At 37.3% G+C, this 72,089-nt stretch overlaps 4 protein-coding genes, 1 long non-coding RNA gene, 1 other non-coding gene and 2 pseudogenes across 7 annotated transcripts; 4 read left to right on the top strand and 4 right to left on the bottom strand.

Annotated features, from left to right (window-relative positions):
- The first annotated feature begins 10,356 nt into the window (after positions 1-10,356).
- On the top strand, positions 10,357-14,065 carry LOC148874844 (transmembrane protein C9orf5 protein). The gene is made up of 2 exons (XM_088963791.1): positions 10,357-12,598; positions 13,524-14,065. The coding sequence occupies exons 1-2, from the start codon at positions 10,721-10,723 to the stop codon at positions 13,620-13,622; spliced, it is 1,977 nt and encodes a 658-aa protein (XP_088819917.1). The 5' UTR covers positions 10,357-10,720; the 3' UTR covers positions 13,623-14,065.
- A 618-nt stretch (positions 14,066-14,683) lies between these two features.
- Positions 14,684-15,657, bottom strand: LOC148874845 (putative 12-oxophytodienoate reductase 11 pseudogene; annotated as a pseudogene).
- LOC148874846 (toMV resistance protein Tm-2(2)-like) lies at positions 14,684-23,160 on the bottom strand. The gene is made up of 3 exons (XM_088963792.1): positions 20,463-23,160; positions 18,929-19,132; positions 14,684-15,483 (listed from the first exon to the last, which is right to left on the bottom strand). Exon 1 carries the CDS (start codon positions 23,155-23,157, stop codon positions 21,433-21,435), a length of 1,725 nt encoding a protein of 574 aa, XP_088819918.1. The 5' UTR covers positions 23,158-23,160; the 3' UTR covers positions 14,684-15,483; positions 18,929-19,132; positions 20,463-21,432.
- On the bottom strand, positions 20,488-21,174 carry LOC148874847 (disease resistance protein RPP8-like). Its single transcript, XM_088962920.1, has one exon. The coding sequence runs from the start codon at positions 21,172-21,174 to the stop codon at positions 20,488-20,490; it is 687 nt and encodes a 228-aa protein (XP_088819046.1).
- Positions 23,161-23,414: 254 nt separating the features above from the next.
- LOC148874848 (toMV resistant protein Tm-2 netted virescent-like) lies at positions 23,415-27,648 on the top strand (annotated as a pseudogene). Its single transcript, XR_016104827.1, has 3 exons — positions 23,415-23,549; positions 23,670-26,459; positions 27,172-27,648. The product of XR_016104827.1 is annotated as a toMV resistant protein Tm-2 netted virescent-like (transcript).
- An 8,171-nt stretch (positions 27,649-35,819) lies between these two features.
- LOC148874849 (uncharacterized) lies at positions 35,820-52,469 on the top strand. The gene is made up of 2 exons (XR_016104828.1): positions 35,820-36,435; positions 52,014-52,469. It is a non-coding gene; the product is annotated as an uncharacterized LOC148874849 (long non-coding RNA).
- LOC148874850 (putative 12-oxophytodienoate reductase 11) lies at positions 46,688-50,454 on the bottom strand. Its single transcript, XM_088963793.1, has 5 exons — positions 50,164-50,454; positions 49,508-49,648; positions 49,261-49,391; positions 48,273-48,449; positions 46,688-47,476 (listed from the first exon to the last, which is right to left on the bottom strand). Exons 1-5 carry the CDS (start codon positions 50,271-50,273, stop codon positions 46,884-46,886), a joined length of 1,152 nt encoding a protein of 383 aa, XP_088819919.1. The 5' UTR covers positions 50,274-50,454; the 3' UTR covers positions 46,688-46,883.
- An 8,371-nt stretch (positions 52,470-60,840) lies between the features above and the next one.
- Positions 60,841-60,914, top strand: TRNAT-AGU (transfer RNA threonine (anticodon AGU)). Its single transcript has one exon. It is a non-coding gene; the product is annotated as a tRNA-Thr (tRNA).
- The last annotated feature ends 11,175 nt before the right edge of the window (positions 60,915-72,089 follow it).

Genomic DNA, 72,089 nt, shown 5'->3' on the forward strand with positions numbered 1-72,089 from the left:
TGAATTTGATGTTTAACTTTATATTGCAATATCAGTCACATAAATTTTATGTTTGACTTTATGTTATAGTGCGATTGACTTCATGTTTTACTTTATTAAACATGTTTGTAATACTATAAACTTATGAAATGGTAGTATTTTTCTTTCATTATATGTATCCAACACTTGGTTTTGTATTATTAAGTTGATACAGAAATGGTTGGTCATGTGGAAGAGGGTAGAGGGCCCATTGAATTAGTTATGACAAGAACTAATGCCAATTATGGTCAATGATTTTTTTCGTTACTAAAAAAGGGAGAACCACATCAATTCATTTTTTTGGGTAGATAAATTTACTAAGCATGACACACAAGTGTCATGCATAAATCATACACCTCATCATCAACATGTGGATCATCATGTCTTGAAGGTACATTCATTTACATAAAATAAACATTGCCCTATTAGCATGATGTGGATGCAATATACTCTACATCACTCTCTTAATATCTCTTGCTTCAGTAACTTTAATATTTATGTTTCAATCATAGTTATGTTTCCATTTTGTAGTCGTGCTTTTCACATACTCAATATGGATTATTGATAGGGAACCAAAGTGTAAGCAAGGTGGTAAGGCAAGAGAAGTCGGTCTCCCTCTCCTTGAAAGACAAAGGATGACCTGGGGTTTGTGTAGGAGAGGAGTTTCAATTGGAAGGATGCAATGTAATGGGCAAGGGAGGCAGGAAAGAAAGCAATGACCCTTTTAGTGCTCTTGAGGTGGATCTTGTACAACCTTCGAGTCTCCATTTTCATGATTCACTAGATGCCTAATGAGTAATCCCTATCGGGTTTTTTCCACATGTCCAATGAGGATCTTTTAGGATTGGGGGTTTCCTATCCCTTAGGATTCTCATGTTGGTACATTTCTGACTATAGCCCCATTGTGCTTACTCACAACCACGTGGTGGAGAAAATGTATCTTACATGGTGACGGGATTTAATGTAACAGTGGACAATTGTGGCTATCCACGTGGCATGTTCTGTTGTCAGGCATGTGTAGCCATGAGCGATTTATACAAAACATCGTAGGTGCGACTGTCATTCTTGTGCGACTTTAAGTCATCATAGACTTTTGCGATTAAGATTTCACAATGCCTTTGTCGACTAATATAATGTTGATAATAGATTCTATTGTGTTCACCTCTACATGAATGTGATCTTCATTGCAATCCCCGTGATGCAGATTTACATATACTTACACAAAGTAATGATATTTAAAAAATCTATTGATATTAGACTTGTGAACTTGCATGTGTCCTACTTTTATCAGTGTAGTCCTATAGGCTTTTATTAATTTTTTACCAAATTATTAATCAAGTACTAATAATTAATTAATAATGGAAGATAGTTTTTTTATCATCTTTAGTTATAGTTAATTAATTTTGTATCCTGATTTTGGAGAAATAGACAAAGGATGGAAAAAAAAACAATGGGGGAGCCGCTTGGGGAACCTTGTGGTTTCCCTTCCTTTGCATCAATGATGCTTCCTCTACGAACCCCTTCCCGGCTGTGCTTGATATGTCGGTGGTGGATATTCCTTTGAAGGTGCCTTCCATTAAATGGGGGGAACCTGCAGTTCTATTTTCAGAAGAGGAGTTCAAGAAATCCCTATCCTCCCATCAATTCGCTTTGGTAGGAAAATGCTCCTATGGGCAACCTTCCCTTGATGAAATCATAGAGTTTCTGGTTGAAACTTTTAGGATACAAGGAGCTCTGTTGTTACTGCACAGGACCCAAGATATGTGTTTCTCAAGTTTGAAGATAAAGGGGAATACCTTATGGTTTGTCTACGAGAGGTGGTTTTTGTAAAAGATTTCTTGCTCAAATTTCTAAAATGGACGTCGGGGTTGGAGTTAGGGTGGGAACCATCAGTGGTGCTGCTATGGATTTCTTTGCCTAAGCTACCAATCAATCTATACAATGACAAGTACTTGCAATCAATTGCGCAAGTAACAGGGAGAGTTCTTAAGGTGGATTTGGCCATCGCTCATTTGACAAGAACTACGGTGGCTAGGGATTTTGTGGAGGTGGATTTGTTGAAGGAGAATCCTAGTCGAGTATGGGTTGGACTAAGGAAAGAAGGGTTTTGGCAAAAAATTGTTTATGAAAATCTTCCCAAGTATTGTATGTTTTGCTTCAAACATGGACACAATGAGGGTGATTGTAAGCTGAAACTTAAGAAAGCTTTTAAAGTAGAGAGGAAAGGCCCTAAGGTAGCGAATACTAGATTGGTTTTGGAGCCAATGGAACTCGTACTCGCTCCTAGAAGGATGCAAACGGTGAAGTAGATCTACTAGGAGGTACAAAGGGTCACTGTGACTATAGAGGAGAGGATTTTGATAGAAATTCCAAATTCGGATGAATCTCAGGCTCAATACCTTGAAATCAGTGGCTTAGATGAGAATCTCGCAGTTGGGGTGCGCAAATCCTATGCCTCAAAAGATGGCATCATTTTGAAGCCAGTTAGGCCATATCTGTTGGAGACTACCTATCCTCTTTCTTCCTAGGAGCTAGAAAGGTTGTTGAGTGTGAAGGATTTGCAAAATTCCAAACTAGATTTAGAAGAGAGGATGAAACGCTGGGGACACAACAAAACAACCAAATTTGATGAGGAGTTTCTCAAAAAAATTACTAAAAGAATGGAAGGTCCATCTTGTGCCCTCTTAGAGGATGATTCTAGTGAGGAAGTAGAGGCGAAGTGGACACATGTGGTTCGAAAGAAAAGGCCTAGAAAGAAGTACATACCGAGTGAAAATAGGCCAGTAACCAGACCACGGACATGCCAAGGTAAGTCCACCTCTAGTTGTTCTCAATGAATGGGATTTTTTGGAACATTTAAGGGATTGCTAATGATCCCTCCATTAAACAATTAAAAAAAAAACTCTGCAAGTTACATAAACTGGGCATTGTTGTTGTGGCTGAACCCATGATTGGAGATGATAGACTATCTTTAATTGCTAGGAGACTAAATATTAATGGTTTTATTGTTAATGTTAGTAGCAAAATTGTTTTGTTTTGGAATAGTGTTTTCTTTGTATAGTTGATAGAGGATTGTGATCAGATTTTAATTGTGAGAGTTGCCACTCCTTCCGGTGATGCTTTTATTATTTCTGTGGTCTATGCTAAATGTGACCATTTGGAATGAACAATGTTGTGGGAGGGAATCCAGAATTTGGCTTCTTGGGTTTTGGAACCTTGGTTAATTGTTAGTGACTTTAATGTGATCAATTGTAGAGCTGAAAAGGTTGGAGGGAGAAGTCCAGATGTTTTTGCTATGGATGATTTTGTTGACTTGATTAATGATGTTGGTTTAGTGGACATGGGTTTCTTTGGAAGCCGGTTTACTTGGTATAATAATAGGGAAGGATTGGACTGTGTTTGGGCTCGTCTAGATTGGGTTTTGGTGAATCCTAGATGGGCAAAATGTTTTCCCTTGAAACCTGTTAGGCATTTGAATCGAACTTGTTCAGTGATCCCTTGGTTTTCTTAGTTGAAGAAGAGTGGTAGATAGGTCCTAAAGCTTTTCGTTTTCAGCAGATGTGGTTATCCCATGATTCATTTTACAATGAAGTTAGGGACTGCTGAAGTGAAAGTGTTCATGCAAATTGACTTATGAATTTATTTATCAAATTACATAAGTTGCAAGGTAAATTGAAACAATGGAATTATGAGGTTTTTGGGAATATTCATCAGGTTGTTAAAGAGGCAAAGGACAGGGTGTAATGCACGGAATTGAATCATCTACAAGTGAACTCAGCCGTCAGTCTCATTGAACTTAGGGAAGAATGGAAAAAATTTCATGGGTTCATAGGCTTGAGGAAATTTTCTGGTGTCAGAAAGCTAGAGTCAAATGGCTAAAGGAAGGGGATCGAAACTCTAAATTCTTTCACCTTTCTGTGAAGATTAATAGAATGAGAAGCAAAATTTGTAGAATTAAGGACTCGATAGGAGGATGGAGTAATAAAGACAAGTGCGATGAATAATTTCTTCAATATCCTTATAGAGGAAGGAGTAGAGCGTGATGATGAACTATTGGAGGTTACTTCATGTGTGCTAAGTCAAGAGGAAAATGATGACTTAATGGTTATTCCTTCAGAGGTTGAAATTCATGATGTGGTTCTATCCATGGACGATGATAGTGCATCATGGCCAGATGGGTTTATGGGATATTTTTTTATCTCTTGTTGGGATATCATTGGCGTGGATGTGGTAAAGGTTGTACAATACTTCTTTAATGGTGGCCAACTTCAGGTGAGTTACATTTCTTCTTTTGTTACTCTCATTTCGAAATGTAAAGTTCCTGAAGGCTTTGCTCACTTTTGTCCCATAAGCTTAGGTAATTTTTGTTATAAAATTATTGCAAAGGTGGTTACTAAGAGGTTGGCAGGCATTTTACCTAGGCTGATATCATAAGAACAGGGTGCTTTTGTACAAGGAAGGAACATCATGAATAGTGTGGCCTTGGTGCAGGAACTTGTAAATGATATTGATAGGAAGGTGGCAGGTAGTAATGTAGTGTTGAAACTTTACATGGCAAAAGTTTATGATCGTCTTAATTGGTGAAAAAATGGTTAATAATTGTTGGTTTTTAGTCCTTTGGAATGGAGGACTTACAGGTTCCTTTTGTCCTTTGGAATGGCGAATTACCCGATGGGAGTTTTTGCTACTCATAGGGGCTGTCTAGTAATCACCCATAGTCTCTATGCTGATGACATGATTATTTTCACTTGGGGATCCAAGAGAGTGTTGGAGAAATTCATGGAAGTAATTTGAAGATATGAGAAGTGTTCGGGTCAGTTGGTGAAAAAGGCAAAGAGTTGCTTCTTCACTTCTGCAAGAGCCAATCACAATAGAATCTAAATTATTAGTTCATCTACAAGTTTCATTCATAGGAGGCTACGTTTCACTTACCTTGGGTAAAATGCTAAAAGCAATAGATTTTGATGATGTGGTGCAAAAAGTAGTGGCCAAAATTTCTAGTTGGAAGGGTAAAATGCTTTCAGCGGGAGGTAAGGTTGTGTTACTCCAACATGTTTTAAACAATATTCCAATCTATTTGATGTCAGTAGTGGCAATTCTGAAGCGTATTATTAGGCGACTTGAACAGCTGATGAAAAGCTTCTTGTGGGCCAAGACTGATTCGACAAATCAACATCATTGGGTGGCCTGGGAGAAAATAGTTTGACCATTCAATGAAGGGGGGCTTCAAATAAAAAGATTACATGATGTTCATAAAGCTCTTCGGCTGAAGGCTTTGTGGTAGGTACTTTTTCATAACTCCTTATGGATTGATTTCTTTAGAGCCAAGGTTTTGATACATGAGCATTTTTATACAGCTGGTTACCCTTGCTACACATCTCGGACTTGGAAAGTTAATTAGGAGCAAAGAGATGATTTGGTTCAACTTTCGAGGTGGATGGTGGATAGAGGGACAATCAGTTTTTGGTTTAACAGGTGGATCAACGGTGGCCCTTTGATTGATAAAGTAACTCAACAAGAAGGGCTAAATTTTCAGATGCTGGTTTGTGATGCCCTAGATGAAGAAGGGGTTTGGCACCTGGACTAGGTTCAAGACTTTCTAGAGGAGGATTTTCTAAATAGGATTCAGGGGTCAGGTGTTAGGCTCTCAAACCGCCAAGACAAAATTATATGGATAGCTGATTTGAAGGGAAATTTCTCCTTACATTTAACTTGGTCCTTTTACAGGGCTGATCATCAATCAGTGGACTGGTATAAGGTGGTAAGGAATGCTCTAGGGCCAACCAAGGTGAGTTTCTTCATTTGAAAAATTATGGTCAGTAAGGTGGGTGTGGAGGCGGATATCAAAGAGTTGGGAATTCCCTTGGTATCTAGATGTGTTTGTTGTTGTCATCCTTTGGAGGAGGATGCTAATCATGTATTGGTGTGTGGTTGTCTAGCTCGGAAAGTGTGGCTCTCTTTCAGTAGACTCTTAAGGTTACATTTCAGGGAAAATGAGGGTATTAAGGAACTTCTTTCTTGCTGGTTTTTAGCAACATAATATAGGAACCAATGGGCTGTTGTGGTAGGGTAGATAGTGTGCTTTGCTGTTTGGGAGATATAGGCACAAGATGGAAAACAAGTTCAGATGCTCTAAAATGGTGATTTGGGTGGTGGTGAGATGGTTACATGAGGTTTCCCCCTTGCTGAATTTGATAAATAAGGTGAACTACAACTGATAGATCTCTTTGCAAGGATTTGGGTTAAGAATCCAACTGATCAGAGAAAGGAATGTTAAAGTGGTTCACTAATGGCTGCACCGAAAGGCTACATGAAACTCAATGTTGAGGGCTTCTAGAGGTAATCCCGGCCCTTGTGGGGGAGGTGGTATTATTAGAAATGAAGGGAATGGATTTGTTTGTGCTTTCTCTAACACCTATGGCCTTGAGACTAATTTGGTTGTAGAAGCACTAGCACTGCTGGATGGTCTGCACATTGCAGTTGCTTTGGGAGTTCGTACAACCCCTTGGAAGCTTTGGTATTGGTTTATACAGGTATAGGAGATTAGAAATAGTTTGAAATTCTTTTGTGTACACATCTACAGAGAAGCTAATCAACTAGTGGATGCTCTTGCAAAGATAGGATGTTTAGCTTCATAGATAAATGTTTATGATTGCAAAGAGAATCTTCCTTCCCACGTTCAGAATTTTGTTAATGTAGATGGTCTTGGGCTTCCTTTTCTAAGAATTCATTGATTTTAGGTTTCTCGGACAATTGATGTTATATATGAGTTGGGTTTCTATTGTATATATTTCGAGGGGTAAGGCCTTTACGTCCCCCCTTTGGGGTATTTCTTGCATGCTAATAAATTTGCGGTGGCCACCCCTCCACTAGGAGTACATTTTGGGGTTAAAAAAACAATTAATTTTGCATATTATTATATTACTTTAATTTTATTAATTATATTTAAAATATAAGACATTAATTTTTATAATTATTGTTAATTTTGTAGCTAATCAATGTTATTTATCTTATAATATTAATTTTATATATTTTGTTATTACTTTGACTTTTATTAATTAGTTTTAAAATCAAGGCTTTTAATTTTGAAATTTTTATTTTTATTAATTCACCATTGATTTTTATTAATTATTTATCTTATAAATAACCAACACCATTTATATTATTATCATATTTTTCTTAAAACTATATAATTTTTTATTAGTTTAATTTTTATTAGGTAACTTTAAAATTAACACTTTTAAGTTTTTATAATAATAATTGTTATTATTATTATTATTATTATTACTACTATTATTATTTATTTTATAGATAACTAATATTATTTTGTTTTAGTCATGGTGAAATTATATTTTTTAAATTATTTATTTTGCTTAGAAAACACAAAATAAATTTTTTCGAAAAGTACGGACAGGCCCAATGCAAATTTCTTAATTCCACTGTAGACTTTTTGACATTTTGAATGTCAAAAACCCCCACTCTATACACCAATACCCGCCCGTGAATTGGCATTAATTCTGAGTTGGCACCCACCCCAACTGTACTTTGGGCCTAAAAATTCTGACCTTGAGCTGAACCATCATTCTTCCTAGTTTTATTCTTGATCAATAGTGTAGATCATCTCACTTGTTATGAGCAAGATGCATAGAATCAAAACACATAATGCGGATTGATCTACACCACACCTAGAATGCCTATGGGTGTGGTGTAGTTCAGTCTACTCATTTTGTCTATAGTAGTTAGTTTATAACAACTTTTTTGTTATGGCATGGTGAGTCCCCACAAATGTGTGGTGTGAATGAGAATATGCCACTCAATTTTTCATTCACATTATAGAGCCCCCTTACCCCCAATTATGATAGTGCCCAAAATTTGTTAACCCAAAGGGACTTATAAGTTGGAAATACCATTTACACATAATTTGCCATTATTATAATCATTACAAAAACTAGTAATTATGAATTCATAATGGACACAAACGTTACAAGAAGAAACCCTTTTTGTTTTTTTTTTTTTTTTTCTGTATCAATTAGTAGTTTTGTATCGATTTGTAGAGGTGGTAGAGGGCCCATGAGAAAGAGGCAAGCTGCATCCTGATGAGGTCCAACCTAGAAAGTTAGGAAGATTTTCAACTCAAATTGTGCAAATGGCGGAAGGATGATGATGGGAAGAAGGTTCAATTGGATGGGCTAGCGTTTGTTCACTTATATTACACGGTTCTAAGAAATCCACTGCATGGGTATTTTTATTTTAAGGGACAGGTAAAATTTTCTAAGTGTTGACCTCATCAGGATTTAAAACGTGTAGTAAATGTTTGATAACTTTAGTGCAAGAGGAATGCCTTAGATTGATTAGTAAAGTGCAAATGCCTTAGATCGATGGGCTTTAATGTAAGAAATAAGGCCACACACACATGCATCCCCTATACATCAGTTATTTTGACCGTTGGATGTCATTTCCAAGCAAAATCAACCGTTAGATCTCAAACCATGCAAGGAAGTGTAGTTTGGACCATTGGATTGTTTCAATGACATCTAAATATCAAGGAAAGATGCTACACCGAATCATCTATGTGGCCATTTCATGAAACGCCCTCCAAGCAGCAAAAGATGAGTTGCTGTTTATCTTTGCTGAGGTGGAAAGTGCCTTTATGGGTTGTTTCTTGAAATATCCATAAAATGTCCAACCAAACAGTAAAAGGGAAAAACGTTTAAAGCAGATAAACGTCTCTTTAATAAATGCCCACAGAATTAATTTGGTCCCTCAATCGAAAATATAATTTGAATTAATTTTACCTTATTCAATTTTTTCTATTAAGTCATTAATTCTTATTCTCTCTCATTAAATCTTATATTTAAATTAATCATCACTGATAAATTCTATAAATATTTGTTTTATTTCAAAATAAATTATGTCATCTCTGTTAAATACTTTTAATAATTAATATAAAATCTACAAAAAAAAATATAAAAACTAATAAATATGATAAAATAATAATTATTTTTATACACACAAAAATATAAAATATTAAAACGTTTTAAAATAATTTGCAAGGATCGAATTCGAATAGCCATGTTCATTGATCGTGGTAAGTTCAGACTCCCTTCTTCGTGCGCGTGTCCAAATTTGAACAGAGACGAACAAAAAAATAAATAATAACATTCTTTTTCTTTTTATTTTTTTTTGGGTAACAGCTTTTCAAATAATAACAGATTCTGAGATGGATATTGAATTTGGCCGTTGATTGGGTAACAGCTTTTCAAATAATAACAGATTCTAACACTTTGCCCTCTTTGTTAGTATTTAACTTAAGAAAAGGTTTTCATTTAATTGTTATGTCATTAATTGACCTCGATCTCCGTTGGAGATGCGTTTCTCATCAGGGCTCGAATCCCTGAAAATTTTAAATGAAAACTATGTTTAGAAAATAGATTTATTTAAAATAAGGGAGAATTTTTAAAATATAAAAATATTTTGATATAATATAATCAACACCATAAGTAATATATATAATATTTCACTCCCCATCCCCAGTCCCCACCAAGGCCATATACATGATGGGAATGAGAGAAATTGCCATCCTTACATAATTAATCATCAATACATTATCAATGAAGGTGAAATTGGTAGATTTTCCCTACCCATTTTCCACATTTTTAAATAATATCCTTTTGCCCATACTAATTTTGAAAGGACATTTTAGTAAATTAATATTTTCAATTAATCCAATTAAGGGTCATTTATTAAAGCACGCCCTATAATTTCATGGATTTACTAAAACCTAACTTATAGTTTGTGTTTTAGTAAAACACCCCAATAGTTTGTAATCGATTTACCTAATCGACCTTCCATTAGAAGATAATGGAAAATGATAATTTTGACCTAATGCCCATTTGAATAAATTTAACCAAAAGCAAATAAAATAAAAAAATATCATTTTGTTCTTGGTAAGACACGAGCAACCACTCTATTTGGTTCTATTTGGTCAATTTTGTTTTTTTGTACGAAAAAATGATAAGAATATTTTAAAAAAAATTATGGACATGACAAAATAAACAATTATAAAGAAAGGCTGATTAAGTAAATAAGTTATAAACTATAATACAATAAAATAAAAACTATAAAATAGGTTTAAATAAATCCGTGAAACTATAGGTGTGTTGTAATAAATAATCCTCCAACATGAGGGGCGGCAAAGTATTGAAATCTGACAGTTGAAGGGGATCTTTTGTCACAAATGAAAGTTGAAGGAGCAAAATATTACTAACTTCAAAGTACAAAGTTGTATATTTTACCCAAAAATTTTATTGTTATTATTAAAATTTAAAGGTGAACATATTTCATAGTTCATAGTTCATACTTCACTCTGAGTGCGAGTGAGAAAAGAAGAATCTGAGACTGAGCGAGTAAGAAAAAGGGCGAGCCTACTCCATTAAATTATTAATCCATTTTCGTCGTCAATGAGTGTTGGATATATCATATTCGGCTTCGACCTTCGAGAGAGTCGTTCTGACACAAATCACAACCCAACAACCCAACACTATCATATTTTCCATTTCATCCTCGGCCACAACCAGAGCCAGTTAAGTGACAGTCTTCTTCCTCTTCCCTCTCGGAAATCAATTTCTTTCTGTGTCTGTGTCTGTGTCTGTGAAAGGTCATACATACAGGTTGGAGTGAGGGGTCAGTCTCTGCTTCTTCAATGGAGCTCGTCCCTTATTCTAACCCCAGCAAGTCCAAAGCCGACTCCTCCAGTCTCCCATGGCAAGACATGTTCCGATCTGCTTCCGTCCGCAAACCCGATCCCGATCCCATCCCTCAAAAGCAGCCCCCTCCGCCGCCGGAAAACCCCCCTCCATCGTCACAATTGTCTAATGGACAAGCCGTTGGATCTTCTCAGGATTCCCTGTCTGGTGATCCTCAGGTGCGTCTCGCACTCTACATCGCCATGGCTCACGCTGGCCTGGCTTTCGCCATCTTTTTACTCTACGGCCTCTGCAAATTGCTCGAGGAATATCTTCGGCCCATTCAATGGGCGGTCCTCCTTTCCGTTCCTCTGAGAGGAATTCAAGACGCCCTCGTCGGGTTTTGGTCCGAGCCGTTGAAATTGGGGCTCACGGAGACCGTTTTAGCTGTTCCAGTGGCGGTTTTTGGGGTTTTCGTGGGTACCCTTATTGACATACGGAGTGCCTGTGTGCGCTTCGTTCTCCGCCGGAAGAAACCGGACGTTGCAAGGCAGCGGAGGCATGGGTTTTCAAGGTTGATTCGGTGGCTTGTTTCGTTTGGGGTCTTCGTGATCGCGTATGAGCAATTGGGTGCTTTTGGGTCTCTTGCGCTTCTTGGATTGGGGTTCACGTTCAGGTCTCGTAATGTTGATTCCACAATGTCTGCGGTTTCTTCCCTGAGGAGCAGCAGCTTTCGTCGGAGTAGAATTAGTGGGTTCCTGACGAGAGGGATTCTGAAAAGATTGCAAACCATTGTGGCGATTGGGTTGATTGTTGGGATGATTGTGGGCTCTCTGGTTGGCGGCATCTTCTTCTGTTATAAAGTTGGAATTGAGGGGAAGGATGCTGTGATTTCGCTGAAATCACATGTAGAGCAGAGTAATTATGCAGAGAGAATTGGCATCAAGAAATGGATGGATGAGAATGATGTTCCAGGGATGATGGATAGGTACACTGCCAAGTTCTACGAAGCCATGTCTCAACAGATTGATACTTTGGCTGTGCAGTATAATATGACCGAGTTGGTATCTGGGATTAAACACTTCGTTGTAACACCGCCGGTTGGTCCTTTGGAGTCTTCAACGGCTTTGATGAACCCATCTCCTTATACTGAAAAACTTATCACTCTTAGAAAATGTGTTAGCCAAAGGGAATGGGGTCAGATTTATTCAGAACTTGATGCTATTTTCAGAGAATTGGTGATTACCAGGGAGGATTTGTTTGAGAAGGCGAAAGGCTTTGCTATTCAAGGGATTGGCGTGTATAAACGTGTCCTTGATAGTAGTAAATCCCTTGTGGGCGGGAGTGCAAGCCTCATGTTCTCTGTTGGTCAATCTATCATCTCTGGGGCAGCAGGTCTTCTGAACTTCATCTCTCAGTCCATGGTTTTCTTTTGGGTACTATATTATCTCATCACGTCAGAGTCTGGTGGGGTTACAGAGCAAGTGATGGCCATGATTCCAGTCTCAAAACCAACCAGGATCCGATGTGTGGAAGTCCTTAATCGTGCCATTTCAGGTGTTCTTTTAGCAACAGCAGAGATAGCTTTCTTTCAGGGATGCCTAACATGGCTTTTGTTTAGGTTCTACTCCATACATTTTGTTTACATGTCAACTGTCCTTGCGTTCATTAGTTCTCTGTTGCCAATATTGCCACCTTGGCTTTCAACGATTCCAGCAGCTGTCCAATTGATAATGGAAGGAAGGTACTTATTGGCTATTAATTTGTGCACAATTCATCTTGCCCTCATGGATTATGGAACATCCGAAATACAAGAGGATATACCTGGCCATAGTGCGTACCTTACTGGCCTCAGTATCATTGGTGGAATGGCATTGTTCCCATCTGCATTAGAGGTAATTTTTATTCTTCCTATTGCTTCCTTTCCACATTTCATGATTTTTTTCTTGTAATATGTTTTCCATATGCTTCTTTGAGATAATCTTTGTTCATATAACAGAACATTCCTTTCTAAAAACTACATGGATATGGAAGCGCTTGAGTATTTCTAAAATGGCTTTTAGGATTGTAAACAGTGTCTCACGTATTGCATCAGAAATTTGCTCTTCCTAAGCAGATCAGGTAAATGGGCTGTTGCTACAGTGGACTTGGGTTCAGAAACCCCAAATTCTTCTCAGTAATAAAAGGAGGGTGTTAAGCCACCAATTAACAAAAGAAGGGGTTTTAAGCCGTTTGGTCTGCTTAGAATGCTATGCTCTTTTTACTAATAGCATAAACATAAATTAGCCTGAAAGATGCAATTTACCAAGCATTGGGACCAAACCACCATTTACATTGTCATGACATGATAGATGACATCAATCCTTGGTAAAGGTTCTATAATAAAAAAAATTGGCTTAGATTCATCATTAGTTGTGAGGGGATTTTTCTCAAGTATATACCAACCATGAATAAAAGGGGCCATTAGTTGGTGTAATGGTAAAATCTCATGCTGATAAGTGTGAGGATACAGGTTCAAGTCGGAGAGCAGAAATAAAAGAAATTGCAAAGGTTAGGACCTTATCCAGTCTACCTCTCCCAAGATATAAGATAGCTGGGACCAACATTGGGTAATGGCCTTTATGTACCAACCGTGATCGAAGCCTTTTTTGCACTATCGTTGTCAGTTTTTGTCATACAGCTGACAGTGTCTCTTACACCATCTGTGGATGAATTATGGAATGCTCAATTTGATTTTGACTTTGATAAAAAAAGTTATTGGTAGTATACTTTGATCTATTTGTCTGATTGATTTTTGGTTTTCCATCTGGTCTTCTGCAGGGAGCAATAATGGGCCCACTGATAACAACAGTTGTAATTGCTTTGAAGGATTTGTATGCAGAGTTCGTTCTAGCTGAACCAAAGGAAAGTGCTGAATAGCCATCCTGGATGAGATGGTATTGGTGCCCATTCCTAGCTTGCCTCTTTGTATTGATGTGAAGAAGATTAAGAGTTAAGACTATTGGTTTTTGTGTGAGCTGATACAGAATCAGCAGTTTCAGTCAGGGTAGTTTCTTTGTGAAGATTTTCTGGTCGCCCTTTTCTGTACCTCTCTGGTGTATTTATTCATTTTTTGTCAATTATAGTAATCTGTTTTAGATCACTCATCAGAATGTTTTTTCCCTGTTAATGATGGGTCATATCTATAGATACTCTATCTTATTGTTAATTGTAATTGATCTTGTTTTTCTTTAGATGGGAACTGTATATTTTTCCTTGAATTAATTTATGTAAGCATCTAAATGGTCTCATGTTTGGTGGAAATTGTAACAAGTGACAGCATGTTGAAATAAAGATGGTGATATTTTTGTGAGTTTGTTCCATCTTCTGCCTTATTTGATAACCTAGAAAAATCATAGATAGACCTAAAATCCAGATTTTAGTGTTGATGAGATCATTAGTAGTTAGAATGTGGTGGCTTCTTCCTATTCTAGAAGAAATGCAGCGCATCCCTCTTGATCTGCCTTTAAGAAATAATATTGAGCTTAAGGGCCTATTTGGGAGGGGTTAATTTTGGTTCAGCTGCTTTGAAGAAGCTACTGAACGAGGCTTGTCCAGTGAGAGCCGTGTAAATGGTTGTAAAATGACCAAGATTTGGCTTCCAAATTTTTTCCAAAAACTGCTTATAGGCTTTCCAGGTGGGTCCCACCTTGCAAAGCCAAAACTCACAGCATGGAAGCCCTCCCAAATGGGCACTAATTTTGGTAATTTCTGCAGGGGCTAAGTTGCTTGTATACTCAGGTCCCATTGGGAATGGGAATTCCATCCGGACTAGATGGCTTCCTCTTCTTGACGCAGCAAACCTGTATAGCATGGACTAGGACATAGAAATTAGGATCTGACACGTGTCCAGGAGTCCAAAAAGTAGGATTTATGGACATGTCTTTTATAAATATATATATATAATATATATGAATTTGGGGGAACCAGGGAACTATACATTGGCAACTGAATGACATGTTATTTCAATCAAATCTACTGCACTTACACCACCAAACAAGAAAAGAAATAGTAATGAATTAATAATACATCTCTACATTGTGTTTGGAAGCTCAATTCAAAATCAGAGTTGTGGATTTAAGAAAAGGGCAGTTATTATAACATAAATCCTGCATCCTCTCTTATATTTCCAAGTTCTAACTTCTAAGTGGTAGATTCCAGAAATGGATAGTCGGCGTAACCAATAACAGTACCAGATATGTAGAATGTTTTTCTATTATACTTGTCAAGAGGAGCATGAAGGTCAAACTTCCATGGCAAATCTGGAGGCTAAGAATAGATGACGGCCATAAGCAACAAGGTCTGCATAATTATTTGCAATGGCTTTATTGCCTTCTGCTCTATCATAGGCCCCTGCAGCAATAAAAGTACTCTTGACACCTTCTCATGGGTAGAAAACTATGGGGACTTCACACTTCTCTCCAGCAGTCTTTAACCTTGTCTCAACTCTCAATCATGTGGTGGTACAGAATCCCAAATTTGTTAAGGGCCGCAACCATGTAAAGCCCCTGGGCATCTGGGGCTGAGTCCCCTGACTTCATATGGCTGGCAAAAGGAGAGAGCCTCATCCCAACTTTATCAGCTCCTATCTCATCAACAATGACCTCAACTACTTTTAGAGGGAAGTGACAGTGGCTTTCTAGGTGCCCACCATATTGATTGTTTCTGTTATTGACTTAGTCTTTCATGAACTTGCCAAGTAGGTAACCATGAGCACCATGGATTTCAACTCCATCAGAATCTGCACTTGAGGAAGAAATATCAATTTAGTAAAGATAATATGAGGTTTGAGTTGGGACATAAATCCAGGTTATAAAAAATTGATGTCCTAGACTCCTAGTGGTGAAAGGATGTTGAAGAACTCTTCCAACTCACAAATAACAGGAATACCAGATAGCAATGTAAAAAAGCTCATGTTTCTGGGTTTCATAGATTTTTTTTAATGCCAACAAGGTTACACTTCAAAAGAAAAATAACAATCAAAATATATCAATCAGCCTAGAGATGGAGTTCACATCTGCTGTGACTGTGGTGGCAGAACTCTCTTGTGACCATGAATGAAACACAAACATGCTAGTGGCAGAAATAAATTTAGAACAATGAATTGCTTTTTTTTTTTTTTTTAATTTCCATTTTTGGGTTTGTCCATCTTTAATTGGGGGATCGCAAGGGAGTGCTGCAACCACGTTCACAGCAGATGTGCTCTCAGTTGAACCATTCTGCTGTTATCTTGGATGAGTGAACAGAACAAGACATGATGATCATACAGGAAGGCAAAAGGAGAATAAAAAGAATAGTTAAATATATGTTTTTGTTTTTTGACTTCCAACATGCAAGCACATTTTTCAAGGCGCCTAGGCGAGGCTAGGCGACCACAGCCCAGGCGCCTGGGCAAGGCTAGGCATTGGAATTTTAAAGTGTTTGTTTTATTGAGTTTTTACTTTATATATGCTTTTCTAAGTCATTTTATTGGTTTTGTGTGCTAACTAACAATCATGTACACTAACTATTAACACTATAAATCATTCAAATGAGTATAAATTTCATATAAAAAGCTAAAAATATAAAATATTATCAATAAAAAGGAGTCTAAACCAAATATATATATATATATATATATATATATATATATAATCAATTAATCAAGTTTCAGCCATGTAGTTCATCCATATAAAAAAATTCAGCCATACAATCATATATATTAATGATATAAAAAAAATTTGAATGAGAAGAAGAATTAAAGAAGAGATTAGAGAAGAATTGAAGAAGAGAAGAAGAAATGGTTCGGCAGCTTCGGCTGTTAAAAACTGAGATGATTCAAGTGTGAATCATGACTGAAATACTGATTGAGTAGGGTGGAGCCTCTACTCTGAAATGTATTATTAATTCATTTCTGAGAAGAGGAAGAAGAAAGGAAGGACTGGCAGAGCCTCTGTTTTTTCGAAAAAAAAAAGGAAAAAAAAGTCTGAAACTCTGAAATCTGAAGAAGAAGAAGAAGAAGAACTGACGTTATCAGCTTACTCGCTCGAACTAAGGTGTGATGGAGCTGGGCTGCTCGAGCTTGCAGTGTTCACCTGTTCGGTTCTCCTCCCTCTCCAGTCGAACCAAAACCCTTGTGATACAAGGATTTAGAAAAGAAAATAGAGATACTAAAATGATACAATGTATAGTTCTCTTAATACTAAAATGATACAATGTAACAGGTTTATTTTAAAAGAATACAACAACCAATGAAATATCAAACTAATAAATTAAAAAAAAATTTTTTTTTAGATGCATGTAGGCGCTCGCCTTGTATGTAGGCGCCCGCTTAAGTCTATGGGCGGGTGCCTAGTGCACAAAATATATGGCATTTGGACGAGGCGCTCTTTGAAAAGCGCCTAGTTGCCTAGGTGTCGCCTTGACAACTATGCATGCAAGGTAACAGCTAAATGTAACTTCAAGAAAACCTAAGGTAATCACATGTCAAGCAAAAAGTTGTTATAACATGACAAATTCAAATTCATAATTTAGGTATAAATCATTAATCTAGTTAAAAACCTTTTTTTTTTTGGCGGGGGGGGGGGGGGGAGGCTCATATTAAGATGTGAATGCACTTATGTAGTTATGTTACTTTTATCATCTAGTTTTCATTTATTCGAGCATCGTGAAGGTGTGTTAATATTGAAAATCTTTCATGAAAAATCAAAGATAATATGAATTTCTAATTTGGTCACCATTTCTTCACCAATATCACGAAGTTTTCTCTCATTCAAGTAAAACATTTTCTATATCTAGGTTATCCAATTTTATCAATCTTTCTTAAGCTTATGTAAAAAGTATATGGATAGATAGATATTGAGGCTTACACCTTGCCTCTCCAACACCCAACCACCTGGTCTCCACTTTCAGCCTTTTTAAGGTCTTGCTTAAAATGATTCTGTAAACTCATGAACCAGTGTTACTCTCCCTTAGTCATTGTACTATTGTTTTCGAGTCCTTGCAAAGACAATTGGAGGAGATTTTTTTAATCACTTTATGAAATAGCACTAAATAAGAAGGTGGTGGTGGCTGTTTCTTTTCAAGTCCAATGATAATATAGTCTGGACCCACAGTTGGCAAAGAAATCTGAATGACTGGGAAGCAAGTCTACTGGTGGAGTTACAATAAAAACTTCCCAATGTAAAGCTGGACAGAAGTAGGGGTGAGAGATGGGAATGGGAATGGAGAAATCAGGACAGTTTACTGTTAAATCTTTTTACAACAATATAGTACTGTCTCCTGAAATAGAGTTTCCATAGCTCAAAAGTTTGGTGTCTAAAGATTCCTTAAGTAGCTTTTTTTTTTTTTTTTGTTTGTTTGTGTGTGTGTGTGGCCTGCAATGTTGGACAAAACTCTTATAAAGGACAACCTGATGAGGAGAAGAATGAATTAGGAAGATGTTAAGTTCTTAACTGTGTGCTGTGCGAGAGGGGAATAGAATCAGTGAATCATCTGTTATAACATTGTGTGTTCTCTTACAAATTACAATGTATGGTTGAAGGTGCTTGGTCTGTTTGCATTTAAGACTTGTTTTCCAGCTACTGTTACGGATTTCTTTAAATGCTGCAACTTAAAAAGGTTGAGCAAATCAAACAAGGTTTCTTGGACTACTATTCCTGCATGTGCTCTGGATTATTTGGTTTGAAAGGGATGCAAAGGTATTTAAAAGGAAAGTAAGCTCAAAGGAGATAATTGTTAAAAGGATAATAGGACTGATACCATTGTGGTTGTCAAACCATAAACCGTTTATAGGAAGGAGGTTCAACTCCTTTTCTTTTCTTGAATATGATAATCTTTTTGTAAACAGTCAAGAATTGATGTTATAGTGAATTTTTTTATAAATTCCCTATTGTACAGCCCCTGGTTGTACAGCGGATCTTTTCTTTTGATTAATACAATAATTTACCTTTTCAAAATAAAAGGAAAAGAGTAACTACAACTAAACAACCACCATTAAAATTAAAGAGAAAAGGAAATATATAGACATTTTTTTTTTATATATTATCAAAAACATAAATAGAGAGAAACTGTTTAATCACCACTAACTTGATAATGAATATCATCAACTCAGTTAAGCTGTATCTCAAATAGCAAAACAAAGGGAAGGAATGTGAAGAATTTAGCCATATCCCAATTAAAACAAATAAATAAAGAGAAGAAAGAACCTGAGGTGTTAATCCAGTGTATTGTGGCCAGACTTGCTTCTTGGCTTTCTATCACCCCTGAGTTTTGTAATCAGAACATGTTTGTGATGCTTAGCTCAGTTAGTTTGTGGGAGCTATGATCATATCCTTTGGGGGTGAACTGGCTTGTGGTTTCCCCAATTCTTGTATGATTATCTTTTCTTCATAAATAAATTTACCTTACCTCTTTTCAAAAAAAAAAAAAAAAACAAAGAAAGAAAGAAAAAAATTAGGTTAATTACCTTTAAAAATATATCATGATTTCCAAGCTGTAGGAAATCAATACCTAGATAAAATACATGTAACTTGACAAAAAAAAAAAAAACACATCCCCATATGGTGGATACTAAGAAGTCTCTCTATACTGAAACAAACAAGAACATTATTTGATGCCACTATGCTGTAAACAAACCATTAGTAGGTAGTAAAAGGAACTAAAAAATATACAATTAAATGAATCAAAGTTCTTGCACTTGTCGATTCATGGTACATAACTAACAGATTCTTAGTTAGCAATTTTATGTGGTCTTAAGTTTCAAACTTCTAAAAGTGCTAAGCCTGTTTTTAGAAATATCAGTTTTTGTCATTATCATCATCATCATTTCTAAAGTTTCTATTGCATATACATATTCACAGTATTATTAAAAACATTAAAAGTACTAAAAACTGTTTGTCAACCAAAACTTTGGTCATATTTTAATATTTTTAATTATTCCAAAATTTTCATTTAAAATATTCCAAAATGTTTTGAAATTGGAAAAATCTTGGCCAGAATAAATATGGGAGAAGTATTCAGTTTAACCCTTCATACCCAAAAATTTAGCAAACTTTGGGTGAAAATTTAAAACCATGGTCCATGCTGCTACCAGGCTTGTTCTTTGTTGTCTGTTGGTACAGGACTAGGAGCAGCTCAATCGGTGGACCAAATATTCCTTATTATTATTGTTGTTATCATCACCACCATCAGTATCTTTATTATGATTATTAACAGGACTTTGGATTAATTCAACCCACAAAATTGGAATAAGACAGGCATGTTTTTTCTAATACTAATGAGGCAATCCACATATTAACCAGGTGATCTTATTTATTACCAAAAAAAAAGGGTAATCCTAGCCTCAATGCTCCAGGCATTCTTATAGCTATTATATTAGCCTACATGTACATTTTGAAAGATAAGCAACAGAAGCCAGGCATTGAAGGACACAATCTATTTAACAACATCATTTTATGTAATAATTCATATCCTTTGGGATTTTCTAAATAAAGGTAACAAATTTATATTGACAATCTTAATTGTGATGCCTCACTAAATTTACCATCTTTCCCAATTGTAAGATAACCAACTAATGAATTCTGTTCATATAGTGGCTAAGTGAATTGCCAACTCAGAAAAAATTATATTAAATAGGGAAAGAGAAACATAATAATGCTAAAAAAGGTAACTGCCACTTAGACTCAATTAGTTATTGGGTGCCATGCCATTTGGATAAGGCAGTTAGCATAAAAGTCCTACCATGCCTGTCTCTATCTGTGCAAACTTATTGGCACTGCCTAATAACAGTGGTTGCATGTCTAATATTATCCCGGAACTCTCCATTTTGCTGAAGGCTTCTATTGAATTCCTCTGGCATCTCAATAATAAGCTTAGTGAGGGTAGACACATTCTTCAATCCATCTGGAAGCATATTCAATTTTCTGCAACTACTGATTGTCAGGATTCTAAGTTTTGGTAGAGCTATTTCATCCACTCTCCACTCTAAGTTAGGCAAGGTTCTAAGTGTTAAGACTTCAAGTTGTTGAAACCTGCTTGCCTCAGAACAGGCCATTTTCACTCCTAGGTAAGAAGCCTCATCTAATTTTAATATCCTTAGCCTCGGCAGCCATGCCAGTGTTGCCATTGGGTCTTCATTTAATCTAGAGCCGAACAATGAAAGTTTGGTGAGCTTTGCTGGAAATTCATCGTGGTTGGGAAGCTTCTCTAATTTTCCACCAAGATAAACTTTACGAAGGTTTTCATAGCGTGAAATAACCAAATCTGAAATACCAGTGCAAACAGGAGATGCAATATCTTGTCCCTCCAACTGCAAGTTTTCCAGGTGCTCTGATATGGGCTTTGAGTTGGACAATACCTTGGCATGTGATTTGACGTCACCATAAATCCCCAATTTCCTCAAATTTGTAAACTTGCAAAGCCAATCTGCATCCAAAGCATGGCCAGGTATCATCCATAGAGTTTGGAGGTTTGTTAGAGATACCTTATTAACAGATGGTTTCCGGTACTGATATGTCTTAATTGTTTCATTTTCCAAATAACACTAGGAATGCAGAAGCATTTTGTGCTTTGAATATCCAAAGTTTGCAGGTACTTGAGTTTACCCATTGTGGATGGAATCCTTGTGAACCCGGTGTTTCTCAATGCGAAGTACCTCAAAAAGATGAGATCTCCAATTTCATCCGGAAGCTGGCATTGGGACTGTACTCCTTCAAGATTCAACACTAAGAAATCTGAAACCATAATAAATAAATTCCAGTTGTTTTCTTTCAAGATTTCCTCCTTCTTCAAAGCAAAGCAGAGCACGGTGCCTGTCAGTAGACCATTTTAGAGAAATGCATTCACAAAGACTATGATAGGGGACAAGCCTACGCATTCTAGCATCTGCATTGTATAAACCATCTTTACATACATAAAAGAAATTATCCTCCTTGGCTTTTGCAATGCAAAATTCATGCAAAAGATCATGAATGCAGCAAGTTTTCATTCTACCATCAAAGCCCCTTTTCACTGGTTGAACCAAGTTCCTAAGGATTAGATCATCCAGATAGTCTTCTGCTGCATCTTCTAGTACAAGTCTCCCACGAGGCTGTACAAATCCTTCAGCTACCAACAAATTGATCAATCTTCTTACAGGAATTTCATGGTTTTCTGGGAACAGGCCAAAATAGAGAAAGCAAGGTTTTAGGTTGGAGGGTAAATCATTGTAACTCAATTGCAATGCCTTGCCATATTGGTTTTGGGGAGCTTCTCCCATGCTTCCTAATACTCTGGACCACACAGGGTATGTTCTTTCTTTCAAAGATAAAAGACCTCCCATTACCACAATGGAAAGTGGCAAGCCACCACATTTTCCTACAATTTTTCTTCCCAAATCTTCCAAAGCTTCTAAGCCTTGGAGGAATCTACCACTTGCATTAGTTTGTCCAGGGAAAACCTTCCTGGAGAAGAGCTCCCAACTTTCTTCTTGGTTTAGGTATCTAAGCCTATGAACAGGGCTACATGGGGCTGCATGTTTGGCTACATCTATGATGCGGGTGGTAAGAATTATTCTGCTACCATTTGCACCTTTTGGAAAAACGACATTAAGATTATCCCATACTTGATTCGTCCACAGATCATCAAGAACAATTACATACCTCTTGTCTTGTAAAAATCTGAGGAGGTTCTCCTCCACATTCTCCTCCCATTCCTGTTTATTAAGTCCTACTTGCTTTCCTATATCTTGCAATATTTCTCTGGCTGGTCTAGGCTTTTGAGATACATAAACCCAAGCGCAACAAACAAAATTTTCTTTAACATCATTATAAATTTTCTTAGTGATGGTAGTCTTACCCAAACCACCCATTCCGACGACGGCGATTACGCAAGAATGAATACTCTCGTCCAGCAATCTCCCCATCAATGAGTTAATCTCATTCTCAAGTCCAACAACTTCTGGTTTATCAAACTGAGAAAAAATTTGCCTGTCATGCTCACTATTTGCCCCTTCTGCTCCTCCACTGCCAAGGTTTCCAATGCCATAAGTGTCCCTGCTCCGTTTGATATCTTCCACTCTTCTCTTGAGCTTTTCGATCTCCATGATGAACTCATGGGTAGTCGCATGATCACAGAAGATGCAGATGGACCTCCGAAGAAAGATAGCACACCCCTTCCTCCTCCTTTGATTGCGTATAATTTTGAGGAGAAATGCGTCGATGATGTCCTCCGAGTCGTGGGCGAGATCCCGCACATCTTGCACCCAGTTCTTGACTCTATAATCTCCTTCTTGCTTGGCGTCTGCATCTTTTAAGAAGGATTGCATCCGTCTGAGCTCTCTCTCGATCCATTTGACATGCTCGTGCAATCTGTACCAACGAATTGCTTCTTCGAGGACTAGATTACCAAGTATGTCGATTACTTTTCGGATTACTGCAGCGATTGCAATGTCTGCCATCTCTCCCTCCCCAGTCTTCACGATCAAAACTTGGACTAAAGTCTTACCATCTTTCACTTTGCGACAGACAAAACAAAGTACCACGAAAGGTGTTAAATTACCAAAATACCTCTATGTCTCTATCACTATTACGCCAGCCATTGCCGGAGAAGAAAAATAAAATCTCCTGTGAGAAAACTTCCTTCTCATCTATTACGCCACAAATGAAAACCTATTGTTTCTTCGCTATTCTGGCGTTGCCAAAGAAGAAACAATGAACAGAAACCTGTCACAATTGCTGGAAATAAGAAAGAACCAAAGCTTGTCATAGTTGCCGAAGAAAGAACGAACCAGAGCAGCAGAGCTTGTTACCATGCCTCCAGGGAGTCGTTGTCACAAATGAAAGTTCAGAGGTAACTGTCATTGACTCCACAGTACGAGGTTCCCTGTAATTTACTCTTTTTTTTTTTTTTTTTACTTTTTCTTTTTGAGAAAGAAAATGAGCCTGCAATCGTTTGGTTGACTTGACAAAGCTCGGTGAGCCAAGAAGACAGAGGAGAGATGGCAGACATTGCTGTTCGTGAAGCCATTCGAAAAGCCACCAACATATTGGGCGATCTAAGCCTTGAAGAAGGCATTCGCTTCTATAGATTGGATGAACAAATTGAATGGATCAGAAAAGAATTGGATGAAATCAAGTCGTTTCTGATAGATGCAGATGCCAAACAAGAAGGGGACGAGAGGGTCAAGAACTGGGTCCGCGATGTGAGGGATTTCGCTTACGACACGGAAGACAACATTGGCACATACTTTCTCAAAAGGATAAGCTGGTGAAGGAGAAAGAAACGATTATTTGGCTTCCTTGGAAGGTTCGCTTGTATCTGTTGTGACTCGGCTGCAACCCATGAATTCGTGATGCAGATCGAAGGACTCAAGAGGAGAAGTGAAGATATCAAGAAAAGCAGGGATACGTACGGCATCGAATGCAATGTCACTGAAGCAGCAGCAGGAGAAGTGGCTGCAAGCTTTCAGCAACGAAGGGAGTACTTCTCAAAGTACATTGAACCGGATATTGTTGGTTTCGTGGAAGACATCAAAGTGTTGAAGGAAAGATTGCTTGGCGAGAGAATAAAATATTGCGTAGTTGGGATGGGCGGGTTGGGTAAGACCACTCTTGCCAAGAAAGTTTATAATGATGTTAAACCATATTTCCATTGCCATGCTTGGGTTTATATTTCTGGAAAGCCTAGGCTCCCCAGTAATATTTTAGAGGAGATAGCAAAAAAGATAGGGCTCAAAAAAGAGGAATGGGAGGAGAATGTGGAAAAGAACCTCCTCAGTTTCTTGAAGGAGAGAAGTTATATTATTGTCCTTGATGATTTATGGGCAATTGAGGTGTGGGAAGTTCTTAAAGAATTCTTCCCCGATACGATGAATGGGAGCAGAATCATTGTTACTACCCGCAACCATGATGTAGCTAAACATGTTGCCCAAGGTAGCTCTCCCCATGAGCTTGGATTTCTAAGCTACAATGAGAGTTGGCAACTTTTCTCCAAGAAAGTGTTCCCAGATGATAGTATTGGACGTTTCCCACCAGAATTGGAACCTTTGGGAAGACAAATCTTGGAAAGATGTGGTAATTGCCACTTGCTATTGTGGTAATGGGAGGCCTTCTATCCTTGAAGGACAAGGCAGAGCATGTATGGTTGAGAGTGCTTCAGTGCATGGAAGGAGGAGCCAATGGTGAATGCCAAATGACATTATATTTGAGTTACATTGATCTACCTTACTATTTGAAACCATGCTTTCTTTATTTTGGTCTTCTCCCTGAAGACCTTGAAATCCCCGTTAGCAGATTGATCAATTTGTAGATGGCTGAAGGATTCATACAATACCAAGGACAGCTAAGACTAGAGGATGTTGCAAGAGGTTACCTTGATGAGCTAATCTATAGGAATCTGATTCAGGTTGCAAAGAGAAGCTTCGGTGGTAGGGTTAAGGCATGCACAATTCATGATGTTTTGCATGGGTTTTGCATTTCAAAAGCCAAGGAAGATGACATCTTTGGTATTTATAGGAATTTGGACTCCGATGCAAATGCTAAAATGCGTAGACTTGCCATCTATTGTAGTGTTTGTAGCTACATTTCTCTGAACCATTATACATCGAAGCTTCATGCTCTGTTATGCTTCCAAAAAGACTGGGAAAGCCTTGAGAAAGATCAAAGGTCTAAAAAGGAATTGGAGAAGCTTGAAATAGAGCATCTGAGATTCATCTACAAGGGCTTCACATTGCTTAGAGTGTTAAATCTCGAGGGTGTTCAATTTGAAGATTTACCTGATGAATTTGGAAATCTCATTCATTTGAAGTACTTAGGATTAAGAGACACCAAGTTCAAAAGCCTTCCATCCACAATAAGCAATCTTAAAAACCTAGAAACTTTGGACATCCAAAGCACAAACTACTATTCCGTGCCTAGTGTTATTTGGTTGATGACACAACTGAGGCATATAATCTTGGATTTTTATGCTGAGTTAAGAAATCCATTCATTTTTGGATACAGAATGGATCGTCACTGAGCTGTTGATAAGGTTTCTTTACCAAATCTCCAAACCCTATGGATGATAGAAGGCTCTAGTTTGGAACCAAGTTGCTTATGCGAGATGACTAGTTTGAGGGAATTAAAAATCCATGGTCAAATCATGTTACATTCTAAGATGCTATCTACTCCCAAGGCCATATCAGATCAACTAGAAAATTTGCAATTGGAGGGACGAGCACAATTTCCATTTCCTGATGTACCTGTAATACCTGCCTTGATGCTTTCCCACTATGGGAATCTTCGTCAGCTTGTGTTACAAGGGAAATTAGAGAAGCTGCCCAACCATGACGAATTCCCACCAAATCTCACCAAGCTTTCTTTGCAAAGCACCAACTTGCTTGAAGACCCCATGGCTACACTTTCAAGGCTGCTAAATCTAAGAAATCTTGTATTGGGTTATTGGTCCTACTTGGGAAACAAACTGGTTTGTTCTGAAGGAGGATTTCCTAAACTTGAAGTGTTAAAACTTATCTACTTGGATCAATTGAAGGAATGGAGGGTGGATGGAGGAGCTTTTCCACAACTTAGAGCCTTGAAAATCAAGAACTGTGAGCAACTAGATATGCTTCCAGATGGGTTGAGAAGTATTACTACTCTTACTCAGTTGGAACTGAACATGCCTGAGAGGTTCTACTCCAGACTTCAAAGAAATGGAGAGGACTGGGATAAGATCCAACATGTACATTCCATCATAACATGGCAATATGGAAAAGCTAAGCAGGCAAATTTTTATCTTAAAATGATCTCTTTCACTATTTAGCACATTCATTTTCTTAGTTGGAGAAGTAACAATACACTTGATCCATTACAATTAGAAATATATGCAGCATTCAGGAACCGCCTGGGATACATCTACATTCACAAAATTGGAGTTACTGCATTAGTGTTAAAAAATGGGAAAAGGACTATTTAGAATTTCAAGAAATGAACTCGTTCATCAAACGTCAACCCTCACATGACCAATCCTGCTGCCTGCTCTCTCTCTCTCTCTCCATTTTTTTCTGATTAATTCTTTTTGGGGGTTTGTTATTTTCTGGTTGTTTTAATGTCAATTTTCTTTGTTTTTTTCTGTTATGCATCTCTGGAATTTCTAGGGCATGTTTTGTGGACGCTTCAAAATGGATGCCATAACCTTGTCATACACTTCAATTTTTAGTCTAAATTACATGTCCTACACCTTGTAAATGCCGTGTCCCTTAACACGTCTGTGTAACAATTGAGGGCTTAGCATATTTGCTAGTGCTAAATTGAATTGTACGCTTGATAGACTGAATTGGTGAAATGCTCCTATGATTCTTGTTAGTTAAAGCAGTAGTTTTATTGGGTTTGTGAAACAAGTTTCAATTTAGCATCCATTGATTTCACTTGTGTAATATTTTTTTCCTGCAGTACAGTGAGACCTGGTGACATTCTTATTTATTTATCTTTTGCAGATTTGAGAAAGTTCTTGATATCCTTCTGTGGGGGATGTGATATTTTTAACTTTCAAGCTCCAGAGTTTCTTTTTGATGGATAAGTTACAGTTTTAGTTGGCTATTGATGTGAGCTTGTCCTACATTGCCGGTCCAAGCCCAGATAAACAAGGAGGGTTGCATCAGGTTAGCAGCTGGCACTAAAACTTTTGCCGAACTCTTATGATCATGCTAGGGTGTTATCCAAAAACAACATGTTGCACCTTAACTCAAGTGTAGTATCAAATGGGCAAGGGTATGCTAGGACAATCCAACAATATATATGGCATTAAATAGAACAGAAGGGTGAAACAGACTCTCTATGTATACACCTGTCCTCCCCAGATCCCACATTAGCAGGAGCCTCGTGCACTAGGCTGCCCTTTAATGCTGTAACAGGATTCATGTAGTCGACCCCATATTAGTTGGAATAAGACTTTGATGATGATTGATTGATTGATTTCCTCCAGTTGGCTATCATGACCAAATTTCAAAGGTAATTCACCTACCAATCCTTTTTCTTTCATTTAGTTTAATTGCAAATAATCTGAAGGTGCCATCTAGCTTGCTGGTAAATTCTCTTGCCTTAGTGAGACCTGGTATTGAATCCCACCTTGGGGGGTTGGGTGGGGGTTGAGGAAGGGCTACCCTTTTGTGTAGTTCATTCTATCAATTCTGCAACAAGGACGGAAAGTATAATTTTGTTCATTCATTCTTACTTGGTTAATTCCATTATCTATTTTTCCAACACAGTAGTTACTTTTTTCAAAAGAATTTTATTTAGGCAGAAATTAATTTCAGATTGAGGGAGGGGGAATCTGATTTGATAGGTGCTAAGAGATGGAGCTTGTCCTATGTTATTATTGGTAAATCTGGTTGTAGCACATGTATATACACATTGTTGTAATTTCTCACCCTTATTACTTCACACATTTGATAGAACAAGTGAGAGAAGCATGATAGATTGGCTTTCTCATTCCAAAATTTTCTCTTCTCTTTGTTCTTCTCCTTTGCTTCTTCTTTTTCTTCTTTTTCTTCTTCTACAAAACCCTAATCATGTTTGCAACTTCGCATCAGTGCCATCTCTGATCAAGGGTCTTGGCTGAATCTTCACTTCAATTCTGATCTACATAGTGTAAGTGCCAGTATCACCATAGTGTACAGGTGATGGTTGACACTGTACAGTCAACAATTCATAGGCTGAAAAAGAAAAAAACTTCACCATGTAGTAGGATGCCAATTATGGGAGTAAGCCATATTTTTTGAGGATTTTCTTCAAAATGTGAAGAAATTTCAGTTTATACGTTTGTGATCACAGGGATTCAAAATTGAATTTATGCCAGGTCAGTCCACTTGATCTGTAGCATAGTTCTGGGTTATGGGAACTTGTTCTATAGAAATTGGAGCAAGATTGAAAGTTCTAGAATTTTTTCCACATATATTTTGCTGCCTGGTTAATCCAGATCACACAAGATTTCAGATAACAATGGTGATGCAAGGTAATTGGGGCAAGGAAATGGAGTGTGAGATCTGTGGCAATCAAGTTGGACTTGGAGAAAGCCTACAACCTGGTGGATTGGAATTTCTTATTTGATATCATAAGAAGGTGTGGCTTTGGGAACTTGTGGTGTAAATGGATCATAGGTTGCTTACAGTCTAGCCATTACTCTGTTATTGTTAATGGGATGATGTTTGATTTCTTTGAGGGATTTCGTGGGCTTAGACAAGGTGACCCTCTCTCTCCTTTTCTTTTAACTTTGGTAGCTGAAGGGTTGAGTAAGCTGATCTCTAGAGCGAATTCCCTGCAATTGTTCCGAGGTTGGACAATTGGGAGAGAACATTTTGATTACTCACTTGCAGTTTGTAGATGATATTCTGATATTTTGTGAGGGTGACTGTAAGGCAGGGGTGGAAAATTTGAAATTGGTAGTGACTCTTTGAGAGGTTGTCTAACTTGAGGGTTAATTGGTGGAAAATTTGAAATTGGTAGTGACTCTTTGAGAGGTTGTCTAACTTGAGGGTTAATTGGTCTAAGAGTTTAATTGCTGGAATCAATGTGGAAGAAGATGATTTAAGGGACATGGCAAGCACTTTAGGGTGTGAGATGGGAGAGTGGCCTCTGAGATATTTAGGCCCTAGGTGACAACCTTAGATCAATTAGTTTCTGGACCTTGTGGTGGAGAGGATTAAGAAGTGGCTGGCTGGATGGAAAAGGAACTATATTTCAATGGGGGGAGGGGAGATTAACTCTTATTAAGTCCACCCTTGCAAACCTTCCAGTGTACTACATGTCAGTGTTTAGGATGCCCCAAGAGATAGTGAGGAAAATTGAAAAAATCATGAGGGACTTTCTCTGGGAGCCGGAGGAAAAGAAGGATCACTTGGTTAGATGGGACAAAGTGGTGAAATCAAAGGCAGAAAGGAGTTGGGAATTGGTAGTGTCAAGCTGAAGAATGTTGCAAGCATTCACGACATATCTAGCAATGGATGGGATGCTGGTTGTCTTTGTACAACTACCTTGGCTTTCCCCTTGGAAGGTCATCCATGAAATTCTTCCTACCTTTCTAAATCATGTTAGGTATGACTTGGTGGCTTTGGATCAAAAAATTAGGTTTTGGGAGGATGTCCCTTTGGGTGAGAGATTTCCTGCTCTTTGTGACCTTTCCAGTTTTTAAGGGTAGACCTATATCTGATTTCTTGACCCAACAACTTCTTCCTTCTGGGTTGAATTGGAACTTTGGCTTTAACAGGAACCTTAGAGAAGCTGAACTTCCTAGTGTGTCTGAGTTGCTTGGCTTGTTGAATTCAGTTGTTTGGATGAAAGGGGTATGGATTCCAGGGTTTGGGGCCTAAACATTGATAGTCTGTTCTCTTGTAAATCTTTCTTCAATTCTTTGTTTGCCACTTCATCCTCTCCTTCTTTCCTAGTTAAGGAAGTTGGGTTCTTTCCCATTCCCTCGAAAATCGGTGCTTTTTGTTGGGATGTGTTTCATAGCTGTATTAATACCTGTGACTTGCTTTAAAGAAAAAGACCAACTTGGTATTTGTCCCCGAACTGGTGCGTTATGTGCAAGTTAAGTGGCGAAACTGCCTTTCATCTCCTAATCTCTTGCCTTCTTGCTAGCTTTATTTGGAATTGGCTTTCTTCCCTCTTTGGATGCTTTTGGTCTCATCTTGACAAGTTGGAAGGATTGTTTAGCCCTTTTGTTTTTAGCTGTATTAAAAGGAGGGGCAGGATCGTGGGGAGATGTACAAGAGCAGCAGTACTATGGACAGTTTGGGAGGAAAGAAATTCAAGAATATTTTGAGAAAGAGAAAGGAGTAAGGAAGCCCTGGTGGAAATGATAAACTTAAGAGTGGCACAATGGGAAAAAAGTTCGAAACTGTTTTTAGACTTTAAGGTTGAAGACTTTTTTAGGGCCTGGGTTGTTATTGTTGGTTCATCTTCTAGGTTCATCTTTACAGGAGACCTCTTCCTTACTAGCAGTTGTCCTTTGCTAACCATTTGAACTGCCTGAAGTCATTCCTCATGTGCCATGTCACCCTTTCCCCTTTCTTCAGTTCATAACAGTTCTCGAATCACCCTCAATGACTAGGTTATCAATGCCCAACTCCTTTGCCACCCCATATGCTGCAGTTAACAGTTCTGCTCTTGCCAAATTACCCTGTTCAGCAGGCCCAGGAGTTGGGCATCGTAACTTAGTCATTGAGGGTGATTCGAGAACTATTGTGAAATGGCTGAAGAAAGGGGAAGGAGTGACATGGCGCTTGAGGAATGACTTCAGGCAGTTTAAATGGTTAGCAAAGGATAACTGCTAGTAAGGAAGAGGTCTCTTATAAATCTACTCAATGTGTCTCCACTACTCCATCATCTTCATATAGTGATATGGTGCAATTGTGTCTCCTACTATCTTGTTTGCTCAGTCAGGTATTCATTCTGCTCATCATGCTACTTCCTTTGAGTCTCCCAACCCTTGGATCATTGATTATGGGGATCAGATTATACAACAGGTAATTCCATCTGACTTTCTTATTCAATTTTCTTAGGACATGATAAAGTAGTAACTGTTGATGGTTGATGGTTCCCTTTCCATTGTTTTTAGAAAGGAACTATATATATATATATATATATATATATATATATCAAACATGTTCCCAATTTTCCCACAAACCTATCACCATTTGATTGAATTGCTCAGTGACCTTTTTTTTTTTTTTTGGTCCTTCTCATTGTATATTTCAGGACTTGACCATGAAGAGGGTGATGGGACATGGTTGTGACTTGTGAAGCATGTGATCTCTACTTCTATGTCTACATCTAATATGTCTAAGTTGGGTCAGCCTGTGTTTGGTCTAAGTATAAAAAAAGTGTATTCGTTCATGGCATAGATGCTTGGTTCATTTGTCCTTTAAATCATTGAGGTTATTTTTTCCTTCATGGTTTGAGTTAGTTCAGTTGTTTGAATTGTTGTATGAAACTTGTTAGTTGTCCAAATATTGTAGAATCACATATTCTTTAACTGAGAATAAAAAGTTGAGTTATTTTTCAACTTGTACATACTGCATAGCGATGTGTGGATCCCGTGAGAATGACATTTTTATTTGGATTTTTGGTACTTTATTACTTTTGTGGATGACTATCCTAGATGTATATGGGTTTATCTCAAGAAAAGCTATGATGAAGTCCTTACCATTGTTATTTGTTAAGAAGTTTCACTGAATGGTTCTTATCCAATTTGATACAAATATCAAGTGTTTTAGATTTGATAATGGGAGGGAGTCAATTGATTCTTCATCGACCTCTTATTTTACCGACCTTGGCATAATTCATTGAGTTTCTTATGTCTGTACCCCACAATAGAATGATGTTGTTGAGTGTAAGAATAGACATTTGTTAAAGGTTACCTGAACCCTCCTCATCAGTATGCATTTCCAAAATTGTTATGGTCAAGTGTAGTTCTTACCGTGAATGTTTCAGTTTTAAAAACTGACTTGGAGATCTTTATACCATGTTTTATCAATTTTCTACTTTGGGTGACGATTTGACGGTTCAACCATCTGAGTCGAACGGTTTGGCCCTTAAAGACTTTAAAAGCACTAGATTGGGATCTTTATATGTATGATGTAATAGTTTACTAATAGTTATATACCATGTTGTATCCCAAATTTTCTCCTTCAGGTGATGGTTTGACAGTTTAACCATTCAAGTTGAACAGTTTGGTCCTAAAGACTTTAGAAGCACTAGATTGGAATCTTTATATGTATGATCTTATAGTTTACTAATAGTTATATACCATGCTGTATTCCAAAATCCTACATCACTGGTGATAATTAATGAGAGTTAACAATTTCATGTTGATGATGATCCTGGTCCTGGAATTGAAACTCTCTCTCTCTCTCTCTCCTTTTCTTTTATTTTTATTTTACCTCCATTTTCTTGATTGTTACACTCCCTAACCCCTACCTCCGTTTTGTCAATCAGTCCACCTCCCCCCCTTCGTAATTGGTTGTTATGCCCACTTTCTTGGTTGTTACACCTCCTACCCCTACCTCCAACTTTCTTGGTTGGTTGACTCACTTTTTCTGGTTTTACAAGTCACAACTAAAAATTCAATTAAAAAAATCAAGTTATAGGTCACAATTGTAACTATCACCCAGTAAACAATTCAAACAATTTAATGGTTTAATCACTCAGATTGTGTCTCTCTCATTGTGCCAATGGGTTTTTGGAATTTAGTGTTTATAGTGGAATTTGATGGGTTTAAGATTGAACCAAATTATTTATATCTCTGGGTGATGGGTTGGAAATGGTTTAAAATCACTGCTTTCCATAACTTTATCTTATTTACCTAGATGAGATTTGTTGGATCATTTCTGCAGAAGTCTTTTCTTGGGCTAACTTTTCTGCATAGCTTTTCTTCTTATCATATTTTGATGCCTGTACCTATACAACACCTTACTGTATGGGGGTCTTCCTCTTTTTTGACAAATTAATACAAGTTTACCTTCTCTCAAAAAATTAACCTAATACCCTCCCATGTTTTTAAATTTTAGATTCTACATCTTCTTTGTCCTGAGTGTCTCAATTTTCTCTTCCTCAAAAAGTATTTGGTTATATTTGTTTTGCACATGTTCTTGGTCTAGGTTGTTTTAAACATGATCCTAGGGGATATCTGGTATATGTTTCTTGGATATTGTGTTTAGGGAAAATTTCTTAAAATATCTCTATGGTTTAGAAAATTGACTAACACTACCCTTACTGTATATATATTGTCTTAAAGTATCCCTAAGTTTTCTGACAATTGACATTTCTGTTAAACACTAAAGGAAAGAAGTAAAATATTGAATTTACCCTTCACTATTCCTCAAAATTTTAAATTAAAAGCCAACTGATGAAAAATTTCAGGAAGATGAAATGGATTGTGGCTCCGGCTATCATCATTATCATCGTCATCATGTGTAAATGATAAACCCACTAGTTTCTAGGTTGATTTGATCCCTCTCAGTTGATACGAAAGTGAAGTATCGAATGAAAAGGAGACCGGATCTTGCTCTTTTCATCGGAATGGGATCTACTCCTCACACTTGGGCGCCTCATAGGCACATCCTACCATGCGTTGGGAACATCTCCCGTACTTCTAAGTTATTATTCACGGGAGATGTTCCCAATGCATGGTGGATGTGCATGTGAGGCGCCCAATTGTGAGGAGCAGATCCCGTTCCGATGAAAAGAGCTAAAAAAATGTACTAATACAGCATAATAACTGTGATTGCGAAACTAAAACGAAGTGTTTTGGTAAGAAGCACATTAGAAGCCTCTCTGCAACTCTTGCATTGGGAGCTAGTAAGAGGAGGGAGAGCTCTTCCGTTGCAAGCCTCTGTGCAACTTTGCAACGGGCAACACTTTTGTTGCGACGTTGTTCATAATCACTTTCAAAATCATCAAAATTTCCACGGTACGAGTCTTCTTCCACCGGCACAAGTATTCCTCCAACCATAGAACAGTCCGGAGGTCAAGATGGTTGGTACGTTCATCAAGCAAAAGGAGGTTCGGCTGCACAAACAGTGCCATAGCCAAAGCCAATGAAATTCTCATTCTCCAACCCGGCAAAGCTGACGCATCATTATCGTTGCTGAAGCCCAACTCGACAAAGCCAATGAAACTCACGTTCTCCAACCTCCATTGTTATCGTTGTCCTCATCTCCGGCATAAGCTGACGCGTTCTGTAGTGATGCAACCTCCTGTCGGAGCCTCACAAGTTCTTCATTCGCCAAAACAACAGCTTCTAACGCTATCCTCGCCATCAAGGACGGGAAGCACGACTACCGAGAAACACATTGCAAGCCTCTCTGCAACTCTTTCGTTGGGACCTAAATGGAGGCTCCGCAACTCATCCTTCGTTTGTGGACTACTGGTGCAAGGGCGCACTTGACTATCACAGGCTCCTAAATGAATGTTTCACCATCGGACAATGCGCTAAAGCTCACCGCCTTCTCTCCTGATCATCGATGGAAACAGGAACAAGTAATTTTTCTACATTTACATTCCATCTATGACTTGAATGTTTTGCCATTCTTAGTTTAAGTCGTAGAATATTATGCGTAGAACGAGCACAATGCCAGTAAATAGCTAGATGCTATATGAGGTATTGCTCTGTTTTAAGCTTGGGTTCATGGCTGCTAATCTCGTGATCGATCCTCAAGGCCACCAAGGACCAACCGAACAACAATGTTTGCATGGTAGCGTCCAGTGACTCGAACATTCGTAAACCATCAGGTTCGCTTTAGTTATTGTTGCCGGGTTCGGTAACAATAGTGATCTTGCACCGGTAGTCCGCAGACGAAGACGGAGGAGGAAGTAACAATATGATAGTGTCTGCTAAATTGTGCGCCCGATTGCGGTACAACCTCCATAGAACCTCAGGGTCGGCGCTACTCTGCAAACTTTCCAATAGGTTTTCTGCAGCTCACCAATTTTACCGAGTAGGCGTACTCTGCGAAGCAGAGCTCCATCACTAAGGGACCACAAAGTAGATACCATGTAGGCCGTCGATCTCTGCTTAGGATCGCCTCGCATGTTGCAATCCACGATCTAGTATTAGGGAACGGGTTGCAGGGGAATGGAAGTAAAGGAGGTACAACTCTCAAAAGCGATAACTCGATCAATATTCAACAAAAGCAGTAGGTAGAGTAGATGTTTTGGAACTTACAGAATCACCGGAGACTGAGCGAAACGTGGTGGTCTCCTCAGAGTGAACCTTGGAAGAGGAGAGACGAGATGGATCGGGACGAACGTAACAGGAGTGACCTCGGCTCTGATACAACGGGAGCTATGTTTTGACGGTGGCGAATTCCTCCGGCACCAGAGAAACAGACACCCAGCTTCCCACAACCATTACCCATCAAAGACAAGCAACTAATGGAAAGGATATTACCATCGTTTTTTTTCAAAATATAAGTCTATATGGTGTGGCGTGTGAGCGGATTTCGACAGAATCCTAAAGGCATGAGAGGAATTAGTCAATGTTGGTAGAGTGGCCATAGGCCCTAGTTTTGATCCTCAACATGTTGGAACATCCAATGGCCATGTGACAAGCCACATGTTGATGGAAGATGATTATTTTATGGTTATCTCTATGCAATATTTTCACACACAATCATTCACTTGTTTATCTCAAATTATTGCCTATTTATTTATTTTCTATAAAACGAAATTTATTTGATTGTTTACTTGAAAATGTTTTATGCATAGAGATACCAATATTGTTGGATTATTATGGATCCTAATTCCAGCATTTACTGGGTCAATGGATATCCATTTGACCCAGTGTAGACTAGATGACCAAGTGGTTAGATGCTTGGTCAACATGAGACACTTGTCTCAAATCTGATGGAACATGAATTTTACTGTTGAGGAGCATTTATCTCAATTGGTTATTTTGGTTACTGTTTGTTCCTAATAACAGGGGACTTAAGTTGGAGAAGCAGACTATATAAGGGATCACTCTAAAGTGCTTCATATACATGAGATAAGCTCTTTAGTGTGAACGGAAAAGATCCTCTCAGCTCCGGCTCTAATCAGATTCAGCAGTTCTCTCTTACATTTTGTTTGAGAGGTTGGTGTCTCGGATCCCATATTATGTGGCAGCTACACTTTTCTCTTTGTATGCAGGTTTGGAGTGCCAAGCATCAGCTGTCCATCTCTGCATCTTCATGGTCCTTCAGTCAATTGTCAGAGAACTTAAGGTGCTTTAAGATAATATGTAAATAGTAAGGGTAGAGTTGGTCAATTTTCTAAACCATAGGGATACTTCAAGAAATTTGCCCTTGTGTTTATGATATTGTCTCTAATAAAATAAATTCTTTATTGCAAATGTCATTTTTAATTGGTTGTGTTTTCTTTACTTAAACATTTCTTCGGGGGGAGATTGGTTGTGACTTGTGAGGGAGAAATGAATTCAATACCCCCACCTATTCTTGCACCTATTGTTCCTGCATCCATTGATTTTTTGGAAAAAATGAAAGATAATTAGATAGGGAGAATGACTCATCAACCCAGCTCAGAAATTTTTAGCCCCACGGAACAGGGGATGAATCTTGACCGTGGATTGATGCCAAATCTACAGGCAGGATGCGGTTTATAGGGGGGGGGGGGCTACTAGTAGACTATGGGGGGCTGTAATTCAGAATTCTGCAGTGAGCTGTAGAGTACTTTTCCCTAAGGCTGAGTTTGGAAGGAGTACAAATGCAAATATGTAGAGTGTAAAACTTTATATTTTGTATTATTTTGTATGTATTTATGCTGTACATATTTGCATTTGTACTGCTTCCAAACTGAGCCTAATGTAAACTCACTATATAGGATGTGTAGAGCTATACAAAAAAGAATTATACTATAAAGTCTTTATCCCACAAAATATTATGCTAATGATTTCTGATCTGATTGTAGGATGCTCAAGAGAATTCTTTGTCATTGCAATTCCCAGAAAATAAGAGGCCTTTCTATTTTAGCAACCAGAGCACCATTATCCAATTTCTTCCCTTTAAAATTTCTGCAATTGCATTCTGTCCATAGAGATTAATAGATTGCTGAAGGAGATAATTTCCATAAGGCCTTCCCTTTCTTACTGAAACCATTCATGACCATGAGCTGAAGAGAGTGGCACTAAATCCTTTGGTAACAACAGATTTCTGCTGGTATCCCAGATAGCTGGGACCCCTCTCAAGACCCCTGATAGCTGAGGCCAACCTTGGATAATGGCCTTTTAGTTTGCTCAACATGCAGCTTTCATGTTATAGTTTGGTTGTGTTGTTGGTTACTGGAAACTTGATAGGTAGGTGCGTCCAACCTACTGCACTTGTACTTCTGCTATGTAGATTTTCTCATCCATTAAAGATACAAGAAGAAGAAGGAGGTCCACATTTTGGAGCTTAGTTTTGAGAAAGGTTATCAGATTTTATTAAGAGTTAATTGAGATAAGTTAACGGAGTACAAGGCCTTGGAAGGCAGAAACAGAATTACACAGGCAGAGAAACATCAGAAAACATATTAGCTCTATGGGCTCCAGATTGGGCTAAGCTGTCAGCTACAGTGTTTAATTCCCTAGGAATCCAAACCATCTTCGCATTCAAGGTATTTAGAATATCTCTGGCCTCAGTCAACAGGATGAGCAAGCCTCCAAGGACCACCAGTCCTCTGTCTTAACCAATTTATTGTATTAGCTGAATCACCCTCAATTGATAAAGAGGAAAGGCCTAACGTTTTGACGTAACAGAGACCTGTGAGGGCAGCTAAGATCTCTGCCTTGGTGGCATCAGCTATCCCAATCGGACCACTGAAAGCCCAAAAGATGCTTTCCCCCACTCCTACGGATTACTCCTCTGACTCCTGCTTGACTTGTGGATCCTTGCTCACTACCATCAAAGCTTAGAGTTAATTGGTTCTCCTCCCTAGGACAAAATGTTTGAATGAAGCCAATTCCATGGGAAGTGTAGAGGACTTCTTCTAGGTTTCTTCCTCCCTAGGACAAAATGTTTGAATGAAGCCAATTCCATGGAAAGTGTAGAGGACTCCTTCTAGGTTTATCTGAAGGCCATTTAATGAGATACCTTTAAAGACTTCAAAATTTAGAGCACAACTATTGCAAAGGAATGTAATGTGAGAGCAACAAAGTATTCTTGGCTTTGTTTTCAAAGGTTTTGTTGCTACTCGGATTGGCCAAGGGCAACAAAGTAAAGGCTTTGAAGATGGGCCGAAGGCTTCGAGGATTCGGGGACGAAGTGTTGAGGCCAAAGATTGGAGGCCAAAGCTATTCATATGCCGAGATCTGAAGAAGCTGGGGGCTGGTAGCTGAAGTGTTGTAAGACAGAGGATGTCAGAGGCCTCGGGTGAGAACCCGAGGCAGAGTCTTCAATGGTCAAGTTAGTACGAGGGTATGAGGAGGGGAATTAGGTTCAGACGAGGGCTCCAAGGAGGTTTCTCGTAGACGCTGAATTCCCTAAGTGAATACACTTAAGTATTGTAGTGGGATTAGATTCAGGATTTGGTCCTTCACCTGGAGGGGGGTACCCCCTATTTATACTTGAGCTGTCTGGAGGTTGGTGGAGATGAACGCCTGTGATGGGAACTATATGAGGGCAGTCAGCAAGTTCTATGGGTATGCGTGGGCACTCCGCGATAGGCTCCATACGAGGTGTGTAGGGTGGCCCCTGCTGTGGCGAGTTGTGTCCCCAGGTCTGACGCTTGTGGGTTGGGCCTCCCAGCCTAGAATGGGCTGGATCGGGCCACCCTACATCACTTGCCCCCCACTCCCGAGGTCGAGATGAAGGATATGGCTTCGGCTGATGGGAGTAGTGATGGTGAGTGCCAGTGGGTTCGGCGGCCAAGGTGTACCTTGTAGTGGCGTTCTCTTTTGCGTCTTTGCCTGGTCCATTTTCATAAGTTGGGCCAAAGCTGTGAGTGATTCGCTATGCTGCTGCTTCGGTCAGGTGATTGGGGGGCCGTACTCCGCATGGGTCTATGCGTTGGGGGAGAGCACCCCATGCGGGGAACGGATTTTTGGTTGAACCGGTGTGCGCGTTCATAGGATTGGGTTGCATAAACCAGTGGGCCGCAGTGGGCGGACATGCTGGTTCGCCCTAAGCGTCTTTTCACCTTCCGTGGACGATTGCTCGGGGGTGCGGTGTGACTAGATCACAAGTGCGGAGGTGCCTCGTGCCCGTTAGATCTGAGACGATCTAAGCCATTACTAGCGCATCGTTTCGCCTTCTGAGGCTGAGCGTTGCGCAACGTGTTGCAATTGGGTTGTGGAGGCGGTGGCTTCCCAGCCATTGGATTACCTGCATCCAACAACAAAGCCGAGTACAAAGCCCTCTTGGCAGGGTTACAGCTCGCCAGAGACCTTGGCTCTGATCACATTGAAGTCTTCAGTGACTCACAGTTGGTGGTGAATCAAGTCAACAGTGATTACAAGGCCAAAGAATAGAGCATGGCTAAGTACCTCGCCAAGGTTCAAGAATTAGTCCGCCACTTCCGGCGTTTCTCCCTACAGCAAGTCTTGCGATCCGAGAACACCTGAGCCGACACCCTCTCCAAATTGGCAAGCCCCTTGGATGCAGCTCTCGGCCACACTGTGTGTGTGGAAAGGTTACCTCGGCCCTCTATAAAGGACATCCAAATCCTCCCCATAGAGGCCAAACCATATTGGATGGACCCCATCATCGACTTCCTACTGACGAGAAGGTTGCCTGACGACAGGAATGGAGCCAGAAGACTCCGACGTCAGGCAGTAGTACACTACACCCTACTGGAGGGCAAATTGTACAGAAGACCCTTCACCTTGCCTTACCTCCGATGCCTCTGCCAAGAGGAGGCCGAGTATGTACTCCGGGAAATTTATGAATGCATTTGCGGCAACTACCTCGGTGGCCAAGCTCTAGCCCAGAAAACATTAAGGCAAGGGTACTTCTAGCTGACCCTTCACAAGGATGTTGCCGAGCTGGTGCGGAAGTGCGACCAGTGCCAGAGACATACAAACCTCTGCCATCAACCAGCCACCACCCTCTCAGCCCTCAGCAGCCCCTGGCCCTTTGCCAAGTGGGGGTTGGACCTCCTCGGCCCCTTCCCTCAAGCAATAGAGGGCAGGAAGTACCTCATCGTTGCTATAGATTACTTCACCAAGTGGGTGGAGGTCGAACCCCTTGCCACTATCACAGCGTGGACAATTCAGAACTTCTTTTGGAAGAACATTATTTGTCGCTTCGGCCTCCCCCACATGCTGGTCACGGACAACGGAAAATAGTTTGATGACGCCAAATTCTGAGAATGGTGCACCTCTCTCGGCATCAGACAATAGTACACCTCGGTAGGCCACCCCCAGACAAACGGCCTAGCTGAGGGGTTACGAATAGAACCATCCTGGATGGACTAAAGACCAGGTTGGATAGAGCCAAAAGTCCTGTGGGCTAACGAACTGCATAGTGTTCTCTGGGCATACCGAACCGCACCTCGAACAGTCACGGGAGAGACTCCGTTCGGCCTGACCTACGGTACGAAAGCAATGATTCCATCAGAGATCGACCAACCAATACTGTGGATCGAAGCGTATAATGAGGCCAAGAATGACCAGGCACTCAGAGCAAACTTAGATCTGATGGAAGAAGCCCGAGAACAAGTATAGATTAGGGTGGCTGCCTATCAACAGCAATTGGCCCGTTACTATAACTCTAGGGTGAAAGAAAGGCACTATAGAGAGGGAGACCTTGTCCTCAGGAAGGTCATGGTCCCCGAACCTGGAGTGGGAAAGCTGGGTCCCAACTAGGAAGGCCCCTACCGGATTAAGCAAGTGCTCGGCCCCGACACATTTCAATTGGAGAATTTAGATGGAAGACCCGTCCCTCGGCCGTGGAACTTGGATAACCTCCAGATGTACTACAAATGAATGTAAATGTTGATGAACTAGTGAATGAATGAAGCAAAGCTCCTCTTTGGCTAAAAATCTAGTGTGCGTTCTTACTAAGTTGTTAAGGCCCCTCAGCATCGCGACCAACCGAGACGCATAGCCTCCTCTGAGGACCTTGCACTCATACCGGACCGACACTAGGGCATATCACTAATAACGAACACTCTAACACCTCACCAGGACTACCCCAAGATGGCTGAGGCCTCGTGCCTCACTGTCGCCTCGACGACCAGTGGCCTCTTGGTCTTAAACACTTTGTGCAACTTAACCAAAGGCGGTGGCCCTGACTAACTCAGAGGCCCACCTCGGCCTGGGGCCTAGACCTCCTCGGAGCGTCACCACGGCCTTGCCAAAGTAGTCACTCAGAGAAGAGCCCAACAGGCTTCGGCCCCTCCCCTACACTTCGGCAAGCCACCTCAGCCTCGCCTTAGCAACTTTGGGAGGAATGTAGCCAGGCGATCTTCGACTCGTCTCGGCCTCTTCCATAAACCCCAATAGGCCACTTCGGCCTTGCCTAAGTGAGCACTTAGAAGGAATTAGGCCAGGAGAGTTGCACTTCGGCTACACGGCCCTGCCTCAACTCCTCCTTCCTAATGACCTAAGGCATGCTAGTAGCGAGCCAACGTGAACTACCTTTAGTGTGTGCCCTATGATCTCGTCATTGGAAGGGGCAGGGACCCCTTGGTAAAAAAAAAAAAGAAAAGAAAACAAAGAAGAAGAGAGCACATTGCACAAAACAAAAGGAGACAAAAAAACACTTCATCTTTCCATTTCGTAGTATGAATCTTTATGATTACAAATAATTTTTTCATGGCCTCAAAAGCAAAGAAAAGGAAAAGGGGGCCAGCATCACTGAGCTTTGCCGCCAGCTGAAGAAGGGACTTGGCTAGCCTCCTTAGGAGAGTCAGGGATAACCTTGAGGGCCTCAACATCAAAGTCAGGTAGTGTCTCCTTAAGGGCCTTCTTGGTATCCTCAATGCCATCCAAGTAAGCCCTGGACACGAAGTCGACCATCTCCTCGACCCACTTCTCTGATTCTTGGCCCCTCTTCTCAGTGCTTGTAGCTCTCTGTTCGGCCTCTGCAGCTCGCTTCGTTGCATCCTCAGCCCTCCTCTCTGCCCCGACAATTTGTTTCTTCACCTCGATAGCGTCACCCTCGGCCTGGTTGAGGCGCCGTTCAGCCTCGAAGAGAAGGCTTCCGATGGGGCTCTCTCCATCTGCTCCTTGGAAAGGCTCTCCTGCGCCTCCTTCAGCTGCGCCTGAGCCTCCATCCAAAACTTTTGATCGTCAATGAGGCTCTGTTGGAACTTGTGGTACTTCTCTTTGGCGGCAACAGTAGCTTGTTGGAGTTTCTCCTTCTCTTCTCCAGCCTATCCATTTGGGTCAAGGTTAGCTTCAGCCAATCCCCAAGGCCAACAAAGTGGAGGCAGACCTGCAGCGAAGGAATAGTCAATATTCTAAAAAAAAGTAAGTAACCATGAAGAAAAAGGGACAAATGTTACCCCAGACAACCTTCCCAAATCCTGGGTGTAGACCTTCTCGGGAGCGCTCCCCAGCATCTGAAAGCGATCCCTCAAGAGAGGGGCTCTGCTCACTAGGGCCTAACCGACCCCCTTCGTGGATGTTCCACTGGGGACGGAAGATCTGGTTGAACTGCTTGGCGAGCTCCTCCAGGGGTGTGGGGGTAAAAAACAGCCCCATTCGTTCTTTATGGGACCCCCTCGGAGCATCCCCCGCTGAGTTCCTGGTGTGGGCCACTTTCTATGGCGGCTGATCCCCCACGACCTCCTCGACTGTCCTCCTCTACCCCGCCTTGGCCTCCTGAGCAGTCTTCCTCGATCCATCGGAAGGCTTCGGTGGCACCTGCTACTCCCGCCTCGGTTGGCCCTCCTCGACAGGCCTCTTCCCCTTAGTGGGGACCTGTGAAGTTGCTCCCTTCATGGGAGCTGCTGGAGTTGTCCCTTTGGCAGGGACCTGTGAAGCTGCCCCCTTGGTGGGGGCCTGGCAAGAGGACTCCCCCTTTACAGGGACAAGGACCTTCTCCTTTGGCGCTGACATGCCCTCGGAAGGCCTATGAGGCATCTTCGCCTACTCTTTCTGCATCGCTCGAGCACGATCAATCACAGTCTTCCTAGCATTCATCGACACCTCTACAAGCAAAATGAAGTTGTTAGTAATGCAATGCAAAGTAGAGGACGAGGGAACGTGTCAAGGGACTACAAGGCCTCTCCTACCAAGGGGAGCAGGGCTGAGCCCCGCAAAGACTAGTGGGACCTCCTCCTCCACCAAAGGCTGGGCTCGGACTCTCCCTAGGTTGAGCAACCGTGCGGGATCATCCTTCTCCTCACTCGTGAGCAGGGGGACACTCTTCTCTGCAGCCTGGTGAACCTTTCCCCACCCTGACTTGAAGGACCAGCCCTCGGGACAGGACAAAAAGAAAAATTTACTCTTCCAGTTATGCACGGAAGAGGGGTTATCTATAGGCTTGGTCCTATGGGGTTGGAGATAATACATGTCATTTTTGGAGGTGTGCTTCCTCGGCGCAAACAACGCTCGGAAAAGCTTTGGCGTTAGTTCTACCTCTTGGAGCCGAGCCACCACCAGCATCGCCATTATGGTCTTAACGGTGTTGGGCACTAGCTGGTTAAGGGTGATCCCATACGCCCTCAACAGTTCAGGGATCAACGGATGAAGGGGAATCCGAAGACCGAATTGAATAAAATGTTGGTAAACGCAGATCTCCCCCTCCTTAAGAGTCCACGGCCATTTGCCCACCTCGGGCACCTTTACACCATAGGACAAGGGAATGAAGTACTACCTCACCAGAGCCTTGACCTGATCTCCATCTAGAGAGTTTTCAAACCCTAGGCGTAGGAGATCGGTCTTAGCTGCAGCCTGGGCAGCACCCTCGGCCCTTGTCCTAGAGATAGGGTCTGGGATCTCATCCCCCTCGGCTTGGGAGGACCCTTCGGCCTCCCTCGGCATCACGGATGTTGTGCTTTCACGGGGGGGTCATTGCCTCGATGGCTGCCTTCGGCACCCTTGGAGGCTACCCTCTCCCAAAGCACCTCAACCTCTTGTCGGAGGGGAGCAAAGACAGAAGGACTCAAAGGAGAAAGGGGAGAAGGGGTTCGAGCAAGGCTCCCCTCTGACTCATGCGGAAGATCATAGCACTCAGGTCCAGAGTCTAAGAAAGACATCGTTTGAGATTACCTAAAGGGAAGTAGAGGGAAAAGTGAAAACGAAGGGTCGAAGGTTGGAGAGTCTGGGAGCTGAGTTCACTCGAAAGCGGAAGCACTTAGAGGGAAATGACAAGAACGCTACCGTCAAGGCCCCTATTTAAAGAAGAATGAATGGCCCAGATGTCTCAAGATCCAACAGCTAGAAAGCCACCATCTCCACAACCCAATCGCAACGTGCTGTGCAACGCTCAGCTTCGGAAGGCGAAATGACACGCTAGTAACGGCTTGGGTCGTCTCAGATCTAACGGGCGCAAGACGCCTCCACACCTGCGATCCAGTCACACCGCACTCCCGAGCACTCGTCCTCGGAAGGTGAAACGATTTTCGGGGCAAACCAACACGTCTGCCCACCGCGACCCACCACTTTATGCAACCCGATCCTGCGAATGCACACACCGGTTCACTGTCTCTCCCAACGCATAGACTCGTGCAGAGTATGACCCCCCAGTCACTTGCCCAAAGCAGCAGCGTAGTGAATCACTCGCAGGTTCGGCCAAACTTATGAAGACGGACCTGGCAGAGACACGATAGAGAATGCCACTACAGGGTACACCTCGGCCGCCAAACCCACTGGCGCTCACCATCACTACTCCCATAAGTCAGAGCCGTATCCTTCACCTCAGCCTCGGGAGTGGGGGGCAAGTGATGTGGGGTGGCACAACTCAGCCCACAAGCGCCAGACCCGGGGACGCGACTCGCCACAGCAGGGGCCATCCTTTACACCTCGTACGGAGCTTATCGTGGAGTGCCCACGCGTACCCACAGAGCTCGTTGACTGCCCTCGTACGACTCCCATCTCAGGCGTTCATCTCCACCAACCTCCAAGCGGCTCAAGTATAAATAGGGGTACCCCCCTCCAGGTGAGGGACCGAATCCTGAATCTAATCCCACTACAATACTTTAGTGTATTCACTTGGGGAATTCAACGTCTATGAGCAACCTCCTCGGAGCACTCGTTTGAACCTAATTCCCCTTGTACCTTCGTACTAACTTGACCGTCGGAGACTCTACCTCGGGTTCTCACCCGATGCCTCTGACATCCCCTATCTTGCAGCACTTCAGCTACCAGCCCTCGGCTTCTTCAAAGCTCGGCATACAAATAGCCTTGGCTTCCAATCTTCAGCCTCAGCACTTCATCCATGAATCCTCAAAGCCTTCGGCCCATCTTCAAAGCCTAGGGGATAAATTACTTTGTTGCCCTCGACTAATCCGAGTAGCAACGGGTTCTTTTATTTCTTTCTAAATAGACCCCCACATCACTGCGTGGGTCACCATATTCCAATAAATCGTGGCCCTACTTCCAAGGTCTTTGCAGTGCCATTGTCGCAGAAGATCTATGACTTGTTCTGGGAATACCCAGCTGAATCCCACTAGATTGAAAAAGGAACACCAGATTTTCCTTGTTATTGGATAGTGCAGAAAAAGATGCTCCGTTGTCTCACCATCGTTGAGACTGAGGGAGCAAACATGAGAAGAGACACATCTGCCTCTGAGTTTCTCTTGTAATACATCATAAGTATTTAGTTTCCTTAGACAGGCCTCCCAAATGAAAGGATACTCTAGGAGGTATATGAGAATTCCAGACCTTCTTGGCTGGGAAGGTGGTGTCCTGGCCATCTGAAACTAGAGCCTTGAAGTAGGAGTTGGTAGTGAACTTGCCATTTGGGTTAGGTTTCCAAATCCAAAGGTCGGAGGTTGGGTATTGATAATATCTTGTTCCTGGAATTTCAAACACTGTGGTTATAATCAAGTCACTTTTCTTATAGTCCAAGTTCAAGATGTCAAAACTTAACCATTCGACTTGATTTTGGCATCATTGTATAAGTTTTCAATTACCTAACCAACAACTCAGGTTTATTGGGAAAGCTATAGCCCTTTTAGTAATAAGTCTGTGATGGATCAGGAAGTTTCTCTTCCCATTTGAGTGTCCATATGTGTTTGTATTTGAGTTGGTTGTAGTCTTAAAACAATTTGGTTCGTTTCTGTCACTTTGCAGTTTGAACTTGGAGATCCAAGGTAACGTGGATAGTGGATACCAAACAAAACATACATGTCATTAGATAGTTGTCAATGTTAGGATTAGAATTAATTGGATAAACCATATATGAACTTTCAAGTGGGAACTAAAATTTGAAGACTCTGATCTCCTACACTTTCTTTCAGTGTGTGATAGGTGTCCTATCACGGGTATTCTTATATGAATGAGTATTTACACACGTGTAAGGAGACACCTGTGCAGACTGAATGGAATTATAGGAGAAAGTTGAGGAGAAGTGTAGGAAATCCAATCCCAAATGTGAAATACCTTGAATGACATGTTATTTCAATCAAATCTGCTGATGCTTTCATCCCCAAACAAGAGAAATAATAGCAAATACATCTCTATATTCTCTTTGGAAGCCCAATTCAAAAGCTAAGCTGTGGATTCAGGAATTGGGCAGTTATTATGACATAAATCATCCTGCGTCCTTTACTCATACATCCTCAAGGTCTAAGTGGTAGATTCTAGAAATGGATAGTCGGTGTAACCAAGAACAGGATCGGATATGTAGAATGTCTCTCTATTATACTTGTTAAGAGGAACATCAAGCTCAAACCTCCGTGGCAAATCTGGATTGGCCAAGAACAGACGACCATAAGCAATAAGATCTGCATAATTATTTGCGATGGCTTTATTGCCTTCTGCTCTATTGTAGGCCCCTGCAGCAATAAAAGTACCATTGAAAACCTTTCTCATGGGTAGAAGACTATGGGGACTTTCACAATTCTGTTCAGCGTTCTTTATCCTTGGCTCAACTACGTGGCAGTACAGAATCCCAAATTTGTTAAGGGCCTCAGCCATGTAAAGGCCCAGAGCATCTGGGTCTGAGTCCCCTGAATCCGAATGGCTGCCAAAAGGAGATAGCCTAATCCCAACTTTATCAGCTCCTATCTCATCAACAATGGTCTCAACCACTTCTAGAGGGAAGCGACAACGGTTTTCCAGGCTCCCACCATACTGATCGTTTCTGTCATTGACTTCGTCTTTCATGAATTGGTCAAGCAGGTAACCATGAGCACCATGGATTTCAACTCCATCAAAACCTGCACTTGAAGAAGAACTATCAATTTAGTAAAGGTATAGGAGATTTGTGTTGGGACATAGGTCCAGGTTTTAAAAATTGACGTCCTAGTGGTGAAAGGATGTCCGAGGTCTCTTTCAACTCGAATAACAGGAATGACAGAAATCAATGTAAAGAAAAAGAAAGTTTGTCTACCATATCTGAGTTTCTGGGTTTGTCTAACCTTGAAAAGAAAAAGAAGCAGAATACACCTATCAGTCTAGTTGTTATCTTGGATGAGTGAACAGAACAAAACATGATGGCCACATTGGAATTTATGGGGAGAATAGGAAGAACAGCTAAATGTAACTTTTATTTTTTTCGGCTTCTAACAGCCAAGGCAACAGATACATATAGGTTTAAGAAAAGCTAAAGTAGACAATTTTCAAGGAAAAAGTTGTTATAACATGACATATCCATGCTTTGGTATAAATCATTAATCTAGGATTCTAGTTTAAGACTTTGATTTTATCTTGGGGGGGGGGGGGGAGGGAGGGTGTGTAGATTAAGATATTGGATGAATATTCTTACACTGCTTTTATCATCTAGTTTTTATTTATTTCAGCAATTTGTGGAGATGTGTTCATATTCAGAATGTTTCACAGGAAATCAAAGATAATATGAATTTCTAATTTGGTCACCATTTCTCCACCAATATCATCTAGTTTGCTCTCATAAAAGTAAAATGTTTCCCTGCGTCTTGGTTATCCAATTTTCTAGTATTTCTTAAGCTTAAATAGTTGTGTCGAATTTTGAAAAAAAAAACATAAAAGAATTACCAGCTTCCATAGCATTCCTTGCAGCAACCCTGAAATCATTAACAATTTCAGGAATTTCACTGGTCTTCAAGCGTCGAGGTGGTGAGAAATCGGCTGTGTCAACGCCATTGCTTCGAATTTGTGGCTTCAGTGGCTTGTCTGTAGAAGAGATTGGAGCTTGTCCATTTGGCTGAAAACCTATAAAGCAGGATCTGTATAAGAAGCTGAGGCAATACAAAACATTGCTCTGAAGTTTCAAATCTTCAAAGCAATCAATTAGGCCAATAAAACACATAGCTTCAGCAAAAATTACCAGTCGACTATGGTAGAATAGGAAAGCATTGACAGTAAACATAAAGATCAAAGTGGGTCACCTTACATGTGGCAACCCGCTTTCATTATATACAGAAGATGTAGATATTCTCCTTATTTCTGAAACCCGCAAGGCACAGGCCACTCTTAACATATGATAAATTTGTCTATTACTTGCTATTTGGTGATTTAAGACAAGGTTTGCGTTATTTATGTTCCCATATTTAGACCCCTTTAAAGCAAGAGTCTCAGTGGTCATAAGAGGATTCTCTTTGAAAAAGACATCAGCAGTTCTATATGAATTGCATCCTAGAGGGGCTAGATCATTAGCTGCCAGAGGGAACACCTTGTTCTGCTGGACCAAAATATCAGCTACTGATCTGGCTGAAACTTTGGCCAAAGATGGGGAAAACTATATTTGGGGTCCTTTCCTTACATGGCAGCTCTCATTTCTAATTGGGTGTATGAACTGTGTTGTGCTGAACAGAACACGGAACTGTCTTCTTTTATTATTCTCCATAGTTGTTTTGTTCTCCATCTATGAATTCTTTAATATTATTCTGACATTGTTACCGGTAAAACAGGGATGAAAGTTGATTGGAAGGTATAAAAATATTACAGGGTCTTCTTCTCATGTTAATGGGTCCTAACTCCTAAGAAGCTACTCAGAACGTTAAGGTATAAAATAAAATCATACCATAGTTGGATACCCTTCCTACATGCCAAATCTGGCAAAAGAAAATGCCACCTTTTGCATGAACAGCATCCACAATGGGTTTCCAGGCGTCCACCTGTTCCTTTGTCCAAATGCCAGGCGTATCTGGGTACCTTAAGTAAAGAGAAAAAAAAAATACAGTTTTAGCTTTCAATCTCAAAGAAACTACTGTGTTTCTTTTTAATTTTGAAATAGAAAATAGGGATAAATTTGCAGCCACCAAATATACCCTTGAGCAGTGTCAGAAACCCCTGTGGCTTCAGATATGAGAAGTCCTCCTTTGCTTGTTCTCTGAGAATAATATAAGATGGCATGTGGTTGAGGCACGTTGTTGTAAGATCTTTGTCTAGTTAAGGGTGCCAAAACTACTCTGGAAAACACAAAGTACAAGTAAGGAACTAAAGACTCTCAACCAGCAAATCTCTATGAAGTTGTAATAATAATCTGGTCAATTAAGCTTTTATTTCATGACAATTACTTTCTCATAACTAGAAAATAGAAACATATGAAGAAATAAATCATAATACAAATTCAGTATTTTCAGAGATCATCAATGACAGACTACTTGAATTCAGATAATGAAAGGAAAAAAACTCAAAACCACTCAAATTCCATAGATCAGATTTCAAAGTTTTCAACCAAACTGATCTCATTTGCTTCTTATAGACTTCAAAAGTCCAAGCCTTCTCCTCTCCACAAACATCTATTTCTCATCATTTACCCAAGATTGCCCAGAAATTCTAAGCAAGAAGACAAAAATTCAGCCTTCGTTTTGTATCTAAGTGTATGCAAAATATACAGTAGCTTTGGACAAATTCAAGCTCAGCTTTTAACATCGAAAAGGAAAAGGCCAAAGAAAAAGCAAAACAAGTTGTTCTGACAAACCTGTGAGAAAGACTAAAGTTGCCCATCTTGTAAGGAGTGAGAAGGGGGATAGGGGTTTCAGCAGTCAGCTGTTCACCATTCTGCTCTTTGTCCTGCTTGCTTACTTCCATTTTGTTTCCTGGGCTTCTTTGAAATTCAACTTTGGTGCATGAAAGCACATTAGCTCAGATATTTATAGCGCACCTGTAAATTGAATGACCGAACCAATGACGTCACTCTAAATTATTAGTGTCGGCTGCGAAGCAATTTTTTCTCTCACCTGAGCCTAGTCAACCAAGACCGGCTCTAGTTTTTGCAATTTTGCTATTTTTACTGCCTACAACAAATTATCAGAGGCTCCAGTTGGTTTGGAATCAAAATCAAATCATGGATCTGAAGATGGAAGATGTATGCTTTGTCTGCTTGCTGAATTGTGGATCTTACGGTTGATATATCTAGGGGTAATACCATATAAGGGCAATTTTTGGGTTTAATATCAATAAAAGTAATATCTTTAAAAAGAATTCAAAAATAGATTAACTTTTTAAAAATAATATCAATAAAGGGAAAAAATATTGTTCATCTTCTTCTTAACATTTGTTCACATTACCACCGCCCGCCGCCAGCAACTTTGCTAGAGGTGGCCAGAGGTAGAGGTGGGCTGAGGTGGCGGCGTTGGGCAGAGAAATGACCACTAGTGCCGCCGTCACCACCTTTGCCTCCGACCACCTCTAGCAATGTTGTCGGAGGCATAGGCGGAGATGGGTGGAGACGACGGTGCTGTAAACAAATGATAAGAAGAAATGATAAATAGTGTTTTTTCCCTTTATTGATATTATTTTTAAAAAGTTAATCTATTTTTTATTTAAAAAAAATATTATTTTTATTGATATTAAACCTCTAAAGTTGCCCTTATATGCTATTATCCCATATGTCTATCAACAAAAACAAAAAAAAAGATTCTTTACAGTTGATAAAACAAGTGGCAAGTTTCTGAATTTTATTTCGCTTTAATGATGATTTTTTTAAGGTGGTGTTGGATTACCGTTCTTGGTGTTTGGGAAATCAGGCTGAAATAAATGCTTGTTATAAAATTAAGTATTTATTGAAGAAGTCCAAAATTTTAGCTTTTTTTAAGTGTTTTTATAATAATCATTTATTCAAAAATTTAGTTCTAAATTATTCCTAATTAGATTTTAAAATACCACTTATGTCCTTAGAATGTCCAAAAACATAGGGCCCATTTAGCAAGTCTTTTTGGAAGATCTTCTAATAGTTATGACAGTCAAAAGATGCATTGAGATTTTGCATGAAGATCTGAGCAATCCAAAACTAGTTTGGCAGATACATGCCTTTCTGTACATCTTTCTGTGTCTTTTCACGCGAGAATAAAACGCGAAATGTGTTTGATGGTCGAATTAATGATGCATTATTTATTAGAACGGTTGATTGGAAAATTCTCATTTTATTTGAATTATCACATAATGTGTTTGATTTATCGTTTGAAAAACATTTGACACTCTTAAAAATATGGTTAAAGTTGTCTTTTGAAATTAGTAAGTGATTATGGGAGAAAAAGACTACTAAACACCTAATATGAAATAAGTGTTTATCTTTTAAAATAAACACTTGAAAAAACTGGGTGCCAAATACAAATAAGTACTTATTCAAATTAGCACTTTTAAATTTGATCGTAATACAATAAAATAAATATATATATATATATATATATTTTATGTTTTTCCAAACTACACTTTCCCAGTTTTCTACAGTCTTTTTTAACATTTTTTTGGAAAAAACATCCAATTAAATAAAGTACATGACTTCAAACCACGAAAACTCTAAAAGTGGATATTTTCATGGTGTGGCAGGATCGTTGGATTGGAATTTTATCTTGGATGCTTGATGGATATTGGGAGGAATGCAATCCGTTTTGGTGGGGACAAGCATCGAATTCCATTCCTCCATGTTCCTTGTGAGTTTATCAACACTATTGCCGATAAAGGCACTTTGTAACAGTTTGGATGGAAATGAGTATGAGTCGTTGTGAGAACTGAGAAGCGCTGTAGTTCTGGAGATTGATGATGAGGGTGGGAAGCGGCGGCCACCCACGAGGCCAAAAATATAAAAAAAAGGAAGTTATTTGTTTTTTTTGATAAAATGTAGTTGGTACTTGGCACAACCCGTGATGGGGGCATTGGGCTTTCCCCATCTTGTGGAGCGTCGCCACATTATTCCGTTGACAAAATAGCTTAATCTCACTTTGTGCAGTGTATTGGGAACATTTTCCGATAATAATATCATTATTTTTGGTATTGTCATCGAAAGGATGAAGTGTGAGACGCTGTGGGGGGCTGATTTCATTTCGACTTTGACGGTTAACAGCAATCGTTTAAGGAAAAGTATCAAAAACCCCACATTCTATACATCAATGCCTATGCGTGAATTGGCATCAATTTCGATCCCGGCACCTACCCCAACTGTATTTTGGGCCTAAATTTTCCGACCTTGGCTGAACTTTCTTTCTCCAATTGTTTATTTATTTTTACTTTTTTTTTGAAATGATTGTTCATGGGAGATGACTGGATTTAATACTAAAACTGTAAATATTTCTATGGATCGGGTTAAATGGTAAATCCAACTTCAACGGGTTAAGGTCAAATATATTGAGTTTAGGAACGGATTAAGGTTTTGATTCTTCAAAACATGCAATTGAAATGTTACAGGTCTGGTTGGGATAGTATCCTGTTAGACCCTATAGTTTTGGGAATTATGTATTTTAAAGTCAGGTCGGGTCGATTTCAAGGTGGGCCACAGGAGGTGGGGTTAGGGTTGAGGCAAACACGTGCTTAACCCGACCTGTTGACATCCCTAAGTGTAAACATTCGAATTTGGATCTACTCTCATGGAATGCTCCTCATACCATCCTCACAAAACATTCCAGCCCCACATGGGAATATATCTTCGGCATTTGGTGTGTTGTTATTGATGGTTAGATGTTTTTCAATACTGGTATTACAAGGAGTTGGGACTTGGATCTCTACCAACAAAACACATTCCAAGTAGACCTATAATCCATCTACACGGGGTTTCAAATTGCCCTGCCACAATCTAAATAGGTTTTTTGATTGTTGATTGGGTTTGGGAAAACCCAGAATTTTAGTGACAGGGGACAAGGTAGGAATGGTATTTGTTCACCCCACCCTAGACCTATTCATGGGTCAAGTGGCCTGACGGGCCGGCTCGGCCCAACCCAATCTAAGTTGGGCTTGGACAAGATATTAGGCCTACAGGTTTGGGCTCAAGCTCGGGCTCAAGACTTAGGTCTACTAGCCGAGCCGGGCTCGGGCTTGGGCCTGAGTATGTTTTGTTAATACAGAGACAAAGCTTGGCCTGAACCCAGCCCGACCTGTCCCATGAATAGGTCTACCCCACCCTAACTCAAATCCTAAACCCATCGTGAGTAAAAGTGTGTAATATATTTGAAATCTACCTAGAACTTTATTATAATATATAATATTGGCGGGAACCTGTGCAATGCACGGGATTTGTTAAGCGAAACCTAAACAATAGAAAAACATAAGACTATACAATTGTTTTATTTTTTTAACTTTTAAATAATTAATAATCATTTATATTTTATATACTACTTTTAATAATTTTTTATAATACAAAAATAAGAATAATTAATTTTAGCTATCTAGGGTTGTTCATCAAATTAGTGAAACAGACCAACCCGACCAACTCGACCCGAGTTAGTTAGTTTTCTAGTATTTCTGATTGCCTTTGGTTCAACAATTTCCCAACTTGACCAAATTGGATTAGTTTTGCTTTGTTCATTTCTAAATTAACCAAAATTGAATAACTTATCCATAGATATATATTAATATTTTATATTTTAATATGGGAAAATGAGAAATTTTCAATATTTCTTAGTTTAAAATATTTTAATCATAAACTTAAATTTTAAATTTATTTTTTAATTATTCCACTATAATTTTTTAAAATTTAAATTTAAATCTTATGAATCGATCGACCAAATCAAAAATTGACCCAAACCAATGCAATCCGAGTTGATTGATTTTCACTAATGGTCAGTCGGGTTCAGGTGACCAATTCCCCAACCTGACCAGGTCAATTTGGTTGGCCAAAGATTCTACAACCAAACCGAACTAACCCGTGAACACTCCTAACTTTAGCTAAATTAATAGTCTAATATCTAATAAATAACAATAGTTTAATCTCCAACAATTATTGAAACTTTATAGCAAAAATACACAATTATTGAAAATATATTGATAATGGAAATATAATAAATACTAAAAAATATGTTAAATTAGTCAATAAATAGTTTACTTTGAAATGATAGTTTAATCTCAAATAAATATTAATCAATGAATTATAGCAAAGATATAATAAGTAAAATAAATTAAATTTGAAAACTTAAATAGCAATATTTTAATCTCCAATAATTTTTGAAAATTTTCTATTAAATAAAAAATAAAAATAAATATGTACAAAATTATTGAAAATATATGTATTACAATAAAAAATGGATAACTACTAAAAATACCAAATATATTAATTTTAGTATAGATAAACATAATATATATATATATATATATATATATATATATATATATATATATATATATATATATATATATATTAGATTCTAAAATTATTATTAATAAATATTTTTTTTTGAAAATGTTTTCTAGAATTATTAATTGATATAAGTGAAATTAGTTATTTACAATATTATTTAGTTATTTAAATAATATCATTTTTTTATATTTAAAATATTAATTATGTATTGAGTTTAATAATCTATAAACTTGTAATTTTTACTATTAATACATAATTTCTTTATTAATTTTGTAACATATTTAATTATTATTAATTTTAATATTATGTTATAGTTATTTTTATAGTTTTAAGAAATTATTTTAAATTTATTACAAAATTATATTGTTTTAACTATTTAAAATCTACTTATGTTAAGTATTTCATTAGTTAAAATATTTAGTTATTTAAGCATTTAAATAATATATAAATTATTTAATTTTTTTTAATTTTATTTATTTTAAATTTTTTACATAATATGAAATATTTTTTTATATAATTATTTAGCTATTTTTAATGTTATTTAAATAATATTTTATTGTTAAATGTTAAATTTTATTATTTAAGTAACATTTTAATTTAATAATCTGGAAAACCATAATTTATATTGTCAGTACATAATTTCATGATGAATTTTGTAAAAATATAAAACTATTGATTATATGAGTATTATTAAATCTATTATAATTATACTTTTGTATTTTTAATAAATATTTTAAATTTATTATATAATTTCATTATAATATTTAAATAATTTTTAATTTTTAATTCAAACTTTAAATAGATATGGATAAAAAGTGGGGGAGGTAGTTTAGGAAATGATATTATTTAGGTTATTGGGAATAGAGAGAGAGAGAGAGAGAGAGAGAGAGAGAGAGAGAGAGAGAGAGAGAGAGAGATTTTAGGTTATTTTTATGGGAAGGTCATTGGCTGTTTAAAAAATATGGAATAACAAATAAAAAATTCAAAAAAAGGAGAAAATTTCTAAACTATTGTATTTTAGTGTATGTATATATATATATATATATATATATATATATAGATATAGATATAGATATAGATATAGATATAGATATAGATAGATAGATAGATAGATAGATAGATAATACAATACAATACATATTAAAAGTTATATTATATTATATTATGTAATATAATATATAATATAAAAGTGGAATCCATCATGTGTGAGATTTGCAAAGTCAAATCATGTTAGTAGAGTGTTGGAACATTTTTTGTTGATAGGAGATTTGGACTCCCAACTTTTCACCATTTGGGGAGTGTGGATATGGTGTTATAGGAGTGTTTCCCAGATTTTTAACTAAATTATTGATGGAAGGTGTGATTAATTCATAAGATTTTTTTTCTTTTTGTAATAGTGATTCACTTTACGTTGGTCAAAGTCAAAGTCCGCAATTAACTTAAAGTGATGATTGTGTTAGTGACTGCAGTATAACAAATAATAATACCCCGACTCCATATCTCTTACCTACAAGAAATCTATTCACGCCTATTCACAAAACACTATCTCCATGCATTGGAAACATCTCCCCATGCATAATAATATGTAAGAGGATGAGATGTTTCCCATGTGTGACAACTATGTTATGTGGGTAGAGTTGTCATGGGTAGGAAATCCAGACTCTAATACCCCACTTCATCAATCACAAAAGTACATGTGCCCCCACAACCATTTGATCATGCCTATTATGAGATCGTAGGACAATCCAGAGGCAACGAATTCCCTGCAAGCTAAAACTCTGAACACACTCATACAAACATGGGGATTCATCCTAAGAACATCTCGTGAATTTAATACAAATGTATGGGAGATATTCCCAATGTGTGACTGGATTTTATGTATGGAGAGTTTTTCCTTGTAGATTTGGGTTCAATCTGAAGACCCCTCAATAACAAATAAAAGAAAAAAATAAAAAATAAAAGGGTAAATTGTTGAAACCTCTCATTCACTTTCTAATAGTTGCAGTTCGATACCCTACTTTATGTTAATAGTACGATCCTCCCCTAAACTTTCAGCATTGTTGCATCTACACCCCTTCTCATTAATTCAATGTTAGCATGTCATCAGAAATTGCTGATGCCATCATCTCAACATTTTTAAATGTCAAGATTGTTCTAATATTGTATTATATTATATTCTGTAATATAATATATAATATAAAAGTAGAACTCACCATGTGTGAGATGTGCAATGTCAAACCATGTTGGTAAGGTGTTGGAACATTTTTTTTGTTGGCAGGAGATCCCCAAATTTTCTCCGTTTTAGATGTGGTGTTATATGAGTGTTTGCAAGTTTTTTGACTTAGTTATTGAGGGCAGGTTTGATTAACTAATAAGATTTATTTATTTTTATTTTTAATTTTTAATTTTTTTTAAGGGGGGGCGGTTGTAGAAAGTCAGTATAAACCACTTGTGACATAATGGTGATTCACTTTACGCTGGTCAAAGTCAATGTTGGCAGCTAATCAAAGTGAAGGTTGTGATAGTGACTATAAAATAATAAATAGTAAGTGGGATTCATGCGATATACGGGATTTGCAAGTAAAAGATAAACAATAGAAACATCTAAGGGTACACAATTGTTTTATATAATAATTAATAATTATTTATATTCTATATATTACTTTTAATAATTTTTTATAATACAAAAATAACAACAATTAATTTTAGATAGGATTGTTTATCAAACTTAAGGATGGAAAATTTCCTCATTTCCCTGATTCCCATGGGAATCTACCCCGAATAGGGTAGGGATGGGATGATTTTCCTCCTGTGGGGACGGAGATGGAGAAATCTTCATCCCCGTTGGCGAGAACGGGGAGAGCACTCCCTGCCTCACATGGACCCCAATCCCCGCTAATCTCTCTCTCTCTCTCTCTCTCTCTCTCTCTCTCTCTCTATCTATATATATATATATATATATATATATATATATATCCGAATGGGGCAGGGATGGGGATGATTTTCCTCCTGTGGGGACAGAGATGGAGAAATTCTCATCCCCGTTGGCGAGGACGGGGAGAGCACTCCCTACCTCACGTGGGCCCTAATCCCTGCTAATATATATATATATATATATATATATATATATATATATATGTATGTATATGTATATGTATATTTTAAAAAATATGGTTGAATATGTTTGAATCTTTTTTAATAGTATTGTAAATTCTAATTATTTTATTTTTATTTTTTAAATAAAATAAAAATAAAAAACATAATGGTTGACATTATAAAGAATCACAGGGAGTGGGGATCCATATGGAGATGGGGATGGGGAGAGGCTCTTTGTCCCCACCCCCACTCCGTTGCCATTTCGAATCAAACTAATGAAACAGACCAACCCAATTTCTATTATTTCAAGTTGGCTTTGGTTCAACAATTTCCCAATCCAACTGGGTTGGATTAGTTTCTCTTTGGCCAATTGTAAATTTAGGAGAAATTTTAGGATATTAGATTATTAGATTATTTAGGTTATTGGAACCTATGGGAGGGGGGAGAGAGAGAGAGAGAGAGAGATTTTAGTAAGATTTTTTTTTGGGAAAGTAGAGTTCTAATTGGCAGTTTCAAAAATAACATAGATTAAAAAAAATAAAAAATTAAAAAATAGAGAAAAGTTCTAAACTTCCTTGTTTATATATATTACACCACTTCATTGGGAACATTGTACAAATAGTATAATAAATAATAATTCCTTGCAAGCTAAAACTCTGCAAACTCCTGCCATATGGAAATTCATTTGCACATTGGGAAACATCTCCCCATGAATTTAACATAGATGTACAGGCGATATTCCCAATGTATGGCTGGATTTTATGTATGCGGAGTTTTTATTTATTGGAAGTTTGGGCTTATAATGCGAAGACCCCTCGATAACAAGTAAAAGAAAAAAAAAAAATAAAAAGGTAAATAGTTGAAACCTCTACTGTTCTCCCGTAAACTTTCTACATTGTTGCATCTACACCCCTCCCATTAATTCAACATTAGCATCTTAGCAGAAATTGCTAATGTCATCTTCTCAACAGTTTTAAATGTCAAGATCGCCTTTAGATGAAAATATATGGTTTTACACTAACCATATACCTTAAAAAGAGCCATCTATATCCTAATGGATTAGAACCCATCTTCACCCTCACCAACCTCAATCCACTTGCTTTGATCTATATATATATCCACCACACTAAACATTTTTCTGAAAACACAAAAAAATAAAAGTATGAGACATAAAAATTTAAAAAATTATACCAAAAAAAGGGTAAATTTTCAGAAAAAAGAACATAAAAATCATAGGTTTTTTGGAAAATATATTTCAACCAAAAATATCAGAATTGTAGAAAAAACATAAAATGATAAAATTTTCAATATATATATATATATATATATATATATATATATATCAAGTAAAAAAGAAAAATTTGGAAAAAAACAAAGAAAATGATAAAAAATTGAAAAATATATAGTTCAATAAAAAATAAAAAAATGTAGAAAATACATAAAATTTTCACAAATATATATTCCAAAAAAAATACAGAAATTGTAGAAAAAACACAAATTTATGAAATTTATGACGAATAAAAGGGCAAATTTAGAAGCCAATTTACCATTCAAACAATTAAAATTGGGTATTTTGGTAATATTACGTTCAAGATAATGAAGGGAGTATAGATGCAATAATGTCAAAAAGTTTAGGGGATTACCGTGCTATTAGCATAAAATATGGTATTGACCTGCAACTACCAGGAAGCATAGGGTAGGTTGCAGTAATTTATCCATAATTAAAACATTATAAAAACTGAATATAAGGGACACTGATGAGACTTCAAAGTTCTTCAATCACCATCAATATCACCTTTATTGCAAAATATCACCTTCATCACCATCAATATCAATGTTCTCCCTATAGTAAAGTTTTTTTTTTTTTTTCTCCCATTAATTTTTGAAACGACCAGGGAATTCCTATCAAACCAAAAGAAAAGATAGAGCGAAGAAAACAATGTACTTTTAAAATTTCTTGGGAGAATGACTATTAATATTGCATTTACCTTTTCAAAAGAAGTAACCCAATTAATTATCAAGCATAGAATATAAATTTCTAAAGGCTTAATTAATTATATATAGCTTGTAGCTTTATTAAAATAAGGTTGATGGAAAGAATAAATGAAAAGACAAAAGTGCCCTAAATTTCATAAAATTTTCAAGTGCCCCTCCTCTTCTCGTTTAATTCACTCAATTTGTGATTGGAGCGTTAGGCATCCCACCATTCCCACTAACTTACAAGCATGAACTCGATACTCTTTTATGCTCCAATAATTTTCAAAGAGCCTGGGTATGGGATTGGGCATATCTTCATATTAATCAATTATAACCAGTGGCACAAATCATGTTTCTTCTCTGAATCACACCCCAAACCGGTGGTCTGCTGGACCCAATTTGCAAGCTCGCAGAGGTTGCCACCCAAGAGCACTTCTGCAGGGTCTAGCACACTTACCTAGACCCTCCAATCATGTTTTGCCACGTCTTCACTCTTTTTTTTTTCTCATTTCAAAATTAATGGAAAAGGGAAAGACTTAATACTGTTTTCAGTTTTAACTATTCAATTTTCCTACGGCTTCGGTCAGTGAAACCCTATGCTTACACCGTCCCAACAGCCTCTTGCAATCTTGCATTGAGAATATGATACCCCCAATGCAAAGTTGTGTTATAAAGGTTGTTTGTCGTTGTTTGTCTCATTGGTATTATTTAAGAGATTTAACCATTCTGGACAAAGAGAGCTTGGGGATTGGGAAAGAGGCGGTAGAATTAGGTTTTTTATTGTAAGATAGGCTTGGATATGTTTTAGTAGGAAGTTTTAGGTGGTGGATACGGTATAGAGAACTTTTAAGAGAGGGGGGGATTTTAGGAATAAGATAAGGGGAAAAGGAGAGTCTCTAATTGTTGTTTAAAAAATATAGATAAAAATTCAAGTTCAAAAAAAAAAGAAAAAAAAGAATAGACTTCTTTGTTATATGGAGTGATTGCTTTTTAAATGTTTTCTTTATTTATATAGTTGCTTTCATAGCTCAGTTGGTTAGAGCACCTGTTTAGTAAGTGGGAGGTCTTGAGTTCAAATTTCAATGAAAGCAATTATTTTATATGTGGTTGTTGTTCTTGGTTAAGAAAATACTTAAGAGCATGTTTCTTAAAGTACTCTTAATTAACTCGTGACCTGTATTTTTTTCAAAAATTCCTAAAATACCTTTTTATGGTTATGATATTAGATTGTAAATGACAAAGAAAACAGACTTTTAAGTCCACTCCATGTCTGCCTCAACCTTCGTTCTCTGTCACCATTTTTGTCTCTATCTCGCCTTCCTCAAAATTTTATATAAAGAATGAACCTCCGCCAAAAGAAGTATGGAGGTAATCTCTCGGTTTCAATATTGATCAAGTATGAATCTCCCAGTTTCTTTATTTGCATAGTTGCTTTCATAGCTCAGTTGTATTGAGTTTGAATCTCAATGAAACTTTCCTTGCTGTTAATTTTTTGTCATACTCCATTCACACGTGGCATCATAGGACTGATTTTTGTGATAATTCCTAAAATACCCCTCTATGATTACAGTGTTAGACTGTAAATGACAAAGAAAACATGCATCTAAGTCCACTCCGTCTCTGTCTCTGTCTCATTATTTTTTAGAAATTTTATGTAAAGAATGAACCTCCGCCGAAACATAGGGTTGCTTCTACACGTTCAGTGGAGAACTTTCTTTGACTTGCAGCGATGGCTAGGACGAAAGTTAAAAGAGGAAAGTTTACTCTTCCAATGGATTTAGATTATCTTAGGATTCTTAAAATTTATCAGTTGAGTTTTATTTTGAAAATTTGAGGAATAGTGGAGGGTAAATTTGAAATTTTATTTTATTTCGTTAGTGCTTAACAACGATGTCAAGTGTTAGAAAATTTAGGAATGTTTTAAGACAATATGTAAACAAAGGTTTTTAAAACCAGACCGGACAGGAAACCGCTCTGGGGTCTGATTCCCAGGTTGAACAGTCTGACCATATGATTTCAACAGACGACCTGCTCTGACAAAAAAAAAAAAAAATTAAAAAGCAAAAAATGCAGTCAAAAACCGTTGTTTGGGTTGACAGTTTGATTGCCCGGGTCTGCAGTTCGCTGACCAAATCAATGATTTTTTGGCCAAAAAGCGGTTTTGGGGGGTGAAATAGAATCAGTCAAGTGACCAGCTAGTTCCTGATTTTTCTAGTCTGACTGTCCGATCTGGTCTGGTTTTGAAAACACTAATGTAAACAGTAAGGGTAGAATTAGTCAATTTCATAAACCATAGGAGTACTGTAAGAATTTTTATACTAAACTATTTTTTTTTTGTGAATATTGAATAGTAATGGTTTCAATATAAAAAAAATAGTAATGGTAATTAAATAATAGAATATTTTAAGATATGAGAATTTACTCAATTTAAGTCATAAATAAAATAAATAAAAAATGTATTCCATTGTTAGGATTTGAACCCAAATTTCCTAGGTGAAAGACAAGTATCCTAGCCGAACTAGACAACAATGGATTGATGAAGACATTACTGAAATTTTCATGTAATAATTATCAATTGTAGGCAAATTTCTTAAAATACCCCTAAGGTTTAGGAAATTGACTAACTCACCCTCAAGTTTTTTAATAATTATCATCATCATTAAATATTGACTGAAAAAAAAAGCAAAATATCAAACATACCTTCCATTATTTCTCAATTTTTCAAAATTAAACCCAACCGATGAAAAAGTGGTAGAAGATGAATGATATCAGGGCCGGTGCTTGAATACCTTCACTTCACTGTCCAACCAGCTATTGTTCTTAGGGACACTATTATTATGGAAGATAAAAACTACTTTTCTTGTTTCTCTTCTCCAGTAATTGTGCATTGAACTTAAATAGAGGAGGTATTTTGATATTTTGTCACTTGATCACCTCCTCCTCATCAATCCAAGACCAATAAGACAAGCAAACCCATCTTGAAGAACCTGAGGAAACTCAAGAAAACTAACGCATTCGATCAACAATAAGTACAATAAATTAAATTTAAAATTTTCAACAATAGTATTTTAATCTCCAATAATTATTGAATTTTTTCTGTTAAATAACAAAACAAAATAAATTTATACATAGTCATTGAAAATACATTTCTAAAATACAATAAATATTAACTTTAGTATATATAATTATATAATAAGTACAAATTAAGAGTTTAAAACTATTATTAATGACTATTATTTTTTTTTGAAAGTTCTCTTCTCGAATTATTACTTGATATAAGTTAAATTAGATATTTACAATAATATGTAAAAATATTAAATTACTATTATTTTCAATATTATGTTATAATTATTTTTCTATGTTTTAGAAGTTTTAAATTTATTACATATTTTCTTTATTTTAACTATTTAAAATCAAGTTATGTTAAATATTTTCTTATTAAAAATATTTAGTTATTTAAATACTTAAATAATATGTAAATATATAAATTTAAAAATATTAATTATTTATTGAATTTAATTATCCATAGAATGATAATTATACTATTATTACATAAATTCATTATTAATTTTATAATATATTAAATTATTATTAATTTCAATATTATGTTATAGTTATTTTTCAATTTGAAGAATTTTTTTTAAATTTATTACATAATTTCGTTATTTTAACTATTTAAAATCTAGTTATGATAAATATTTAAATAATCTATAAAATATTTAATTTTTTTATTTGAATTTTATTTATTTAAATCTATTACATATTATTAAATATTTGAAAAACATTGAAATTGATAGTCTGAAAAAAATGTTTTAAATCGTTAGTACATAATTTCGTGAGATAGTTTGTAAAAATAAAAAATTATTTTTTTGTGTTTTTAAATAAATATTTGAAAGTTATTATATAATTTTGTTAGAATATTTAACTAATTCTTAAAATTTTTAACCCAAACTTTCTTTAGAGATAAATAGGAATTAGAGATAATTTAGAAGATAAATAAGAATTAGAGATAATTTTGGAGAAAGTCGGGGATAGTGGGGGAGGTAGTTTAGGAGAAGAGATTATTTAGGTTATTGAGAAAGTGCATCTCATTGATTGTTTCAAAAATGACATGAAATTAAAAAAATCAAAAAATCAAGAAAATGAGAAAATTTCTAGACTTCCTTGCTTTAATATATATATATATATATATATATATATATATATATATATATAGTTTAAATTAATAATTTTTACTTTTATTAAATTTTAATTTATTTAGTAAATTGTTATTGATGCATAATTTATGTTATGATATTATGATAAGTTTTTGTCTCTTTTAAAAATTTTAATCTTGTTAGAATTTGTTGTTATAAATTAAGTATAATATTTTTGTAGTTACTTTTAACATTTATTATTTTTAAAATTAAAAAAATAGTAATATATTTTTAATTTTCTATTATGTTTATCATTTTTAAGTTAAAGTTAAGTTTTATTACAGTATTATATAAAATTATTATAATAAATTTTAAAATTGTTAATGACGAGATGAAAAATATTCTGTATAATTATTATAAATTTTAATTACTAAATTTTATTATTTTTATTATTTGTCTCTTATGTCATTATTATTAGTCTTTTAGATATTTTTTACTTGTTTTATTAGTATCTTAATTAGATATAGAAAGACAGATAGGGGATTGAGAATGAGGCATTAGTATTAGGTTGTTTATTGTGAGAAAGGATTGTATATGTTTGAGGATTAAGTTTTGGGTAGATGAGATATTTTCGGAGAACTTCAGGAGATGAGATGATTGGGAACAAGAGAGAGAGAGAGAGAGAGAGAGAGAGAGAGAGAGAGAGAGAGAGATTTTAGGAATAAGATAAGGGGAAATGAGAGTTTCTAATTGGTTGTTTAAAAAATATGGAATAAAAAATCAAATTTTCAATAAAATGAGAGAGGAATCATAGATTTCCTTTGTGCAATGAATGGATGAAATGATTTTTTTTTTCCTTTGATAGCTTAGTTGGTTAGAGCACCCGTTTAATAAGTGGAAGATCATGAGTTTGAATTTCAATGAAATCAATTATTTTATATGTGGTTTTTTGTTGAATTGTTTAGCTTATTGCTCAATTAAGAAAATAATTAAATAGTAAACTATTTTTTTGGTGAATACTAAATATTAATGGTTTTTGTTGTGTGATTTATGCATAATTAATTCAAGCAAGTGTACCTTAGTCAAATGTGCGTATAATGGTGAGATGAGTGTCGATCCCACAGAGGCTAGATCACAATACCAAAGCAATTCTAAACTAACCTAAGTTGAACTCGTGAGTCAATTGAATGAATAAAAACGAAGAAGAATTAATGCAAATCTAAGAACTTAATAAAAACTGAATCGACGAATGAATGCAGCTAGGGTTTAGATTTCATTAAATCAAGGTTATATAAATTACCTATTTAATCCAACTCAGGACCAAAATTACCCTAAGGTATATTAAAGTTATTTACATGTGATGGTGGATTTCCCTAAATTAATTAATAAACTTCCTCAAGTCATATTAACCCTTTATTAATCAAATTCTACCATCAAATTTCTAAGTGGTTGTCAAAAGGAAAAATAAGCATTAAGTTTTTTGAAAACCTCTAATCGTAAAAGGGGATTTGACTTACTAAGCTTCCTTGAGTCCCACACATGATCTAATCATCTTTCGATATCATAGTCTAACATGTGATTTTTATTGCCTAGGGATTTAATTCATAATAATCCTTTGGTCAGTCATGCATGAATCATCAAATCATTAGTAGATTGGCCAATTCTTTTAAAGCATTAAGCACAACAATAAAAATTCCTCATGCAAATAATAAAGGTCTTAAGTTGAATTAATCAAGTAACTATATAATCTTAAGATCAAAATCCATCTAAACCCTAGCTAAGAGAATTTAACTAGACATAATTAAATTCAACATACTCAAGAAAATTAAAGAAGAAACACAGCAAAATCACATTAAGGAATGAGTAGAATAACAAGAAAACTTTAGCCTTTGAAGGTAAAAGACAAGTGAAGCAACTAAGCATTTCTCCCTCTTGAATTTGGATTCTTCCTCTCCTTCTCTGGCGTGCTAAAATTGCTTCCTCTTCTCTTCTGGCATGTTGAAACTGCTTCCTCTTCTCTTCTCTACTGAATTCTCTCTAAGGATGTGCCCCATTGCCTTGAGTCTATGGTCTTTTTTATAGTGAAGCCTCCCCTCAATTGTTTCTCAATGCAGACTCCTCATTCAACACAAATTATGTCTCTTAGTTTTTATCTCAGTTGAATTCCTATTTTTTAATGCAATACCATGTTAATTCCAAAAACATTATTATCAAAATCATCAAGTTAGAGGTATGAAAATATGTAAAAACATAGGCTTATCAGTTTTAATACAAAAATAAAATAGTAATGGTAATTAAATAATAAAATATTTTAAGATATGGGAATCTAACCGATTTAAGCCATAAATAGAATAGCATACTCCATTACTAGGATTTGAACTTAGGTCACCTAGGTGAAAGCTAGGTATCCTAACTGGAGTAGACAACAATGGATTGATGAAGACATTACTAAAATTTTCATGTAGTAATTATCAATTTCAGATAATACTAATATATAATTATTTTTATATAATAATAGATTAATAATTGAATATTAAAATTTAATTATTCATTAATTATTAATTTGAATAAATTAATTTTCAAACATTCATGTATTTTTATGAATAATTAACTACTAAAATATTAAGATAAATTGATATTTTATCTATCTCATATGTTTAATATTTGGGAAGTTTTCAACTATGTTACTACATTGAAATGGGAGGATGGGTGAAATGGTTACAAACTAAGAGCTGGATGATATGGCAAAATGAGGGGCCAAGGTAGGGTGAAGGTAAACCCATATTTAACTTGTCTTGGTTTTTTTTTATTGTTTATTATTTTAAAATTAAATTTAAATATAGTTTACATTAATAATTTTTTACTTTTATTAAATTTTAATTTATTTTTTAAATTGTTATTGACGCATTATTTATGATATGATATTATGCTACGTTTATCTCTGTTCAAAATTTTTAATCTTGTTAGAATTTGTTATTCTAAATTAAGTATAATATTAATTAATTTTAACAATTATTATTGTTAAAATTAAAAAAAAGTAGTAATATATGTTTAGTTTTCTATTTTGTTATTCATTTTTAAGTTAAAGTTAGATTTTATTACAGTATAATATAAAATTATTATAATAAATTTTTAAATTTTTAATGACAATATGAAAAATATTTTGTATAATTATTAAATTTTATTACTTTTATTATTTGTCTCATTGTATTACTTATTTCATTCTTATTAGTCTTTTAGATATTTTTACTTATCTTATTAGTATTTTAGATATAGAAAGAGAGATAGATGATTGGGAAAGTGGCATCAGAATTAGGTTGTTTATTGTGAAATAGGTTTGGATATATTTTAGTAGGAAGTTTTAGGTGGAGGAGATAGAGATAGTTTAGGATAACTTTTAAGAGAGGAGATGATTTAGTTGATTGGGAACGCACGCGCGCACGTGCGCGCGCGCGTGAGAGAGAGAGAGAGAGAGAGAGAGAGAGAGAGATTTTAGGAATAAGATAAGGGCAAATTCTGCATTGGCCTCAAAGAACTTCCATAGTTTTAGTACAATCTTTCTAAATTAGAAAGAAAAAAATGTACTAGCGGATAGAATTATCCAAAGCTTTAAATTTCTCAGGGGAAATGTTTTGAGGCCCATTCAAACATCTCCTTTGCTGAAATTTACCATTTCAAGTATACTATTTAAGAATTTCAATATGCACACAGTATTAGGACGAAAGGAGTAGGAGGGGAAAATCAAGAACCTTGAGATTATAGATAATAAAATATGTGTAGAAGACCAAAAAAGAGAAGAAAAAAAAAAGAACAAGAAAAGTCTTACCTACAGTCACTTGGAATTTTTATGACAGCAACATATAAAGGTCACAACTCACAACAAATTACTTTTACATAAAGTACGAACAAAATTGACTCTCATCCTCTACAATTAATGTTTTTGAGATGGAATGGGAGAAAGTAGAGTACCGCCCCTTCCATATCTATGATTTGATCAACTTCCAGCCTCACTTCTTGCTATTTTCTGATGATTATACTAATTGCAGGTGTCTAGTGTGTCTGTTAATTGAGAATTGAAGGAAGTTTTATGGTTCTAATTTATTACTCCCAAATGGTGATTCTGAAAGCCTAAACCCTATTTTTCTATTATATTAGAATATTTTTATTTATCAGCAACACGGAAAAGGATTCATTAAAATTAGATAATATTATGTTAGAATCTCACACTACAACAAAATTGACATTTAGTGGTTTCCTGCTCAATGCCTAGACATTGATTATTGGATGCATTGCCTAGGGAAGGCACAATGACTAGTTATGACCCAATTGGATTGATTACCCTTTCTTGTGTATAGGAATTCAGGTTATCAATAACCAAGTTGAGGGTGTGTATTTTGTACATTTTGTGTAGGGGATTTGAGATGTGTTAGTGGATAGTACTAGTTTTCATTTTAATATAGAGTGCCTTTCGTTTTGAATCAGTTTGTATTCATATCAAAGTTTCAGATAGATCTAGACCCTCATTAAGTAATAAAACTGATTATCATATTTAAGAATAAGTGCATTGTATTTATTTTCTAGAATTTCTGTTTCCCCTTCATCCTTCAAAATTTTGAGATATTTAATGGGGGATTAAAACTCAATGGCACTTGATAGATCAGAAGAAATCCCCATTTCATTAAAAATATCTCAAAAGGAAATGGATGCTCCAAACTCTAGTGGTCTGTTTGGTTTGAAGGAAAAAGTAGAGAAAGGAAGGGAGGTAGGGAAACCTTTACAAACCTTGTATAGGTTTTCCTCCCTTTCCCTTCCTTTCCCTACCTTTTCCTTCAAATATGCAGGTAGGGAAAAAGTAGAGGAACTAAATGATTAGATTCTTTTTTTTGTAATCACCAGCATTCTAAGGTCAGAGACTTTTAGTTTTAATTCTTACTAATATGCACATGGTTCAGATGATAGATGTACCATGACTAAGAAGTTACAGGAAATGTCTCCTTCAAGAATGAAGCCTTATGAATTTTTGGCTTGTATCACCCAAATCACATTTACTTCCTCTAGCTCCATGGCTCCTAGAAAAATATCTCCTTCTTCAATAGGAAAGTTCCATAAGGGACTTTATATTCAATTAATAAGTATTATGATAAAAAAATCAAGACCAAACTCTCAACACTATAGAAGGAAACCGCATAATAAATTATAAACGCAAAGAAGATCAAGGATTGGTCTCTTGCCCTTATCCTAAACTAATATGTATTAGATAATGAAAATAGATAGCACACTAGCTCTGGCTTTGATGGTGATATACTACCATTAAAAGCCTTGCATGAAACAAATCTGACTTAAAAAGAAATTTATATTATGTGGTTATTCAATAGTTTCAGTCTTGGGTCATCTATGAAAGCATCCCCTATAGTTTCAGTCTAGGTTTCAGCAGAATTTAATGCAATTCTAGTTCTTCACCAGTGTTCTAAGACTGTAATTCTGATCAAGGATTGCTGGATTTGGAACCTTTTGGCTGAACAGTAGAATAATGGCTGATAGAATTCAGAATACCAACTGGTAGAATTGATCATGAGAAAAGCATATGAAAAAGCATGAGAAAGAGAGAGAGCCCTACATGGATTCCATGTGTTTTAACATTGCAGTAAAAATTTTGGGAAACTAGATATTAAGACAAAATGTAGAGTTACCTACTTCTGATCAGGAGGATCCAAAATAACATCACAAGTATTAACATTCAATGATTGGGCCTTTGAGACCACCACATGTGAGTATGAATTCAAAGAGAACAACATTTGCAAAGTTAGATTCATTAGGAACTTGGAGAGGAAAATATTCCCATGCATCCATGGTTGTCAGGTTTACAAACCTATCTATGTTTCATGAATTTATTCAAATTAATAGTTTTCAAGTTCATGAACTAGTTTATTGCTTGGAGATTTGGAGTTCCTAAGCTTTTCCAAAAGATGTAAAATTCATGAGCAGCTTAAATCACTTTCTTCATGAGTTTAGGCAAGAAAAGCAATCTCTGAACTAGAATCCTCGACTAAGAATTGCTCTTAGTTCTTCTCGAGGACTATCATATTTGCACCATGACTGTTGTACACAAACAGTGCATTAAGACATAAAATCCAGTAACATATTCCTGGATGAAAATCTGGAGCCTCTTGTTTCTAACTTTGGCCTTTCTGAAGTATTGGTTGATGAGTAGTAGGCCACTTAACTGATGTTTTGCTTCCAAGTGTGTTTCTTCATCTTTCTGATCTAATTATAGTCATTTAGGGTTGCCACATGGAAAATATCTGGGTTGTTTAGGAAGCTATATAATCCAACACAGGTCTTTGGTTTGAAAGAAAATAAGAGAGTAACATAAATCAAAACTTTCAACATCTAGAACAAGGTCTATAGTTCCTAATCTATTCAGAGGATATGCTTTCTTTAATATGTTTAAATTTCAAAAAATTAGACTTTATTGGTTAGAACAAGGTCTATAGTTCCTTAAATAAGTTTTTATTCTCTAACACTCGAAGCCCCCAACCCTAAGCCAACCCGACTCAGAATTGGATTTGGGTCAATTGGGTCTAGCACTTGTTCTGCTACTTGCATTCCTTTGGATATGTTTACTTTCAAAACAAGAAAGAATTGCCAAGAAATATAAACTGATTAGGATTCAGGTACAAAGCTCATCACATTCCATGGGAAACTTCCAAATTCTTCCTGTGAAATCATAGAAAAATGTAGACCTTTAGCCTGAAACCTTGATGCTCTCATATAGAATCTCAGTCCTTGTATCAAAATAACAGTTCTACTCTCATAGGGCTATGATTTGTCCCTGTACAATACCTTTAGGACATCTAACACTTTCCCTATAATCTACCTTCATTACATTAAATTTTTCTAACACATTCTTTGCATTTCGGACAATATTATCTTCAAATCTCAGGTGCAATACCTTCACGACATCTAACACTTTCCACTCCTAATCCTAGAATTTCCGCTCCTAGTCCTAGCTTCTCCTATTGCACTAGGACACTTCTTCCTATTGTACAGGTTATGTATACATTCTACAATTGCATCAGGGGAGTAATCAGCTACGCTCTTGGAATCATATCAAGGGCTATAGGTAGCCATATATGATGATTCACTCTAGATGACAAATGGGCAGATGTATCATTTGTTGGACAGTTTTGTATGCCCTTAGCTTCAATCTGATTTGATGTACTTTTGACATTTAGTGTAAATAAATAAAGTGCATGTTTGATTCATGTTGTTTGGTATAATTCTGTATAAGACCATAAAACTGGACACTTATTGAGACTCGTGCTAGTTTTAAATGTTTACAGCCATTGGATAAGTCTGGGGGGATTTATCCTACCAAGGCTGATGCTGGTGTGCCATCAAGTGTTGCGATGGCTTGTCTTGGCCACCAGGGTAAGACCCAAGGCACATGCAGTATGGGATTACTCGAATCCTTGAACCGGACCAGATTTCCAGTATTGCCCTGGACCTTGGAGACAGATGGGAAAAATTGGAAAGTTGCACCTGGCCCCTAGACTCGATTATGATACTTCACTAGGTGTCGGATCGGACTGTCTTTGATATGCCAATCAGTGAGATCCTTAGTGGGGGTCAAAACCTGGGCATGTTGGGGCAGTCTGAGAATTCATCTGAGTGGGTGATCATAGTGATAGGATCAGCCCCTTTGTCGGACAAAGGTAATGATCGGGAATGCACTCTCTCTGATGGAAACCAAACTGGCGGCAGTTGATTTGAATCATTGGAATTTTGTTTTGCAAAATTTATATTATATATAATATATATATATATATATATATATATATAGTATGTATATATACGGTTTCAAAATGTTTGCAAATGGTTTTAATTCCCGGGATCCATGTGAGTGGAGAGTGCATCACTGTTCCTTGCAGTCGATGGAGAGGTCCTCTCTTGTCGGGCAGTGCTTGACCATTAAGGGCTGAGAGGTTAAGTGTAAGGCCATTTAGGATAATACCTGATGGGCTAATCTTGCACCTGCCCTTAGTCCCTGAGTTTTTATAAGATGGCTTGGCCCAGGGATCACTTAATGTAAGTGTTGGACCCATAGGGTCCATATGATGGGCTCAAGGG

This window comes from Nelumbo lutea, chromosome 1 (genome assembly GCF_056320005.1).
Source record: "Nelumbo lutea isolate HS-2025 chromosome 1, American lotus-T2T, whole genome shotgun sequence".
Taxonomy (NCBI): domain Eukaryota; kingdom Viridiplantae; phylum Streptophyta; class Magnoliopsida; order Proteales; family Nelumbonaceae; genus Nelumbo; species Nelumbo lutea.

Bases quoted from the DNA above. Each gene is read 5' to 3' on its own strand.
- LOC148874844 (XM_088963791.1), top strand. From the start codon at position 10,721: ATGGAGCTCGTCCCTTATTCTAACCCCAGCAAGTCCAAAGCCGACTCC. The intron at 12,599-13,523 runs GTAATTTTTATT...GGTCTTCTGCAG, and splicing joins TGTTCCCATCTGCATTAGAG to GGAGCAATAATGGGCCCACT.
- LOC148874847 (XM_088962920.1), bottom strand. From the start codon at position 21,174: ATGATACCTGGCCATGCTTTGGATGCAGATTGGCTTTGCAAGTTTACA.
- LOC148874846 (XM_088963792.1), bottom strand. From the start codon at position 23,157: ATGGCAGACATTGCAATCGCTGCAGTAATCCGAAAAGTAATCGACATA.
- LOC148874850 (XM_088963793.1), bottom strand. From the start codon at position 50,273: ATGGAAGTAAGCAAGCAGGACAAAGAGCAGAATGGTGAACAGCTGACT. The intron at 48,450-49,260 runs GTATGATTTTAT...CCTGCTTTATAG, and splicing joins AGGAAGGGTATCCAACTATG to GTTTTCAGCCAAATGGACAA. The intron at 47,477-48,272 runs GTAATTCTTTTA...CTTCAAGTGCAG, and splicing joins AAGGAATGCTATGGAAGCTG to GTTTTGATGGAGTTGAAATC.